We start from the raw sequence: 65,349 nt of genomic DNA, 5'->3' as shown, positions 1-65,349 counted from the left end.
ATTATGTGTGCCACATAAGTAACCAGACCTTTATCCTACAAGGTGGTATGCATATTCCATATGTGTCTAGTGCCAAGCGTGATTTAAAATATGCTAGGTGACTAGGTGTGAAGTTTAGTCTGTAGAAGAGGCACATTTCTGTATCAACATGTCTCACATTTAAATGAATGCTTTAATTGAAAGCTGGGTGGGCTGGCACCACTTGGACCTGGAGCCAAGTCCAGCCGAATGGTCCCATCCAGTATTATAATGCCCAAAACAACATTTGGAAGATCCTATGCTTAGTGGGCACTATCCTACACGCATTCATAAAAAAGGGCTCCACAGAATTTATCTACAGGGGCACAAAAAACATCTATTATGGGGGAGGGGGCAAATGCTGCGTTTAGTCCTTGCTGCTCCAGAAAATGATTTAGGCAAATCTTAAAATGAAAGCAGCCCAGGGGATAATTACTCCCATGCACCCTCCCATTTGGAAAGAGTGGCCACAAAAATAAGATTAGTTAGCAAACTAAATTCTCCAAAATAAAGCATGTTAGCTGGAGACATTTTTCGAACCCACGTGATGGGCTACGCTTGTTACCTGTAACAATATCCCTCAATACAGTAGATAACTAAATTATGTCTGGAATAATAAAGGTTTACAATTTATTTAAAGGCATTTTAGTACTAATCTAGGACGCAATATTCCGTGTGCTTACATTCCAGCGGTCACCCAGTAAGGTGTGATGGCCACTAAAGGGCTAGCTTAACCCGCTGAGGCTGTTCCATGCTGTCATGGAATTTTATGCCTTAAAGATGCGGTGAAGACATGGAACGTCCTAAGTAAACTTCTTCAGTGCGATCAGCATCGCGTCGCTGAGGCAGTTTCACCAACAGCCGACTGCCGTATTTCCGCCCACGTTGGCTTTAGCTTTGTCTCCAAGCTTTTCTTCTCTCTAACTCACTTTTCTTTGGGAGGTGTGACAAAGACTGTGTGTTACTGCATCACTAGTGTGATACACACCATAATACTATATGCCCAGCCGAAGTATAATTTACTGAAAAATAAAGATGCATATCTTTTAACATAATTATACCACTGTGCGAGTGTCGGTTGTCAGAGTGTACATCCGGAGGACTAGATCTTTCAGACCAGCTACTCCAGCCCTACTTAAAAATGCGCAAAGTATGGTATAAAAAAAGCCACAATCTGTAATGTACAATTTGACCAAGCCTGGAAAGAAATGCAGATTTCTAGGTTTCCAGCCACAAAAGTGGTGCAGCATCTGCTTAAAAAGAGGGAGACAATGTGACAGCTTGACTGCCCATCTCAACCTCTATATTGGTGACTACTTCAAGCAATACTTTAGAGCTTACAAATATTGGTAGATTCTGTACTAGGGGAACCTGATGTGACTATTATTTTAGATTTTTAGTTTTTACTTTTCAAGAATCTATACATTAATTGGGAATAAATTCTAGTTGCGGACTGCAAAACTGTGTCAAAGGATACATAGGCCCTGCAAGTAAGTCCAGTCACTCCTAGAGTGAAATATCACAAATCTGACCCTGTTCCTTTAAAACAAACATGGGAAATCTATGCATCTATGTCCCTAAATTCACATCTAAACTGCAAAAATGCAAAGCAAATAAACCACCGAACATTTTGCAGGGATTGGTGATAAAATGGCATGAATGGTGATAGCATGAAGTGTGTCAAAATACCCCGTGTATTTCATAAAATCTATACTTTAAGGGGGTATATTCAATTAGTGGGCTGAGAAATTGATTTGTGTTCAGTAGAGGAATCCGTAACAATTCCAAGTTGGAAAATGACCTAAACAACCCAACAAATCTATGCATGGGTGGTATCATACTCTGGAGGTGGAAAGGATAAAAATACCATTTCAAATACCCTGGGTTGATGAGGGTGGTTTGAATTGGCCAGCTTCAAAAATCTCTCAATTGGGACATGTCAAATTTCCAAGTTCAATAACTAAAATGCACACCTCCCAAATATGTCCTTTTTAGCCCCAAATCAACACACCAAATGTACCATGAGTACAGTATCTCACTGTAAATGATGAACACCTCATTGGGGTCTTGTTTGGAGGTGACGTATACCATTATCTGTATATTCATACCTTAAGTACACCGTGTGTGAAAAATCCCACAACCGTTACTACCACAAACTTTCGCCAAGGCTAGTGCTACAATTAGTGCATGAAAGTGTTCAGATACCGCCACTTAAAATACCCTGGGTTGTCTGTTTTTCAAAAATATGTGGTTTAATTGGGCCAATAAAGGTTGCATTGGTCAGTATGTTTAGATTTGATCTCGCTTTTAATCATGCACTTTTCGTTTAGCTTCTGCAGATTGGATTGGTGGCTTGAAAATCATCAGTAATCATTTGCTCTGTACAACGTATGGGAAAAGCAGTTCAGTAACATTTCACATTGTAAAAATGAAACGTTTTACAGCTTTTTCTCTTATGTATTAATCCGTGCCTTTGCTAAATAAAACACCCTTAACCTCCAGTGGAACACCATTCTGATTTATAAATATAGGCAGTAGAAATTGTACTACCTACTGTATAATGTGGTCCGGGTAGACTTTGATGTATTGAGAACACTGCATTTGCTAATACACTAAACTGCAACAGAAATCAGGATTCGGGGGTGAGGGTTTTTAAAATACACCGGGCTGCCACTACCAGTGAAATTATTCAGGCTCACCCTTTGGGCTTATTAGAAAGCTGATGGTGTCGGTCCGAGGCGATCCAGGAAGACACTTTTGTTGTTGTCCAAAAAAAATGAATGAGACAGGCACTGTCTCATTCATCTTTTTGGACAGCGAGGGTTATTAGCCACATACATAGTATATGCTTTTTTTTGCATGGCCTTTGCAAAGGATTTTGCGTCTTTGCCTTGTTGTGTTGGTCTCAGAAATGTTAATTTCTTTTTTTAATTATATGTTTGTTTCTTCATTCCAGTGACATTTTTCATTTCTATTTGATATTTTTGGTTTCACACTCCTAACTTCAATTTAAGGGTATACTACTTTATATCATTTTTTGCAAATATGTTTCTGATTTTAGTGTGCTGACCTCGCCCTTTTGCAGTGCCAACAAGTTCAGCAACACTGTATAGTTACACAGGGTTGACATACAAGTTGATACATGATGACATATTACATGAAATAAAATGTAATGATGACAGAACTTACAGTATAAAAGGAGCGGTTAACAAAACAACCACTAGCAAAATCTTAGATCACTTTCTACTCTCGCTTAAACGCATGACATGCCAGGCACATCAATTGTCACCAAGGAGGTGTTTTTCCATGACGTGCATAACACATCAATTGTCATCAAAGGGTTAAAGCCAGAAGGAGGCATTCTTCGATTAAAAGAGGAGAACTGGCGGTTTAAATTCCATAGTTATGGATGTGCCAGCGTGATCAGATAATAATGATATGAATGCTTGTCTCTCGGAGAGAAGCAAATAGTCAATCATTGATGCATATGATACCGGAGTTTTAATTTATGGTTCACCTTTTTCTCCAAATGCATAGAGCGATTCATCAGAATCCTCAATATAAATTCGGTCTGCTTCCCCATCACTCCAGCTACTTTGCCTCGCACTCCTCAGCGCACGTGCAGATACTCATGTTCAAGTAGCCCAAACGGGCTCGTAAGGGGTTAAACTAGCTCTAAAGCAGGTAAAAATGCAAGTAATTTAATATGCATTCCTCATTAGTAGCCTGTTTTGGACAAGAGGCTGCCCCTATTGATTAGCTACAACCACAAAGAGGACATATGCAGATACATGTAATAGAAGTATATGGAAAATGAGGTCTGAATATGACATTCTCTTATTTCTAAAACGTATAGGCGTTCATATACGTAATTATATCGAAAGCAGGCGGGTCCGGCGCTGCTACTAATCATATTATTGCAGGTAGTTGTGTCCTGCTACCGAGAGCAGGTCTGAAGTACAGCGCCTTATCTCTTGTTTGCAGGTAATTGAGATATCGTAAGTGCCTTATCCCTAATATCCCTGAATGCCCTAAATATCACATGAACTCTGTGTGTATAGAATGTATTTGTGTGTGTAGATAGATAAGACATAGTGTAACACTGCATACACATTGCTGAACATATAGAGAAAATGAGATCAATAAATTAATGGGGCTAAATATATTAACAACATATTAAATTAATATTTCAATTGTTAAAATGTTCATTCTGCTCTCCAGAGGTCTCCATGCTTTTTTGCTCCATGAAAAAGACTTGTCCAACCAGTTCTGTTATAACACTAGACAACTTTCAGATTCCATACTTAACCCTTTCAGGAGCGGGGGTTTGCATACCACAGTGACCAAAGTTTTTTTATTTTATTTTACCATATTAACCCATGATACTCTTTTTCCATATTTGATTGATGCACCCACCCACATTATACATGATTTTGTTCAGGACCAGTAAGGGCAGCTTTTAAAAGAATATAAATATATAAAAAATAATAATTATAAGTAATAAAAAAAAAAACTAATAAAATAGAAAAAAGTTAAATTTTCTGCAATTTGGCTTAGGATTTCTTCTACACAGTAGGTGCCGCTGCCAAACAATGATTCCATTAATATTATTACCTGTTACAGTAATGCCCCCATTTAGATTTTTTTATGCTTAAGAGGACCACATCATTTACATACTACCCCGTATTATGTGTTTTACATATATATAAATATAATTTAATTATTATTATTAATAATAATAAAACATATATAAATACATATTGCTTAAGGGGTGTGGAGGAAGTGTTTTTTTATTATTATTTTTTACTAGTGGTTGGGCTAAGACATATTGGGGCACTTTAATTTTTTTTCTTCTTCTTCTTCACTGTTCCCAATGCAACATGGATAGAGACACCTTTAGGGATCTCCTCTCTTATACCTTCACAGTGACATCACTGGGCTCCTTATAAAGTATATTTATGTTTTAATTTATATTTCATTTTTATTAATTCCTTTGGAAGGGTTTCTACCTCTGATAACTCCTGTGCTGATCACACTGTTAGCAATAAGCAGGGCTCCACAGCCCTGCATTGCTGATCGCACACAAATCCCAGTAGGGTCCTGTCCTCCAGCGACCTTCCAGTAGACTTCATTTTTTAATGGTGTGCGCAGTAGTGATGTCCGGATCATGAACGAATCGTTCATTTGATCCGGTTCTTTTTAGTGATCCGGATGAGTCGGTTCACTAGACTGAACGATTCGTTTGTAGCGGTTCAGTCTGTGAATCATCATGCAGCTGTAACCTGATCCTAGAGCTGTGAGTCATCTGCAGAGCACTCTGGGGTCAGGTTACAGCTCATTAATTCTCACAGGAACGATGACTCATAGAGTCAGAGATTCGTTCAAAGAGTCGAATGATCCGAAGAGTCGAATGAACCGAAGAGTCGAATGAACCGAAGAGTCGAATGAACCGAAGAGTCGAATGAACCGAAGAGTCGAATGATTCGAATCTTACAGGGATCCGGATCTTACAAGGATCCGAATCTTACAGAGATTCGAATCATTCAGAGAAAATCACTGATACCATACTTTTATAAATAAATACATTAATAATGTTCACACTGCCCCCAGGATTTAGATTCCCCTGAGTTTGCCCCCCTTTACCTATAACTGCACCTACAGTTAACTTTATTAAATTAATTAAATTAACCCTCAATCATCAGCATAAAATTAACCCTTATACCCCATCAACCATAACTGCCCCTGAAATTAACCGTAAAGATCCCATTAACCATAACGGCCCCTGAAATTAACCCTAAAGACCCCATTAACCACAACGGCCCCTGAAATTAACCCTAAATACTCCATTAACCATAACTGCCCCTAAATTAATTGCATGTACTCCAGATAAATTACCTAATAAATTGGTATGGTTGATGGGGTCTTTAGTGTTAATTTGGGGGCAGTTATGCTTAATGGGGTGTTTAAGGATAATTTAGGGGCAGTTATGCTTAATGGGGTCTTTAGTGTTAATTTAGGGGCAGTTATGCTTAATGGGGTGTTTAAGGATAATTTAGGGGCAGTTATGCTTAATGGGGTCTTTAGTGTTAATTTAGGGGCAGTTATGCTTAATGAGGTGTTTAGGGTTAATTTGGGGGCAGTTATGCTTAATGGGTCTTTAGTGTTAATTTAGGGGCAGTTATGCTTAATGAGGTGTTTAGGGTTAATTTGGGGGCAGTTATGCTTAATGGGGTTTTTAGTGTTAATTTAGGGGCATTTATGCTTAATGAGGTGTTTAGGGTTAATTTGGGGCAGTTATGCTTAATGGGGTGTTTAGGGTTAATTTGGGGGCAGTTATGCTTAATGGGGTCTTTAGTGTTAATTTGGGGGCAGTTATGCTTAAAGGGGTCTTTAGTGTTAATTTGGGGGCAGTTATGCTTAATGGGGTCTTTAGTGTTTATTTGGGGGCAGTTATGCTTAATGGGGTGTTTAGGGTTAATTTGGGGGCAGTTATGCTTAATGGGGTGTTAAGGGTTAATTTTAGGGGCAGTCATGGTTGATGGGGTGTTAAGGGTTAATTTTAGGGCAGTCATGGTTGATGGGGTGTTTAGGGTTAATTTAATGGTGAGGGTTAATTTAATTAATTTAATAAAGTTAGCTTAAGGTGCAGTTGCAGGTAAAGGGGAATGTAAATCCTGGGGGCAGTGATTATGAATGTATTATTTATAACAGTATGGTGACATTCTCTGAATGATTACAATGCCAATGAAGGCAGAGTCGTTCAAAGATCCGGATCTTACAATGATCCGGATCTTACAATGATCCGGATCTTACAATGATCCGGATCTTACAGTGATCCGGATCACTGTAAGATTCGGATCCCTGTAAGATCCGAATCTTTGAACGACTCTCTGCCTTCATTGACATCACTGGAGGCAGGGGGGAGGATTCATAATGAAAGGGGCGGGGCCAATCGTTAGTGTGCCTGCACGGAGTTACTGGAAAACAGTAACTCCTGTGAGTCACACTGAGTGATCCGAAGATCCGGATCATGAATCGGATCATTTCAGTGAACGAATCGAAATGATCTGATTCACTTTAATGATCCGAACTTCCCATCACTAGTGCGCAGGGCTGGTGCAAGTATTTTTGCCACCCTAGGCAAAACATAATTTTGCTGCCCCTTTTGTCACACCCACTTATACCCCACCTCTTTTAATGCTTGTTATGCTGGGCCACTCCAACCAAGTCTCAGCAGACAGCAGCTCAGCATGAGCCTCCCCCCTCCCACCAACATCTATGCGCAGGGCAGGAGCATAATTACAATAGGGGCGCTGCGCAAGTGTGTCGCGGCGCTCTCATAAGGTCCTCCTAACTGGCTGACTCATAGTGACCGCGAGCCGCGGGTGCCTACTTTGCCTATGGGTGGCACCGGCCCTGGGTGTACGGGAGCTCGGTACACTTTTCAGAATGTGAATAGCTTCAGCAGCAGTTCCCTCTGGAATCACCAATCCCTACCCATAAGGCCCCCAGAACATCAAGGTGCAAAGGCCAGTTTTGCATCTTATAAATTCAACGCAGCCATTAAGTGCAATTAGGTAAAGGGATCAGGGAAGTAACACTTTACCGTAGACTACAGTTATTCTTAACACATATTTAGTACCAATAGTTTTCTGAAAATGGGGGCCCAGGATGACTCACAGGCCTATAGTAACAATGGAAGGCGGGAGGACCGATCTGAATGAAGGCAGAAATGGTTAATGTGGTTGTGTGCCAAGCATGTGACGGACCTATCAGGTATGTCTGAGACCTGGTGGCAACTAGGATTGTCATCTTTCTGGGGAAATAAAACTTGCTATCTAGGATGAGGACATGGAGTGGGTTTTCAGGACACCTTAAGCACTGCCTGGCTTTGTGGGAGGGATTGGAAGTCTATTTAAACTCCTATGATCCAGCCTTCCTAAAACACTACGTCATCTTCCAAGAAACCTTCCCTTCACTCTCCTTTTTATTCTCTTTATTCCCCTGGGGGTGAGCTCTCTAAACAGACTTGCTGTCTCATCAGCCTCACCTAAGTTCATCACCTCTTCCCAACACACTGATCTCTCTTCAGTCCACCATTCAGTTTAAAACTCCTTACTCTACATTATCATCCTCCTTCTTAAGCAGTGTGAACCCACACCATCACATATACAGCGCTGTCCCTGCAGTATGTAAAATTTATAGACTAAGCCTGTGAGTTTATACATCCCACCGAATGCTGGAAAACACTTTATTTGTGCTGCTTAGCAACAGGTGAAAATGGTTTGTGTGTGTGGGGGAAAAAAAGCCTACGTCCTTACGCTGTCATGTGATCTCTCTCATAGACTTATTATTGACAGTAAAACGGGAGGCATGGAACCCTAGATGTCACAAATGTGACAAAACAGCCTTCTGGTCATCCCGACAGCGAACTCAGCAGCACCAATGACTCTGCCCTTCGCAAGGGTGATTTTTCTCCACAGCACATACACATGTTGCTGACCGGCACAAGCAAAGAGCTGCCTTGCACAATGCGTGATGTATAAACCTACAGAAGGGACTCAGTTACTCTATTATACCCTCTCCATACTGCAGGGCAGGGCTTTACATGTGTTCTGTGGTAAATGGCTAATATCACAGCAGGCTCTTGACACTGTATTTCCCAATACTGTGGAAACCATTTAATATGAGGTAAGTGACACTGCATGGCATATTGACATTTATGTGTAAAAAATCCCCTTCATGAGCGACACACCTGTAAACATTCACTGTGACATATATGTACTGGCCCTCTCCCCCCTCCTGTCACCTTTCCCCCCGTTTCTAATACCCTCTGTTCACCCTTCTCCCATCCCCCCACTCAAAATAGCAAACAGGCACATGGGACAGATGGCCACACCCCCTGTTTCTGGCTGGTTCGTGTCGTTGCCAATCGCACCTCACGGTTCTCCCACCCTAGCATTCCAACGCCCATTAACATCTGCTCTTCCGCGATTGGGCGACCGCTCCGTCACACACGTTTGTCTAGCCAATGCACGAAGTTTGGTTGCTAGGCTACACGGCGAAGGGTGTAATGTGGGTGGGAGGATAGTCTTGGGTACGGTGGCCTGGAGTTTACGCATTTTGGAACGGGTAACAGGGGACCAGCAGGCAGAGGTGAGTGCATGCCACCTCCAGACCCTGTCACCTGCCCCTAATAGCTTCCTTGTGTGCAAACATGTGGCATCATTTGTCTGTCTGGTGCACATGCATAAACCCCTTCTGGATATGACCTGCCTAGCCCTGCTAGTTTCCTCACACGCAAAAACTGTGCACTGAGAGGGGTTTATACTTGTGTCTCTTTCTAATACTTTAATAGTGTGGAGCACAGAGGGTTAAGGGACTGGCATCCCGCTCTTTGCATGTTCATGTGACAGACCCTCAATAATAAGGCTGATGAGGTGTTCTCGGTGTATAGGAATTTTATTAGCTAATCAAACAGCTGATATCTGCACCATGAAATCATTTGCAGCGCCCATGACAGCTGTGCCCTTCTTTTCCTCCCTTCTTTTCCTCCCTTCTTTTCCTCCCTTCTTTTCCTCCCTTCTTTTCCTCCCTTCTTTTCCTCCCTTCTTTTCCTCCCTTCTTTTCCTCCCTTCTTTTCCTCCCTTCTTTTCCTCCCTTCTTTTCCTCCCTTTTCCTCCCTTCTTTCTTATTGCAACCAATAGAATATTCAGCTAATAAGTTCCCTTTTACTGCTTTGGACGTGGATTCTTTTCTATGTATAACTTTTGACATCTAAGATCATGTCCAGGGCCATGCCCTCCAATTCTGTGTCAAATCTGTGGGAATTTGGTTTGGTTTTTTTTGTAGCGTTGTTTTCAGGAATTTACCCAACCCCTACATGTTATAATGATTATTTTTTCGCTGGCTGTTTTTTTTTCCCTCTACAAGGCTTCTATTCACACTGGTGGCGTTAAACTTATCACATGCTGCTTATTTTCCAGAGGAACATCTGCTATCATGAGAAGATGTTCCATTAAAAAGAACACCCATTTTGGGCATAAATAGCTTAAAATGCTCAAGAAGAATCCGTCTGTTTCACGCGTGGTCTTAATAGGCTCTAATAAGGTGCTGCGTAGTATATGAGTATTTTCAGGCATTAAAAACAATATATGCTTTAGGGCTGTTTACCACACTGTCACTTGGTGTCACACCGAAAACAACCAACTAATTGATCTAAATATTCATGCTCAGAGCAGGGCTCATTTTCTGCAGGTCACATCAGGTTGACATTCTAGTTCCTCTTAAAGGGGACAGTTGCAGCTGAGGAGTTTTCCTACTTCCCAGTTGAAGATCCATGCGTGTTTCCTAGTGTGCATCAGAGCTTACTGTGATTAATTGGCAACCTAATCCTCCGCAGGCATAAATCATGACCCAAAGTGACCTAAGACGAGACTAAGGTATGAATCTTTACATCAGGAGAAATCGGCAGACCACATGGGCTAAGCGGTTCTATATCTGTTTCTATATTTGGGTGGATTGGTTTTATTGTATTAAGTTACCTCTGGGGTAGAGGCAAAAACCTCCAGAAAACAACATTACAGAAAAACACAATGGGAATGTCCTCAATCCATATACAGGGATTCAGCGGAGTACAAGGAGGGAAGTACATTTCAAAGGAGAAATTCTAGGACTAGAGGTCATAGTCTAAAACTAGAAGGTGAAAGGCATACTTGTAATCTAATACAGTATTGCTTTACTGAAGGGTGGTGGATACACAGTATGCTTTCCAGCAGAAGTGGCAGATGTTAAGGGATTACTTGTGCCTTTTTTTTGACAGGACGGTATCTTTTTACTTTTAGTTCTAAGACCTCCCTACCCAGACCCTCAAGATGTGTTTATTAGTGTTTCAAGGTTTTGCTCCTAATTCAAATAAAAAGGTTATATTACAAAGAAAAATAAGCAACAGCAGCTAAAATACTCAAATGCCCCTTCCCAAGGACACTGTAGACCTCTCCATCCTGCTAGTAGTCACACCAGGTCCAACGCTTAGGATAGGGCGCTGCACCACTCCAACATTGAATGTTCATGAATGAATATGTGCGTAAGATCATATTCTTGTTGCAAAGGAAATCGCAGGTCACCTAAACATTAGGCATCTCGTTTACAACCATGACTTGAGAAAACCACTTTAGTGATATCCTTGTAGTGGTGCAAGGCAATGTGAATTTTAATTTGCCCCGGGCTTATCATCCCCCAGGGACACCTCCAGACCTGGACATTCCTAAACAATTCTGCCTAGCCTGTAAGATTTGATCACTAAGCAAAAGCAATCCTTGAAATGGCTTTTCAAATAAACCTTTAAGCCCTGGGGATATCCAGATTTTTTTGTTTTCTCGGTCAAGCTAAACCAGTTGTCATTTACTACAGGTGTTGATCCAGTAAACTGACTAGAATTTCCTAAAAATATTCACAGAAGAATATTTTTGCCAGTTAGTGTTTTTTTTTCCTGTCTTCAGCCACAGCAAAACAATGGCAACAGGCATCCTGAAATGCATCTCTCCCTGGGCGTGTAATCTGCCTTGTAAGGATTGCAGTACGCAAAACTCTAATGTATTTTGCACTGTTTAATAAAGGGACATTCCAGCCGTTGCATGCACTTTAATACATATGATAGCTGCGTTAGCCCTGTTGTAAATACATATGGGGAATCTGCATTTTCCCCTTCCTCCACCCCTAGCTGTTTTACTTTCATCTCTTACTTACTGCAAGTGCACATGATTTAAATGGGAGCAGCCAATCAGTGGTGAGAATCAGCGGACCATGGAGGAGGAGGAGGCGGCATCTTCTCACTGTTTTTTTTTCTTTTTTGCATTATAAAGGTTGCTTTTTTTGTAAAGTGCTTTATTATATAGTACTGTAAAAGTTTTAGGCAGGTGTGAAAAAAATCCTGTAAACTAGGAATCCTTTAAAAAATAGACATGTTTATAGTTTATTTTTGATAATTTAACAAAATGCAAAGTGAGTGAAGAGAAGAAACATTTGGTGTCACCACCCTTTGCCTTGAAAACAGCATCAATTCTTCTATGTACACTATTTTAGGCAAATAGTTGATGTATGATTAAACAATTATACCAACTGCGTGAGTGAGGAACAGCCAAACTCACTAACAAGGTGAAGATGCTGACGACAGTTTAATCTCAAAAGTTATACACCATGGCAACAAGCACAGCAACAATACACAAGGTAGTTATAATGCATCAACAAGGTCTCTCCCAGGTAGAAATTTCAAGGCAGACTGGTTTCCGGATCTTCTGTCCAAGCTCTTTTGAAGAAGCACAAAGAAACAGGCAATGTTGCGGACGGTAGAAGCAGTGGTGAGCCAAAAAAGCCTTTGCAGTAGATGAAAGACACATCATGCTTACTTCCCTTTGCAATTGGAAGATGCCCAGCAGCGCCATTAGCTCAGCATTGGCAGAAGCCAGTGGGACCCTGATACACCTATGTGCTGCCCGGAGAAGTCTGGTCAGAAGTTGTCTTCATAGAAGATTTGCGGCCAAAAACAAGGCCAAGTGACTCCACTATTCACAAATAATTATTTGCAGGCAACAGTGGAACATGGCGGAGGTTCTTTGCAAGTTTGGTGCTGCATTAGTGCAAATGATGGGGATTTGGTCAGAAATAATGGTCTCCTCAGTGCTGAGAAGTACAGGCAGATATTTATCATGCAATAACATCAGAGAGCTTCTGATTGGCCCCAAATTTATTGTGCATGACAAGTGATGGTTTGGCCCCCACAGAGCCATGATCTCAACATCATCGACTCGCCGGGATTACATGAAGAGAGAGAAGAAACCGAGGCTCTCTAAATCCACAGAACTGTAGTTAGTTCTCTAAGATGTTTTGAACAACCTACTTCCGAGTTCCTTGAAAAACTGCAAGTGTACCTAGAAGAATGTTACTGTTTTGAAGGCACAGGGTGGCCACACCAAGTGTGGATTTGATTTAGATTTTTCTTCTGTTCATTTACTTTTGCATTTTGTTGAATGATAACAAAAATAAACTATTAACATGTCTATTTGTGAAAATATTCTTACCTTACAGTATTTTATTTTGCACCTGCCCAAAAGTTTGGCACAGTGCTGCACATTGTTTTTGGTGAGGATATCAGGGACATTAACCTGCTGCTTTAAACTTGAATCAGCTTGCTGACTTGGATCTTTTGTTTGCCGCTTTACCCCCATTGTAGTTTCACTAGAACCAGTGTAGTTTTCACTTCACTCACGATCATAGGAGAATCACATTGCAGAGGTACAGTACCTAGTTCTCCACGGATTATGTTTAATCATCAATTCTGGAGCAAAGTGGTAAAACATGTTTTGGGCAAGGCTGGTTCTGCTGTAATACATAGTAGATTTCTAAGTGATGGCTGATGGTTATGTGAGTTGTAATTGAGCTGCTGCTGCCGGCCTGGCTATTGGCTTTCCTTTGATTGGTGAGAGTATTGTAGTTTAGAACATCTCAGGTTGCCAGACACACACATAACTGAATTCCTCACTTGGTATAAAAGTATTCTATTCCTCTGAAAAACTCTGATCAGTTTTTGATTACATTGTCTGTTTGTAGACCAAATAAAGTAGGACAGGCTGTCTACAGGTAGCTATGATAGTGCATATGTAAATTATTATTATTATTATCCTTTATTTATATAGCGCCAACAGTTTACGCAGCGCTTAATACAATACATAAATTCAAGGGATATGACAAGACAAGAATTGACAGACTAAGACAAACCGATACATTTGGTGGAGAGAGCCCTGCTCGCAAGTAAATAAATCAGACTGCGTGTAGCACCATCGGGGTTAATGCACTGAGAACACAAAATATCATTAATCCATATGTATTCTCTTAAAATGCAGACCTCTTCGGGGTTATGTGATTACTTTGTGTATCCAACACTTTAAAGTGTTTATAATGTTATAGACCCTTTTTGATGACATTGGCCAGTTCTGTCTTAGCACATTTTATTTTACAGCTGTTTCTAGTGCTTTAGTCAAACAATGCTACCAAAACATTTGATCTTCAATTTAAAATATAGACCTGCTAAGACACAGGCTGCAGTGAAAAAGATTTAGATGAAATTGCAGAATTCTATTCACAAAATGCTCTATTTTTCAATCTTTCGCGTTTGTGGGTAATCCTAAAATGACCTACATATATATACCACTGACTTTAGGGGAAAAAAACAAGTAACCTATATTATGTTACTTGTTGGCTTTTCTATTATTTATTTACCATCTAAGATTTAGACTATGGACTCTTATTTTAAAAAATACAGTGTTATACCTCAAAAACACAATTATTGTACGTACATGACAATATATGGTGGTACTTTGCAGAAGAATACACTTAACGTGTATACCACGGGGCAGCAAGTTTCCTGCTCTCGGAGTTTGGATGGGTTTTCATTCCCAAAAAGTTATTTCTCCTTTTTTGTTAAGTTACTGCATCCTTTGCTGGAATGGTGATTGGGTATATCAGACCTTGTAAAGGATAATGTAAATGTGAGAGGATGTTGTCGTTTGATGTACAACCAAGCATTGATAGGTCATTGCCTGAAACTGAGAGGTTTATGTGTTTTTAAGGATCTACTGAGGTTTTTGTGCATAACATGTTTGAGAGCTTTGTGTAGGAGTAATTTGTAGAACGACTTCTTTAAGCATAATATTTGTGGACTGTGGTCTTTGGATGAACATGCAGTTGCTCTGCACACCCAAAGTATAATGAGAAAAAATACACAAACAAAACTGTTGAGATACATCTTAGAAGCAATGTTTGGTTTCAAGCATGGTCATTCTGCAGCAATGAAAAACCTTGGGGTTTGCATAAGATTGGGGGGTTCTACCTCCTTGAATTTGCTATGCATTATGTATTGTCATTTCTGGCAAATTTCTGATATCTGTTGGTGTTCCTCAGGGCTCCGTTCTAGGGCCTCTACTCTTCTCCATCACCACCTCTTCTCTGAGACAACGATATCTTCCTTTTGCTTTCAATAGCACCCATACGTGGATGACACCCTAATCTTAATTTCTTTTCCAAACCTCTCACAGTCTTTTCTAATGCGCCTCGCTTTCTGGAATTGCATCATGATGGCGTCCTATTATCTGAAGCTCAACATCTCCAAGACTGAGTTTATGGTTATTTTGCTATCCCCTCCACACCCTGACATCTCTATCACTGTTGATAACTCCATAATTCATCCAAAAGACCAACTTCACTGCCTTGATCTCACACTTGACCTTGCTGTCTCCTTCATCCCTCACGTCCAATCACTCACCAAATCCTGCCGCCTACACCTGAGAACCATCTACCGAATTGGTGGTTTTCTCGCACAAGAAACAACCAAAATAAGATATCCACTCCCTTGTGATGTCCCCTCAGGATTACTTCAATTCTCTACTAACTCATCTCTTTCTCTCCCACCTGTCACTACACCAATCCTTCCTAAACACTGCTGCTAGACTAATTTTCCTTTACTGCCATTCTTAATCTGCTGACCCGCTGTGACAGTCCAGCCATCGGTTCCTTATACCCTCCGGAATCAAATTCAAACACCTAACCCTGACCTATAGAGTCCTCAACAAATCTTCACCACCTATAGCTCTACTCTCATACACAAATACTTTCCTAACCTCCCTGTTCGTTTCTTCCATCACTTGTGTTTCTCCTGCAAATATTACCTCTAACCATCTGCGTTTTCTTGACTTCACATGCACTGTACCACTTCTCTGATATTCTCTGCCCCGTTCTATCTGTTGTCGTCCCTTGTATGCCTCCTTCCATTGCTCCGTTGTCCATTTCTTATGCTCACATGCCCATTGTAGGCACTTTCGGCAGTGGACAAGGGTCAGCATGGGCACCCTGACTGGTCTGCGGATATATTTTTCCTGTTCTAACACCTCAAGTTTGAGGGCGAAATGCAGAGCCGTAGCAAGGGTGAGGCGAGAGAGGCATTCACCTTGGGCGCAGCTGCGAGAGGGTGCACAGCCGCCCGAACGGCAGCTGCAGCCTCCAGGACTGGTTGGTAAGATCACGGATCTCCCTAACCAGACCAACATTAACGTTGCCATTCAAACGCATTGGGCACACTGGGCAGGGGCCCAGCGTTCTAGGGGCTCCATGGTGAATCACATTGGTGCCGGCTAAGGGATTCACCACGAAGCCCCTAAAAAACCCGTAGCGTTTCTATATCGGAGGGGCGAGCAGAGAGGCCACCTCCCCTGGGACGGTCTTCAGGGGACTGCTGAGGCAGCGGCACGATTGTGCTCTCCCCAACCAGCCCTGGTCATCAGGCGCCGCCGTGGGCAGTGTGTGCCCGATGAGCAGGGCTGGTTGGGGAGATCACAATCCAGCCCACCATTAGGGAGCGCAAGGTCTGTCACTTCAGACTTCGGCTTCCTGCTCCCTAATCACTACGCGCCAGGAAAGTTTGCAGAGCACCAGGATATGATGTAACCCCGGCGCTCTGCATCAATAGCCGGCGCATAGTTATGAGGCGCAGAGGCCTGGAGTCACAGACCTCGCAGTTCCATGACAGGATAGAAGATGATGGAGGATGAGAAAAGTAAGAGATGGGGAGAAAGGAATATAAGGTCTGTGCATATGTGTATGTGTGTATGGGCAGTGTGTGTGTGTGTATGGGCAGTGTGTGTACATGTGTGTGTTTGTAAGCTGATGTGTATAGGCAGTGTATGTATTAGCAGTGTGTGTAAGAGAATTATAAGTATTTGTATGTTTGTTAGCTGGTGTGTGTGTGTAAAGGCAGGGTTGTGTAAGGGCAGTGTATGTCTCAAAAGGAGCGTGCTACGGCTCTGGCAAAATGCTCACTCGCTGCCAAATATATCGCGCCCACTGACAGGTGCTATGATAACAAGATTATCAGTGTTGTTCACTTCACTTGTCGGTGGTCATAATGTTATGGCTGATCGGTGTATAGAGGCATGGTTTAAAAAACAAACAAAAAAACCTACTTGTGCTGGAAAAAAAAAACATTATATAATTGGGTTTGGCCAGATTGTTGGCTCATTAATGGCTATAAAGTATCACAACCCCTTTATAGAGTGCCTTTATTTGTGTTACTGGAAATAATGGACGTCATACTAAACACAGCTTACATTTGAAATCCTTTTACCCACCTATTCACTTGTTCTAGCCTATGTCACATGGTAACAAGACCTAATGCCCCTGAATTCCTAAATTCTGTTTCTGTCAAGCACTGCGTCCAGTATCATTTTTTGCAGATATGTTAGGTGATAATCGGGATAGTTGTATAGTTTTTCTTTGCCCAGAACTCGTTTCAAAACTAAGGTGTGTGCAGCTTGTGGCTTCCTAGGCATAGAGAAACGCTATGCAGCCTTGTAATCCTTGCGGAGAAATGTATATTAGTGACATGGCGATTAGTCGCTGCGACTGTTGAGGTCTGGTTAGGGACTGACACCAGGACTTGCGGATCTCTATCCCATGCAATTCTATATCCCAGTCACCACCAGATGAAGCTGGATGATCTCCAATGGAATTATTATTATCTGCATTTGTGCTCTCCATATGGGACACTAGGATCCCATGCAGATCTACCAATAAATAATGCATATTAAATTAATTTGTAAGTGTATTCAACCTTCAACCTGTAAAATCACTTACATTTAAGAAAAGCTGTCACTGCAGAGCTAGCTCTCAGCATGGCGGGGGTGTCATGCACTCCTGTGCCTCCCTTGCAAGATTCCTTGTACATCACTGTGAGCTTTACTCTGGACAGATTAGGTGGACGACTGGCTGGACAAATGGTGACCAGATGGGTTTATGTAAAGGTGGGATAAATCACCTTGCTTCACTGGTAATGGCTCGCGTGGACCACCTCCTACACAAAGCTATGAAAATACATGGAGAGAGGCTACAGGTTACAGTGGAATCACCCAAAATCTTTATAGAATATTGGCTTTTAGGATATATAATTAGGCTATTGTATTTCAATTCTTATTTTACTGAAACATGACCCACATTTTCTGTGCTGCAGTTATAAGATTCAAACATTTTTTAAATGCGGATTGTGGTCACACTTTCTTACAACGCCTATGCGCCCTGGTAACATAATAGATCTAAATTTAAATCATGATCTGCCTGCCAAACATCCAGAGTGATTAAAACCTGTGGTTTAAGGTTTCCCCCTTCATCCACCCGAATATCAGGCTTGAAAGTGATCTGAGCAAAACATCCCACTGTTACTAGAATGGAAAAGAAGTGAGTAGCTTAATGGAAGCAGCAAGTGCTCCTGGGAAATATTACCTGATTAATTGTGTCTAATTTTATGCATGTATTTTATCTCATCCACAGGGGTGATTTTTTTTAAATTATTTTTTTTAAAACCTCAGCTGGCTGAAGAGGCGTGGTATGGATAATGGTATTAAAGGAAGCCAAGTGGGTCTAAATAAAAATGGTGCACACACGATCCTGCCTACGGCTGTGGTATCAGAGGTAAGGCAAACTAGGAAAAAATATGTTGTCGGTGTTAACATGAATATATACAGAGGCAAGAAAACGTAAGTGAACCTTTTGAAATTACCTGTTTTTCTTCAGTAATTTCTTTGTGAAATGTGATCTGATCTACATCTAAGTCACAAGAATAGACAAACACAATGTGCTTAAGCTAATAACACACAAACAATGATAATATATCACATCTTTGTTGAACACACCCATTGAACATTCACAGAGCTGGTGGAAAAAGTAAGAACCCTTGGATTTATTAACTGGTTGAACCTCATTTGGCAGCAGTAACCTCAAACAAACCGGCTCGGTAGCTGATGATCAGGCCTGCACAACGTTCAGGAGGAATTTTAGACCATTCTTCCTTACAGAACTGTTTAAGCTCAGCCATATTCCTAGGTTGTCTGGTGTGAACTGCTCTCTTGAGGTCGTTCCACGGCATAAAGTCTGGGCTCTGACTGGGCCACTGCAAAATATGTTGTGTTTATTTTAACCATTCTCTAGCAGAATTACTTTGATCTTTAAGGTCATTGTCCTGATGTATTACACAACTTCTACTGAGCTTCAGTTGGCGGAGAGCCACCCTGACGTTATCCTGTATGATAAACTTGGGAATTCATTGTCCCCTCAATGATGGCAAGCTATCCAGGCCTTGAGATAGTAAATAATGATGCTCCCTCCACCATACATTGGGATGATGTTTTCATGTTGGTCTGCGGTGCCCTTTTAATGACATGCATAGTGCTGTGTGTTCTTCCAGAACAATCCAACATTAGTTTCATCAGTCCACAAAACATTTTCCCAATAGCATTGTGAAGTGTCAGTGTGCTCTTTGGCGAACTTCAGGGAAACAACGATGTTAATTGTAGAGCAGTGGCTTTCTCCGTGGTGTCTGCCATGGACTAGATGCCTGTTCAATGTTTTGCATATGGTAGACTCATGAACGGAGATGTTAACCGGTTCCAATGATTCCTTCAAGGCTTTACCAGTTACTCTAGGGTTTTTACCATACTGTGCATTCTGCGTTGTGCCCTTGCAATCATCTTGGCTGGGCGCCCATTTCTAGAGAGAGTCCCCAGTACTAACTAACCTCCAATTGCAAACAATTTGTCTGTGGACTGATTGTATATCTTCTGAGATTTTTTTGTGAGGCATGGATTACATCCGCAGATGCTTTTTGAGACCACACATCCAATACCGTTTCATTAATTGTACTCCAGGTTTGCTAACTCCTGACTCAAATTAGCTTTTGTTGAACTGATTAGCTTAGGGGGTTCACCTATTTTTTCCAACCCACACTGTGAATGTTTAAACAATGTATTCATTACAGACAAGCACAATACAGCAATTTGTGTTTTTAGCTCAGATTGTATTGTTACCAGAGTTGACTTTTTTTCTTGCCACTGTACATATATACACCAATAAATGAGACAGCATTCCTTTTGAAAATAAGATATAGCTCATCCTTTTGTTACTAAGTTTCAATATAATTAAGGATTCTTGTCATTTTTCTTCTTGGACTAACAGTAGAGGTACTTCATTTGAAACCGTATGAATGGCTGAATATCAGTCAGAACTACAGGCCTGAGGGCAAAATGCTATGAAATTGCTAGTGAAACATGCTTGGACCTACAGCCTTGGGGGCAGTGATAATACCCTTCATATGGGAATAAAGACAAAGTCAACCAAGCATGCAGAGGTCGTTTCTAGGAATGTCCACACACCCACCCATTCTCCATAGTTTTGTCCCATTTGATGTTTATCATTATTACTGCAGGCCTTATGGCAGTCATAATGGTATGCTTTATCTGCAAGGGATGGAGTGTGGGTCACACATGTTACAGTCGGGGTCATTTGCAGAAATGGATGTAGGGTGATTTAGGTTTCTCTAGTACAAGTCTTGCAGACCAAAATGGAAAGTTTCACAGAAAGCAACCCCCCAATGCTTCCAATATTGGGCGTCACACAATGTGACCTCGCACAACAACACCAAAAAATCTTTGAGGCCTAGTAGAAATCCCAGCCATTGCTGCTTACAATTACACTCACTTAGATTGCCAGTTATGCAGATTGAGGTTAGCTCAAAGTTGCTTAATTACCATGTTTACTTAAAATTAATATTTCTTTTTTTTTTCTGCAAGGGGCATAAAAATGCCAACAGTATTCTCAACTCGCTGATGTCTGGAGCGCTGGCTGGAGCAGTGGCCAAAACTGCTGTTGCCCCCTTGGATAGAACCAAAATCATTTTCCAAGGTAGGTCCCTTGGCCATAAACACCTATAGAGAAGCCTTCTCAGGACTCTGAACTACCCCTTCAAAAATCATTAAATTATACAAAGATTTTTTACAAAAGGGTGATGGAAAGATCCTTAGGGTTACACAGTCTGAAACAAACCCCTTTCCCTTTTTTCTGATTTAATTGTATCTGACAATCCCAGCTGGTGCTTTTCTCACTTGGCATATCAGAGGTGAAATCCCTGCTTGAATTCAGGTAACCTATTTCAGAATTTCTTTACCTCATGACTACATTTTATAAGAGACCATTGTTAGAACCATTATCAAACTACAGTAGAAATGCTTGTGATGGACTATTAAAGGGTTAGTATTGGAAGACCCTTAGGTCAGCTCGTTCCTTGAAGCGTAAGATCTTGATAGTGTCTATTTAACAGACAAAATAGTGTTTTAGGTGCATTTCCAGTAATGGCATGTATTGAACATATATATGATATATGATAACAATTCTTTCTTCTCCATGTTTCCCAACAGTGTCTTCAAACAGATTTTCAGCTAAGGTGAGACTACCATTACCTGCCGTGCATGAAAAAAAAAAATATATTTCAAAGACATGATATCCACTGCAGTTAGATAAATGACGTAATCTGGTAAAAATTGGGAGTTTAACCCAGTTTCTATAATGGCTTATAATTTCATATTGTGCAATACATTCCTTCATATTGCCCATGTTATTAATGAATATATCATATGAAAAATGGGCAGACTAGATGGGCCGTCAAATGTTTCTATTGCTCTGTAGTTCCCCATATTGTTCCAGTAGCTCTTGTGGCTCCTTGTCATCTTTCTCATCAACTCTACCTGTTGAGTTTAGAATGTATGTGACCTTAAATGATACTAGATGATAGATTGTATATAGTAATGGACAAAATAGTAAGTTGTTTTTTTAGGGCTGCAACAACTAATTGATAAAATCGATAATTGATAATGAAAATCGTTGACAACGATTTTCATTATCGATTAGTCAAATCGATTTTTATCGATTATAAAAAGAGGTTTTTTCAGAGCAAATGCTCTGAAAAACTCCTCTTCTTATATAATCCGACCTCAAACAGAGATAGAATTATAACACTAGAATCCAGATCCCCCGCAATGCTGCAGGGGACCTGGATTCCCCTCACTGTCGGCCTGTGGGTGTCCGTGCGATGCGCACAGACAACTTCCGTCTCTCCCCTCCACTTCCGCTGGGGCTTCTACGATGCAGTGGCAGCATCACATGATGTAGAAGCCCCAGCGGAAGTGAAGGGGAGTAACGGAGGCTGTCTGTGCACATCGTGCAGACCCCCACCGGCTGACAGAGAATCGAGGTCTCCTGCAGAGGATCATCTTTTCTGTCAGCTGGTGGGGGTCTGCACGATGTGCACAGACAGCCTCCGTTACTGCCCTTCACTTACGCTGAGGCTTCTATGAAGCTCCAGTGAAAGTGCCTGTCAGCAACGGAGGCTCACAAAACACCAGGGAGTTGGGAGAGAGGCAGAGGGGGGAGGAGGCAGAGTGGTGTGTGGGAAGGGGGGAGGAGGCAGAGTGGTGTATGGGGAGGGGGGAGGAGGCAGAGTGGTATATGGGGAGGGGGGGAGGAGGCAGAGTGGTGTATGGGGAGGGGGGAGGAGGCAGAGTGGTATATGGGGAGGGGGGGAGGAGGCAGAGTGGTGTATGGGGAGGGGGGGAGGCAGAGTGGCATATCTGGGGGAGTTAGAGTGGTGTATAGGGGGAGGTAGAGTGGTGTATGGGGGTTATAATGAATTTCAGAGTGGCATAACTGGGGGAGGCAGAGTGGTGAATCACGGAGTATAATGAATTTCAGGGTGGTGCAGGGCATTTATGGGGGGCGGAGGGGCATATCAGGGTGCACAGTGGCATATAGGGAGGTATAAGGCATAAATGGGGGCGAGTGGCATATTGGAAGTTATAAGGCACATAGGGGGTATAAGGCATATCAGGGGGGCATAAGACATATCTGGGGGTAAAAGGTATATCGGGGGGTTCAGTTGCATATAAGGTGTATAAGTCATATCGGGGGCACAGTGGCATATCAGGGGGCACAGTGGAATCTCTGGCATATAGGAGGTATAAGGCATAATATTTACTAATAAGTTTGTATTAAAACCTAGTTTGAGAAACACTGTGTTTGGGTTCTTGTAGCTTTTATTATTATTATGTCAGTAAAATAAGAAGGTGAATAGAGAGAGAGGCCATTGCGATAAAGAGATGAAAGTGTAAATTGTACGTTTTTTTATTACATTATTTTAAATGAAAAAAAATGCATTTTTTTTATCCGATTAATTGAAAAAATAATCGGCCAACTAATCGATTATTAACCCCTTAATGACAAAGCCCGTACATGTACGGGCTCAAAATACATTGTTTTAATGGGTTTAGGGACCGCCCATTGTCCTTAAGGGGTTAAAATAATCGTTAGTTGCAGCCCTATTGTTTTTTTTACCGATCTGTTGCAAGCCTCAAAACATCCTTTGGTTCTCTGTCTCAAAACATCCTCCTTTTTCATCCTGGGAAGTCCCCCTAAAATGATGGAAAGCTTTTGTATTTTATGTTTTATCCGTACAAGCCTTTGCTGTCATTGTTATTGTGTCCAAAGTGTAAATGACTTCTTCACCCCATGAGTCCAAGGGTTTGGCTTTATGGATGAGTAATGCTAGTAGCCTTCTTAGGGACTGCACCTGGCAAGTGTTGTTGCTGTTGTGAAACTATATAACTTAAAAGCAATTGTAGATTAGTATTGTACTGTTGTTGTTTGTTTTTATTGGGGGGGGGGTATTTTTTTATATGTTTCCTTACTGAAATGTTTCTCTTTTTCTCCCCTTTCCCTTATGATTCTGTTGTGTTTTTTGGCAGGAAGCCTATAAGCTGATCTATCGCACTTACCTGAATGAGGGACTACTGAGTCTTTGGAGAGGTAACTCTGCCACCATGGTGCGTGTTATCCCGTATGCTGCCATACAGTTCTGTGCTCATGAGCAGTACAAGAAGCTGCTTGGAAGCTATTACGGCTTCCAGGGAAAGTAAGTGATTCTTTACTGTGTTAACGCTGCCCTCCGCCACCTCTGCTGGAACAGTGTTGCATTTACCCCCACTCGCTCTCTGTCTCGCTTTTTTATATTTAAAAAAATAATAATTCCACCTCAGCGCAAACTTGGTTAGCCCATGGACCTTCCAGCTGCTCAGGGTTATGGGAGATAACAATCAAATAAGTAAAGGCCGCTTAACTCTGCTGGCATCCTACCAAAACCTCATCTTTCTGAGATGTGCATTGCTTCTTGTTTAAAAAAGTGATTCTGGCACAAACTTTATCAGCTCAGCAAATAATGGTATGGTCCAATCAGTTGGGTTGTTAGATTGGTTGTGCTGCTGATAAGGACTTTGTGCATTCGTTTTTATGCATCACCCCCAAGGAGCTTGTGCAGTTTGTTTGCATCTCTCTTGGTAGCGGGAATATCTTTCTTTGATTTGTTTCCCTTATCAAATGCTAATGTTGAAAACAGGCATGAATGAAACCATGGGTGTAGCGCAGAAAGGTTGTACTGACCTGTAACATTGTGTGTTTAATAGTAACTCTTTCCCTCCTGGTTGGTGACTTTTTATGTATGTTCTGGTATACCTTGTAAAATTCCAGGCCAGAAAAAAATCAGAATGTGCAGAATGTTTGGCATTGTGTAATATTCTTTAGTGACCTGTATTTAAAATGAATATGTGACCTTTCCCAAAATCTTAGTTTTGCAGTTTGGTATAGTAATGACACTTATTTAATGGTTAGGTATGGGTGAAAACTTTATCAACAGCTCATACTTTTATCTAGGGAAATGTTTTGTACCCTAGACAATGTAAGCAGTTCATAAATGCTTAGTTAAAGGCAAACCACGTATCACATGATGCAATGGTATGAATAGAAAAGGCATGAAAATGTGTTTTTCCTGATTATATCCCTGTATACGCTGTATACGCAGCACCAAATAAGCTAAGCAATGAAAAAGATCTGACCCCCACTTAGTAAACATAGTAATATGAATATATATATAATATATATATAATACATTTACACACATACATACATACATGCAATCATGGCCAAAAGTTTTTAGAATGACACAAGTATTGGTCTTCACAAAGTATGCTGTTTCAGTGTTCTTAGATATTTTTGTCAGATGTTACTATGGTATAGAGAAGTATAATTACAAGCATTTCATAAGTGTTAAAGGCTTTTATTGACAATTACATTAAGATTATGCAAAGATTCAATATTTGCAGTGTTGGTCTTTCTTTTTCAAGACCTCTGCAATCTGCCCTGGCATGATGTCAATTAACTGACTGATGGCAGCCCATTCTTGCATAGCCAGTGCTTGGAGTTTGTCAGAATTTGTGGGTTTTTGTTTGTCCGCCTGCCTGAGTCTGGGGAGTTTGCTGGCCGTGGACCCAAAATTTTGATGTGGCCCCGAGCCACTTAGTTATCACTTTTGCCTTATGGTGGGATGCTCCATCATGCTGGAAGAGGCATTGTTCGTCACCAAACTGTTCTTGGATGATTGGGAGAAGTTGCACTTGAAGGATGTGTTGGTACCATTCTTTATTCATGGCTGTGTTCTTAGGCAAAATTGTGAGTGAGCCCACTCCCTTGGCTGAGAAGCAACCCCACACATGAATGGTCTCAGGATGCTTTACTGTTGGCATGACACAGGACTGATGGTGGTGCTTACCTTCTCTTCTTTGGATAAGCTTTTTTCCGGATGCGCCAAACAATCAGAAAGTGGATTCATCAGAGAAACCTGTAGGACCGCAATATCCTTGCCTGTGAAGCCCTTTTTGTGCAAAGCAATGATGACGGCACGTGTTTCCTTGCAGGTAACTATGGTTAACAGAGGAAGAACAATGATTTCAAGCTCCACCCTCCTTTTAAAGCATCCAGTCTGTTATTCTAACGCAATCATCGTAACAGAGTGATCTCCAGCCTTGTCCACGTCTCACCTGTGAACACTCTCACCTGTGTTTGCTGGTCCTTTTGGGGCAGGGCTGAAATGCAGTGGAAATGTTTTTGTGGGATGAAGTTCATTTTCATGGCAAAGAGAATTGCAATTCATCTGCTCACTCTTAATAACATTCTGGAGTATATGCAAATTGCCATCATCTAAACTGAGGCAGCAGACGTTTTGTGTCATTCTCAAAACGTTTGGCCACGACATATATACACACACAGTTGTAAATTCATGGTTTGTTCATGCAGCTTATGGTGGCCAAAAATTGCAAGGTAGACACCTTTGTAGGTTGCTGACCCTCATCATAATTGTGACAAAGGGTTATGGGAGTTGTACTTCACAAGTGTGTGGTTTACAATCAGATTATTACATTTTTTTATTTAAAACCACAAACAATAACAAGCTGGTACAAAAAGAGAAGAGGGCCCTGATCTTGCTTTCTAGTCGGTTAAGGGGGGAGTGAAACAGTAGGAGAGGACAGTTTGGACGAGGATGAGTTGATTGAGTCTGGATGAGACTGTTATGAGGAAAGGTTGTACACTCCTTGAAAGAGGTGGGTTTTCAGAGAGCTTTTAAAATTTGCATATGAGGGAGAAAATCTGACTGAACTGGGAAGAGAATTCCAGAAAACGGATACAGCACGTATGAAATGCTGGAGTGGGAAGAGGTAAAGATGGTAGAAGAGAACCCCACCTAGTATTAAAATATTTAAGGGAGGCTTTGGTAGGTTGATGGGCACCTGCCTTTTCAGAGCCCAGGCAGAATATCAGATGATTTTCCCTGCACGTAGGCAACCTGATCCGACTATAATTTTTTTTGTTTTTTTTTTATTAGTTAAGGTGGAAACCAGCAGCTAAACTGAGACACCATTCCCATGCATCGATATTATTATTTTAAGTGAAATATTTATTTCCACTTTGAGATAATTAACAATGTCATAACTTTTTTTGTTAATCTTAGACAGCTGCAGAAAAAAAGGAAAAATGTGACATTCACATTCAGGAAAGATCACAATTTATGTAACGTTACAAGAACAAAAGTATTTTGATGGTTATAAATTCCTAAATTGATGCCTCAGATTGCATTTTGCAACATTTAGTTAATGTCTATTAATGGTGGTGAGAAAGAGAGGTTCTGCAGGGAGAGGGTTTTGTGGAAACTGGCCTCGGATACCTCATCCTACCATGAAGACTAATTATTCCATTAATGCAGGGCCAACTGCTCTCAGGAGAAACTTACTGGAGTTGGCCCTGTCTAATGCACAGTTAATATTGTGAGATTTAATGTTTCTTCTTACCTCTAGTTAAAGACAAGTGTACCATTGTACTAGAGCACTGCATCTTGCTGGTGTTGCAGGCGGGAGCGGCCGGTCAGGCACTGTACCTGCGGGTCCCGGTAATCCAGCGCAGTCCCGCAAGGCTGCGTTCTCGTTGCTCCCTCACAGCGCGTCTTTTCTTGCTCCGCCCAGGAACACAGCGGAGTAACGTGATGTGACGTCACTTCCCGTGACTCCGCCTTGTTCCTTGGCGGAGCAAGAGAAGACGCGCTGTGAGGGAGCAACGAGAAGGCAGCCTTACGGGACTACGTGGGATATCTGCAGTTCAGGTTAGGAGGTGGGCGTGATTGGCCACATTTGTGGCGGGAGCGGGCGGGATTGGACAAAAAATCAGCGGGATTAAAAAAGCAGTCCCGTGCAGGGCTCTACATTGTACCATTGTTGTATGGAAAACTTCTTGCCTTCAGACATTACAGATGGTTTCTTTAGAAGGGCAATGGGCACACTCCTCATCTGTTGTCTCCCTCATTATTTGTAAATGGTAAAATTCTGTTCCATACTATTTAATATTTGTCCAACCATGCACCATGAGACTTGTGAATTCACTTCTATTTATACTCCAAGTTGTACCACAGCTCAATTTCATTGAAGAGTAGCATTTTATGTACCTTGTGTGTTATTGGGACCAAAGCTTTGAATGCATTTACATTTCTTTTTATCAGTCTCTTTATCTTGTACACCTCTTGCTTTTCCTTTTATTATTTACCCATTTTTATCACATGTATCATCTTTTCCTGGCATATGGCTACGAAACATCACCTTGTACTCAATATGCAAAGGCCCGACAGTCAAAAGCAATATGGAAATGTTTATCTTTTCCCCGGGAACCCATTTTATGTTCATTTTGTCTGGAGATCTCCACTAATTCTGCATGAGCTCACTGTGGGTTTTATTCATTTTGGGTTTCTTGTAAGATCCTTTGCTCAATTTTACGGTAGTAGATTTGAGCATAGATCAACATATTACAAAGCCCAAGGTATGGATCAAACGGTGGATGTCTTTGTAAAACTCCATCATTTCTTACTCTCCTGCAGTGCCTTGACGCCCATTCCGCGCCTCGTTGCGGGATCTCTTGCGGGTATGACGGCTGCAATGCTAACCTACCCTCTTGACCTCGTTCGTGCAAGAATGGCTGTAACACCAAAAGAGATGTAAGTTAATCACCCACGCCATACGGTGGGCCCTAACTTTTCCCATTTATAATGATGTCACGATGTGACACTACCTAATGAGGCATGTTTGATTTTAGCCATCTTTTATATCCTGGAATGATAAACCAATAAGAAAAACAAAACCAAGAAAAAACAATAATAAATAATCATACAAAACTGCCTATGTGTAAAATTGGGTAAGAAACTCACAATGCAATAGTTTTGTGGATAGTCACATAAAATCATTGAAGAGTAGCATGTTATGTATCTTGTGTGTTAATTTAGATTTTGGGGTAACTATTAAACTTACCTACTCCAGCAGATGTCTTTTAACACTTAAATGGTAAATTCTACAGAAAGAGTTAATGAGGTCCAACGCAGTTTCAGTGCAGCTAATTGTGGGGAAGATTGTCCAAAATGCTCACTTTCATTTATTTTGCTTCGCCCGTAACAGGTATAGTAACATAATTCACGTGTTTATGCGTATGTCAAGAGAGGAGGGCTTGAAAACGTTGTACAGAGGATTCAACCCAACCATACTCGGCGTCATCCCTTATGCAGGAATTAGCTTCTTCACATATGAGACGCTGAAAAAGCTACATGCAGGTACAAAATCTAGATCATACAATACAGGTCGTGATTTATTTATCGCCACAGAAAAATATCAAGCCGTGTATCTGTAGACACCACAGTGAACAATACAATAGGTCTTGTTTATATATAGACATTATGGTGCAAAATGCTGAATATGGACCCGTCACCATGGAAACCAGTGGAAAGTGCCAGCTAATATAGCCCACTTACTCTTTGTGCACATGTCCTCCCCTTTACTTCATCAGGAATGGACTGGCGATGCAAAAACAGCCCATGCACACGCAGGTGCACACTAAAGCACTGAGGGGGACCATCGATGGCCAGTCTTGGTCTGCCCCTCACTGCACTGTCCAGCCTCCACACACGCTACGCATTTTGGGGATATATGGTCTGTCCCTTTCCACATTAAAATTGATTTCTCTTTTCCTCAAAACGCTAATTTTGGTATTTGCCATATACATGACCACCATAGATTCTATTTTGATATATTGCATATTATTATGTTACATATATAATTATAAGGATTGATGGATTCACAATTTGCTGATGAATGTAATGTATTGTTATTACCCCAGAGAACAGTGGAAGAATCCAGCCGTACCCTTTTGAGCGACTACTGTTTGGTGCCTGTGCTGGACTACTGGGTCAGTCAGCTTCCTACCCCTTGGACGTAGTGAGGCGACGGATGCAGACGGCCGGGGTCACTGGTCACACATACGGCACGATTCTTAGCACTATGCGGGAGATAGTTACTGAAGAAGGGATTGTCCGAGGGCTCTACAAAGGGCTTAGCATGAACTGGGTAAAGGGTCCAGTGGCTGTTGGTATCAGCTTCACCACCTTCGACTTAACCCAGATTCTCCTGAAAAAGCTGCAGCGACTGTCAGAAACCCAGAGGTAGGGTGTGTGAGTTGAGAAGATTACCCCGTTTAGCCCTTTGTTACGTTTGCCTACCCTGAAGGACAAATGCTGCCCTCTCATTATCCTGGAAAAAAAATAACTGGTGCTTGTTTATGTCACTCAAAACACAATGGCTTTGTGACAACAGGCCAACACGCCACCAGTTACTTAACATGGCCAAAACCTAGGATAACAGATCCAACAGGTAACAGATGTTGGAAATTATGGATCAACTAAAGTGTTTAGTTAGAGTTGGTCATGCTATGGTGAATTCGGCATGGTCAACTTCAGCTTTCCTCCTTGAACAAAGTCTTCGTAACCACCGTACAGCAAACCATCAAAGCACCCCCCTCCCCGGAGCTGCTCTATCCCATCAACCTCTCCTTATGCGGTTTGGTATTTCTGTGTAATGATAAAATTGGGCTTTTTGGAAAGATCTGAAGCATTTTGGGCTCTCGTATTCATCCTTGGGTATTGTCTGGAACAGCACAAGCCAAATCCATAATTTTTTTTTTTATTATTATTTTTTTTAACCAGTGTTTTATGCCAGTGTGTGAAAGTTTTGCCATGATATGCGCTTAGAGTTTGTGTAACAAGATTAAAGTTTATCTTTCAAAACTTGAGTTAGGCCTTTCAGCAGCAGAACAGCTTGTAGTTCCAGTTTGCAGCTCTATTTAACTCTAAGATGCACACAGTAGTAACTGGATCTAAATTCTAAAGCACGTGCACAAAGTGCAGATGGTATGCATTGACCTTTACACATCCATATATTTGCACTATACATAGCCATATACTGGAAATGTTTATTTTATTCAGTGGTCAAGATAGGACCAGTTCATGGAATTTCAGTATTATCACTTTGCTGTGAATTCTACATGTAATGATGTGTGGTTTTGTTTGTTCGTTTGTCACACTTTAAGCTGTATAGTGAAAAGCTAACTTGATTGTTTTTACGTATATAGTGACTTACTATGTGCTGTTTCTTATTGTGTTGTTATTTTTAAGGGCTATAAGTGTAACTGTAATCTGCCAAAATGAAAATCAAGTGTAATGAAATGCATCTCTTCACTAGGGTAGACAAATGTGTAAGGAATGCTGGAGAAGCAACCACTGAAGCCAACCAATATTTTTAGGACTTATTAAAGGGTTATATTTGAGTTCTGTATTGAACAGTAAATAATGTACAATAATTACAACTTTGAGAACCATAGCTAAATAGCTATCCAGTTGTTAGAAATTATGAATCCTTGTTTAAGCATATCCTACTAAAACTAGTTTGTCCACTTGTGGTGGGTCATGGTCTGGGCTGGCCCAAGGCAAAATGCCGCCTGGGGCGAATTTTAAAATGCCCCCCCCCCCATTATCTACCCTCCCTCCCTATTATCTACCCTCCCTCCCTCCCTATTATCTACCCTCCCTCCCTCCCTATTATCTACCCTTATCTACCCCCCCCCCCCCCTTCTACTTACCTTTCAGCAGTCCTGTGGCGAGTCTCCCTGTTCGGTCTCGGTGCCGGCTTGTAATGCTGAGCGCTGGAAATGAGGTAATCTTCCTGCACTCAGCATTACAAGCCGGCACCGAGACCGAACAGGGAGACTCCCCGCAGAGGAGAGAGAGGGCCCCTTTCTCTCTCTTTCGCTTTAAAAAAAAAAGTGCCGCCTGGAGCGGTTGCCCCACTCGGCTCCATTGTCGGGCCGGCCCTGGTCATCGTACAAAAGTCTACACAAGCCAACAATAGCACAGGGGGCACGTGAATTCGGGTAAATTCAAAGGGGTTAGATGCACAGGGGGCACGTGAGATGCTAAGCAGTCTAAAGCGTTTGAAACTGCTGCTTTAAATATAAAATATATTTTCTCTCTGATAGCTATTTTACTATATAAAGAGTACTAAGAGAGCTATCGCTCATGTTCCGTGTATGCTGATCGCAGAAACGGATCTGTTAGTTCTATTATGAGAGTAATAACAGAGATCTTAAGATATTCTCTATCTCCACCTTATAAGCTGCTTTTCGCTGTGACCTCAAGATTTATAACAAATATATATATGTACATTTATATATATTCTTATTGCTTCAGTCAGCACACAGTAGACACTTCTAGTGTCAAGGAGTCGGGCTACAAACTCACACAATATACACTGCTGTGTATTTCGGGTAGGACACAAGCACATATTACTGAACAATGCATGGCCGTCTTACCTTCGCACTTTGATGTTCTCCATCGCCACGCATTATATACACGCTGCATTACAAGTCTCTGCTGTTGAAAAGCTGAAATGTATTTTTTTATTTTTAACGGAATAAGCTTTTTGTCTTGTGTTCTGCTGTGTTGCAGTGGCAGCACTTTTGGTAAATATGTTTATAAATATATAGATATATATATATTTTAAATATCTGTGCCAAGAGACTGTACATTAAATAAAAGAGAAAAAAATATTGTGCAATCTTTGTTTTTATTCATTGTATGACAGATGTATCCTATAGAATCACACTTGATGACTCAGTCGATTGCCAGATCCTGGTGCTTGCACACACAACAAAAAAAATCTCACATCCTCCCATTCTTCACCCAAGATTCTCTCCTCTGTAATCTATCCCGGATCTAGATCTACCTAGATCTTACCTGCCACTAATACAAACCCCACGCTATCTCTCCCCCTTCTCCATACCTTATGTTTGTTTTTACCCCGTTCCCTCTAGATTGTAAGCTTCTGAGCAGCTTTACCTAATGCACTGGTTTGTCTTTGTCAATTCTAGTTTTTAAACATGTGTAAAGCCAAAATATCAAATAATGTATTTAGATGTTGACATTCATCTAATAGCAAGAGTACTGTGGCCTAATTCTGTTGTATTACATCATTGACGGGACTGATTAAATTTTGGACCGTATTGTAATAGCAAGTTAATGTTACCGATTCTTATGTATAAGGCTAGGTTTCCACTTGGTTTTTTTTAGCTAAAAACGCCCATAAAACGCCAATAGCGCCACCTGGCGTTTTTTTAGTGAAAAAACGCAGCAGCCAGATGTTAGCTGTTCTTCAATAGGAAATCGCAGAATGCCATATCCACTTGGCGTTTTTTTGTTTGGCGTTTTTTCAGTCCTCTTTGGCGTTTTTCTGCTTTTTTGGGCTCTGTGGCAGTTTTTCAAAATCGCCGCATGTTGACACTCTGGCGTTTTTTGCAAGGAAATCTTGGCGTTTTTCTCCAATAGAAGTCTATGGGAGAGAAAAAACGCCATGAAAAAGCCATGTGGGTTTATTGCCTTGGCGTTTTTTATGGCGTTTTTTCCACAGTTACAATGCAGAGGATGGACCCAGTATCTGTGTGTCCTACGAGAAATAGGCTGGAAACAAACAGTTTCACACAAAACAAAGTTCATATTGAATTCTACACCATTTGGAACAAACATGCCATTACAAACAAACATACGCGACACATCAACTGGATCCTGCGTGCCAAAAGCAACAGCAAACAATTTGCACCATCATTTGGGGCCAATCTTCCTAGAGGAGCAGACATTCGGAATAAAGCAGGCCTTACAAACCACAGAAAAGTGACAAAAGGGTCCGCCGGGGCGTTTAAGTAGAACTCTACCAAGTAAATGACATCAGGGGGCAGATACTTGCCATTTATCCTAATCCCTTTTAGCTGGGTGAAACTTCTAACTTGTAAAGGCTGGAAAAACTGCCTAAGGTCAAAAAAAGCAATTTCCACAGAAAGGCTAAAACGCCAGACAAAACTCCAGAAAAAAACGCCAAAACGCAGGAGAATGCAGTGGCAGTTTTCTTGGCGTTTTTCATCAAGAAAAAAAACGCAGGACAAAAACCCAAGTGGAAACCTAGCCTTAGGATAGTTTTTAGTAGAAGGCCAGATTTTTGTACTATTGATAAGGGAGATAAACATTACGTTTTACTAAAACAATAATGTTGACTTGTAAACAGGACAGGTATTTGATGGCTTAATAGGAGTTTGTGTCAGCCACCAAAGATTTCATTGCAGTATTCTGGATGGCCACATGAGGGCGCTGTTATATTTTACTTAATGTTTTGCTGATACAATACAAATCTCACACCTTTTGACATTATTATTATACTTTATGAAGCGCAGACAGATTCCGCAGCCCTGTACAAAGATACAAATGTTACAGACAACGACAAGTACAATACAGCAATTACCATGCAGATACAAGAGGAATGAAGGGCCCTGTTCCCGCAGGAACTTAATATCTTATATTACCACTAAAACCAATGAAAAATAACCACATCCAAATTATATTTTAACCGTAATTTTAAAATCGGCGATGAATGAAACCATTATTCTTAAAGTAAAATTTTATAACAAAAATATATTCATTCTTTTTTGTCTGCGTTTAGTATTTTAACATGGATGGTGATTTTTGTTGACGGACAGAATCGGTTAAAGACAAACAATTTTGCTTTAGTGTTTGAATCCCTGGACAATTAATAAAAATCCTGACATTAATCTGTAATGGGGCTCAGGCGTCCTGCCTCTAGGCCCTGTGTTTGTAAGTGTAAATAGTAGGCACCCCCCTCTCATTAGATAGGCTCCCATTATGGCTGCGTGTGAACATGGCTGAGAAGTGTCCTACACGCCCTGTCCAAGCCTAGGGGGTCACGTCTGGGTAAGACCCCCTGGGAAACGCCAGACTGCACTTCTGAATATATTACCACCTGAAATGTTCTGCTGATGAATAGATAAATGAAACCCTTTCACTGCCAGTCACCCCAATCTTATAATTTTATAGGGAGATTATATCATTTTCTTCTCCAAATAGCACAGCAGCGCATTTTTTTTTATAAGTGTTTTTATATGTTTTTTGTTTTATAGCTGTATTAACAAACAAAAAAAATCTGCCGGTACTGTTGAACAAAATGTAATCGGAATGATAAATTTCCTAATAATTGGAGGTTTGCGTAAGTGCATGCAGCGTTTTATAAAAAAAAATAAAATAAGAAGAATTTGACGCATCTGCATTTGCTGCTTCTTAATAATTAGCCATGTTAGCGCCTAATGACATGCCAATTGCCATCAAGCATTTCCCAGCGTGTCTGCCCTCTTTGTACTGGTAGGGTCGGATATTAAGCATGCATTGCTGGCAGGGAATTATGGAAATTAATGGCATTCCTGAATCTGTTGTGGGACCAGCTGCTCATGCAGCCCCGATCAATTAAAGCGATGGGAAAGCTTTAATAGAACAGTAGAAGTAGAATGGTGCGTGCTCGGGCACTCACCGTCACTACGTTCAAAAGCTTGGGAAAATAGCAGAGGACATGAGAAGGAAAAATTTAAAGGAACTGCAGCTGGGATCTCTTAATATTTCACCAATAATGAAATTCCCTCGCTACTTAGTACTGACACTGCAGATTAAGCGCATTATCATTTATTAAAGGGGGGGGGGCTGTCCCACTAATTTAATATTGTGATTTATTGCACTTTACTATTTTCCCATGTCAGTATTATAATTTTATTCTGGTTTGAAATATGTGGGAAAATTGCACACAATTAGCGTAAAATGTGTTCCAAGTAAGTTAATACTCCTTTTCTTCGGATATTCGTCATCCGGAACCCCACCCCCCAATTATAGGGTGACTTTTTAGCGTTTGGGTACCAACCTTGCTCATAAATGTGTAAGTAGTGGATCATTTATTAAAACAGAAAAAAGGAAAATGTCTGCAATAAATGAACACAGATATTACTGTTTTCGTATAACCATACTGTCCCTTTAAGGACTGTGACTTTTTACATATTAAATGTACCCATAGTCATACATTTTCATTGGCTGTTTACTAAAGTCATTTCACAGCTAACCTGATTCACCAATAAACATTATGGTTGTTAGATGGCAAACACAGGTCTCACAACTCTCGTATAGCCCATTAAAAGAAATCATACAGCCTGGAGTGGCTTAACAATGGGACAAAAGGATCAATTACCCCAGAGTCCCTGGTGGCAAGGGGCAAGTTATGTGTTTCCCTGCACGGTATAGTAGGAATACAGTTGTGCGGGGTGGTGTGGGAGCCTGGAAGGTGGGTGAGGTAGGTGCATGGGGGTCCTCTCTTGCCGCAGGGGTATTTGCAGAGACACCAGCTCCGCTTCTGGAGTATGATCAGTGATGGCAGAATTGGCTTGTACTTCATCTTGTGTGACATGATCCACCAGTAAGAAGCTCTTTTTATAGATGCCATAGTTGTCTGCTGGTAAAGAAAATGCAAGGCTCAGAATTACCGTGTGAGGATCCCCTTGGCAGGAAGCTGCAGTTACGGGAAAACCGATACTGTTTACGTAGGAGATGGAATCTGTCAATGGATTTATTCACTAAAAGGAGATATATGGTTTCAACACCTTGATTTTAATATGCGTTAAGCTTTGCAGGAGGATCTTGCCCTGTATAATGCATATACACTGATCAGCCATAACATTATGACCACTGACAGGTGCATTGAATAACACTGATAATGTTGTTATCATGGCAGCTGTCAGCGGTTGGGATATATTAGGCAGCGAGTGAACATTTTGTCCTCACAGTTGATGTGTTAGAAGCAGAAAAAATAGGCAAGTGTATCTGAGCGACTTTGACAAGGGCTGTGATGGCTAGACGACTGGGTCCTAGCATCTCCAAAACTGCAGCTATTGTGGGGTTTTCATCGAAAGTGGTACAGGGAAGGAAAAGCAGTGAACCGGTGACAGGGTCATGGGCGGCCAAGGCTCATTGATGCATGGGGGGCGCTGGCCCATGTGGTCAAATCCAACAGACAAGCTACTGTAGCTCAAATTGCTGAAAAAGTTAATGCTGGTACTAATAGAAAGGTGTCAGAACACACAGTGTTGTGTATGGGGCTGCGTAGCTGCAGACCGGTCAGGATCCGCATGCTGACCCCTGTCCACTGCTGAAAGCGCGGTCTGGTCTGATGAATCATGTTTTCTTTTACAACACATGGATGGCCGGGTGTGTGTGCATCGCTTACCTGGAGAACACATGGCACCAGGATGGATCCGTCGAGCCCCCACCTTGCAACTTACAGGTCTTAAAGGATCTGCTGCTAACGGTTTCGTGCCAGATATCACCGCACACCTTCAGAGGTCTAGTGGAGTCCATGCCTCGGCGGGTCAGGGCTGCTTTGGCAGCAAAAGGGGGACCTACACAATATAATGTTATGGCTGATCGATGTATAAATCAATTCCAGTTCTTCCCACACCACTTCACCATACTGATACTTGTGATCAGATGGCTACCAAAACAATGTATAACAAATGTGAAATGATATTCATTACACAAAAGTAGTTACAAAAAGAGTTTTATTTCTTTTTTTTTTCCCAGCAAACAGCATTTCAGCTGCCCCACCTATAAATACAAGGCCACTCACATCACTTATTTTTTTGATCTACTGCATCGTGATTTTCTGTCAATTTTGCATTCCATATACATTCAATATATATATTTAAGAATGCTACGGAATAAATATTTGAAATGTAATTTTAAAACAAGGGTATCCTTGGTTGTTTTCATTCACGATATCGATTAGAACATACCTCCAATGTCTCATGTAGCCCCACCAAACAAGAATGCATATTAAACTACTTTATACAAACTTTAATTTGCACTCTTTAGCTGAAAGGGGGGGGGGAGAAAATACATTTACCTTTAGATTCCATGTTGTGATTTTCATGTGAGTTTTGGCTCAAAGCAGCCAATCACTGGCAGGAAAGTGCTCCCCATTTAAATCAGCGGTGGGGCCTTTAACACATGCGCGTGTATGGAGGGGTTAGGGGTGCGGGTAGAAGCCCTACAAGAAGCCGGTGCTGCAGCTTGCTGGAGGTAATTATTGTGACATTTCTCTATACAATCATATGCATTAAAGTGGATGATGTTGGCCGGAGCATCCCATTCCACTCCTAGCTATTTTATTGACCTGTAACCAATTACACACAGCTTACCCAAGATGGCGGCTCTTCATAGTTAGAGTTACCACAGTGATGATGTAGTACAAGCTAGATGTTCTCCATATATCTAGAAGCACCTTCCATTTAATGCAGACATGTAAAGATAGACTTTAAGGTACTTGTGCATTATCCGGGGAACACTTATAATAGGTGGCGCCCAGATAATACACAAGCACCAGCTTTAATTTTGGAACTCGTGATACTGTCTGTATATGACTGATTTGCATACAAGTATTTTATTAAAAATATATTTCATAATAAAGCAACCTGAGATGGCACTTGGACTGCTTCACTCGATCTCTGTCTAACAGCCAAGCCACTAAATGGACCTAGTACCGGGACTCTTCAAAGACTGCGGCCCAAAATCTTTCCTTTGGATCCTGCGTTTATGAAGCCGCAAGGTACTGGTGGAAGTAGAGGCCAAACAGGCTGGTGACAATTTGACATATGGAGACCCACCACGTCAAGAAAGCAAAAAGTCCACGGTAGAATACTGGTGTAAAGAGGCCTCGCAAGGCACCCAAAGCTCCCATAATCTGCTCCACTGCAGCTTGGACATCCTCAGAATCATCCTCCTCGTCAGAGGACATGGAGGAGGGTGGTGACTGGGTGGAGAAGTCAACAGCCGGTGTGACACCAGGTGGCTCTGGGTAAAGACCCCAAGAATAGTCACCTAGAAAAAAAATATATATTTATGTGTAAGGCAAAGTATTCCACTAAAAGCTGTTGTGCATGTGGTGGGAGGGGTATCCCTGCTGGCAAAATGGTGCTTATGTATAAAGTGATTATGGAGCATAGTTTAGAAATCAGTCTTATTACATTAGCAACCAATAGATTTTTTTTTTTAAATAGGTAATATTGACAAAGCAACCCCAACTTTGCTCAGTTCTCCATAGCTCACAATGTATAGGTAAAAGCTACTCCTTACATAAAGACACATTGTCATCACCCTTTTGCAACACTTTCTATTTTTACATACCCAATGTTTTCAGCAGCAGAACACAATGGAGAGTCAGGATGACAGGAGCCAGATACTGCAGTGCAACCACAGTCAGGTAGCAGAAGATGCGGGAGATCTGCAAAAACAAAGCCAGACCAAACGCTGTGTATGTGTACATCTATATCTATATATATATATATATATAAAAAAAAAGTATATACATACATACATACAAACACACCGTACTAGTACTAGATCCTTCAATTTTTACATTTGCATTGGTAACCAGTATGAATGTGGACTTATTAACATGGAAATGAATGAGACCTGGTACAAAGCATTATACAGAAAAGATAGAGAAGGTAGAAAATAGCATTAAGATGAATCTGATACAAGGTAAGGCGGAAACACTAGACATAATTTGGAAAGAAAGCGGTTGTTTGCATACATGTGATATATAGAGATAATGTAAAACATGTCTTTACAGACAATGTCTTGAGGAAGTTCTACTTCAACCCAACTCCAACTATAATCAGACAAATCCATGGCACCCCATTGGATACACTCAAAGTTATCGAAGGAACTCCTAAGTGTTCTAGCAAAACCATTAGCAGACTTATTTAACCGGTCAATATTGACTGGAGTAGTTCCAGAAGATTGAAAGTTGGCAGTTCCACCTCACAAAAAAAAACAACAAAAAACACATAGTAGAGAAGACTCTGCCACCGGTGGTTTGGCATCGAGGGAAACGATTGTTTAATTTAGATGTGAAGGTTTGCAAGAACAAAAATAGCACACAGGCCTGGAATTTGTGTGAAAGTTCTTGTTGCAGTATGTGCATTTTGACAGGTCATGTGTATATTCAGAAAAATGTCTTTTTGTTAGTGGGGTTCCTCAGGGATCAGTACTTTTTTTTTTTTTTTTTTAATAATATTACAAAATGTAACGTAGGACGATACAAAGCTCTGCAACAGGGCAGACATTCCTGGTGGAACAAGCCAAATGACTTAAGTAAATGACAAGAACGATTGTGGCAGCTGCTATTTAAAGTGGATAAAAATAACGCACGTGGGACATAAAAAACCAAAAGGCAAAATACAGAACTGGGGGAACTGTGATGTCAGCAATAGCAGATGTGAGAGACTTGGGAGTAATTGTTGATGATGTAAGTGTAAGCAGGCAATGCAACAAAGCTTTGGAAAAAGCAAGCAGGGTGCTGGAGAGAAACATTAGTAGCAGGAAGAGGGAAGAAGTTCTGCCTGTTTATAAATCTCTAGTCAGACCTTATTGCGTACAGTTCTAAAGACTCCATCTCCAGGAGAATATTGACATATTGGAGATAGTTCATAAAAAGGCTACTAAAATGGTAAGTGGTTTGCAGGATAAAAATTATCAGGAAAGACTAAAAATGATTTTAAATACGTATAGTGGGGAGGAAAGAGAAAAAGCATTTAAGCTTTAGAACATGAGGTCATAATTTAAGACTAGAGGGTCAGAGGCTTAGATGTCATTTGAAGAAGTTCTACTTTACCGAGAGGGTGGTAGACAATTAGAACAGCCTCTGAAGCAGACATGGTGTAGTCCAATACAGTGAAGGAGTTTAAACATCCATGAGATAGAGTCAGTATTGCTTTATGCCCAAGAAAAGACCAAGGACTCATTAAGGACTGAGTCTTCACAACAGTAAGAATGGGCTTAAAGATTCTTATCTGCCATCAAGTTGTATTTTTCTAGTAACACAAAATCTTTGGGTTGTACAGCCACCTCATTGTGATTGCTCATTTGATGTTGACATGCTGCCTCACTTAAGACCCCTGTCTTTATGTGATGTCAGAAGTATACAAGAAGTCACTATTTTTGTCCCCTCACCTTGCGCTGAATCTCTAACATAGTAATCCTCCCGGCCTCTCTCTTCATGCGATCTACCCAACTATCAGCAAGGCCCAAGTACGCCTGCAAGTGGAAGCGTGTGAGACAGAGGCGTAGAAGACACATAACCACGATGATCCACAGGCGGAAGGTATTGTAGGTCGAATCAGACATTCTGAATTTTAAGGAGAAAAAGGGGAAGAAAAAATGAAGCAAGGTAGAAAGTCCATGTTGCAAATGGGATAAGTGTTTTTGCGTATGGGTGGTGTTACTTCTGATTGCTACACAATATCCGCACACAAAATCACCAATTTAAAAATCCAGAATGTTTCATTATTGCACTTACAGTTGTACAGACTCCTTTCCCATTGGTGCATTCAGGAGGAGGTCCCTAGTGATTGGTCGGATCCATAACACTACCGCAATAACAGGAGGCAAGAAACTGGCATGAAGTAAGAGCCTTCAGGAGAATACAAAAATAAAACAAGGTTGCTTTTTTCCCCCTCTAACAAATAATAATAATAATAATAATTCCTAAAAAGAAAACACATTCTTTCTACAACAATGTGACCTTACATGGTGTCATACTTTAAAGACCTCGGTCTCTATTAGTCAGGCCTGTTATATTAAGGACACCAATTACAGGTTATGTACGGTAGCTTTAAAACAAAAACAAAAAATGTGCAGTAGTTACTATCCATATTGTCATATAAAGGGTTATACAATATCAAACAAACACCAGACTGAACACTAGAAACTGTTTGTAGGCTTACTGGAGCATCGGCCTGTCCGCTGCCATCTTTAGAGCATCCAGGTGCGTCTGTGCCAACCGTAGACCAGGAAAGGTGAGACATCCACCAATAAAGGAGCATAATGCCACCAGGGCAATCTTGAATGCTAGCTTGATCACAGGAACCCTGTAGGATTTGAGAATATTGGACTTAAGAGCTTGTTCACAGTTTTCTGCAAAGGCAACATACCTATTGATATATTCTAAACCTACAAAACTCGTTGAAGTGCACATTAAATATTCAAGTTCTTGTCTTTTTCCCCAGCTTAAGACCTTCCCTATAAATTGGCTGTAACATAAGGGCACAACAGGTTTCCACAGTCTTCTCAAAAGGACCACACAGTTGCCAACAGTCTGTACCATACTTCTGAGGAAGAGCATTATGTGCTACAGACTACTGGGACACTGGTCAGAAGAGGTAGTGAGGACATCAGTGTTGTCTACCTTGGGAAAATTGGCAATAACATGAGTCCAGATGGACCTTTTGTCAGCAGTAGTGAATCTTTCACAAAGGCTAGTGCATTGTACTGTCTAGAGCTGAAGATCAAGAGCGACGTGGAACAACAGTCACACTTGACCTATACTAATATATGCCCAGAATCTCGAATATTGCTTTTACCAAGAGATCAATGACTTACGACAGCTGCCAGCCTTGCTGCTGGAAGAAACGCTCCAAATTGTGAGTAAAGCTAGTCAGACCTGTAAAAACAGGAACAATGTTAAGTAATTATTTCATGGTTTATAACACATGGTACCCTGCAGAAAACATGGCAGCTCTACCAGTCGCTTAGTGGTTGGTAATAGTAATAAGGGAAGAGGGAGTCTACAAAGCTTCATTTGTTAAGAGAACACATGGATCATATAAAACACATCACCTTTTGTTGCAGAAGGGACAGCCAAACAATTTTTTTCTGGGTCACCCTTACCTGGTTCCAAACCAAACTCCAGATACTCTTCTCTCACAATCATCACGATCATAGCAATGAGAAGGAAGAAGAAGGCAAAGGTCAGACACACTGATCTCTCTCCACCTTCTTCTGATTGGAAGTAGTGCTGCATCACAGTGAACAGGACTTTACTGAGTACATCTATGTAAGGAAATGGGTACAGTGCATACAAATCTCCCAATGGACCTCAGGATTGTTAATTTGGGGAAACACCTTGCCATTGTCATTCAGAATACTGGCAACCCCATTACGACTATCACAGTGCCAGAAGGATACACAGAGAAAATGATGGTCATTAGACACCAGAGGACTCCAATGTTGATCTCACTTTGGGCATCTACAAGACAGTAGTATCCTTCCGTGAACAGATAGATGATGGTTGCGTACAAAGAGAAGTCTATAAACCACTGGTATTCCAAGAAATAGCGAAGCACTGCAAACATAAAAAAGGAAGAAACTGAAGATAAACTATAAACAAGACCTTAGAAGTGTCAACAACTCAAGCAATACAAGTACAAAAGGTCCATCTTGTGATAAAGAGCAGTCTACTAAAGAAGTGATGATGGACTGTTTTTCTTCATTGCGATGAATGATCTACCACATTCTGGATTGTTCATTTATACAGGATATAGTTGATGCTTTCTGTTACAGACCAGACCCTATACAACATAACTCCTTAAGCAAAGTATTCTCCATGCAATTTATGTGAAGCAGAGAGAAACTGGCTCAAGCATTCCTCACCAACAGAGCAACCAACAGGCTGGGCAACTGTCTACGCTGTTTATATAATGGGACTGTATAGCTTTTAGCAGCCCAACTGCTCTCCATGAAAAGCTGGCCAAGTCTTACCAAGGGCATCAATAGTAGTAATCGGCTGGGTATCCAAGTGTAGGTCTATGTCCCTAGGAACTGTCAAGGGCTTTTCATCTGTCACACCATTCACCCTCCTAGAGTGAAGAAAAAAAGTCTAAATTAAGCAGCACATTTATAAAGTTTTTATGTTGTGGTGGGAATAAATAATGATATAATTGTTAGTTACCAGAGTTAAATGTTCATCTTCAGATGACATGTGTACAGAGCCACGCATATAATATCAGACATCATGGACCATGCAGGGTCATTTTATAACTGAACACATAGCCAGGTGCCTGCCATACAACAGCATCACTGCTGCTGAGAAGAACACAGTTATAATTGTTGCATGAACCGCTTCCCTGTTGGGAGCATCGCACGTGCATGGGCTGCTCGCTGCAGGCAACAGCATCCTATGATCAAGAGCAATGATTCCTCATTGTAACATTGAGGCTTCCACGCCACAGAGACAGGGATGGAGAAGATGCAGTAATTATTAGGGAAACATAGAAATAAAATGCTGAGGACAAGTAGGTGGCCAGGATAATGACACAAAGTTAAAGAAAAACAGATAAGGAGACAAAGTAGAGAGGAAGTATCCACTGTGCCAAGGACAAGGAAGTGGCCAGGACAACCGGGAGAACATTGGAAGAAGGAACTGGCTCCAACATCATCACAACGATTAGGAAGACTTGGCTAGGATAATGAGGAAAGCGCAACCAGAGTTTCTTTACAATTAGGGAGCAATATTTTCTACATGATCTTTATATTGTTTTTCTGATGTGGAATGTTAAGTAAAATATTTTACCTCTCTCTTTTAACTTTAGGTTTCTGCTTCCCAGCCAGAGCACGAAGCTCATCCTCGGTCGGATGCTTATAGCGGAACAAGCTAAAAAAATTAAAAGCAGACATGAACGTTTTTTTATTATTTACAATTAATTGGGGTTCCAAGTTCACATCATGTTGTCAAACCATGACCTATAATAAAAAAAACAGTAAGGGAATGAAAGAGTCTTTCTTGAAAACACAATGGATTAGACAAGAACTAACATCAACACCACTTTGACTTCACTGCAGTCCGGAAGGGTCTTTTATGCCACAGTTAACCTCGGAGTACTCAAGGCTAGAACTGGCTGCTGAAGTCAATGGTTCCATACTCAAGAGTACAATGTATTCCGAAATCTTGTAGTAAAAACGTGTCACTTGCCCCATATGGGAACTACAATTATCTCATGAACTTTTTTGTAAAACACTGAACATACTCATCGGACAAAGAATAAATACCCCGAAGGACGAGGCATCCTCGTTTTCAGTGACAACACTCTCTATGACACTTTAAAAACTCTTGCTGTACTGGTTTCAAAATGCTACACAAAAGATATCAAAATAAATAAGAAAAAAGAAGTGGAAAAATGATTTAAACATGCCCAAAGTTTAAAGCTCTTTGATATTTTTTCATAGTTACCTGCCATTGCACAAGAGCCACCGGCCGAAGGAGAAATAAGGGGACACTCTGTGCATAACAGTGGCCACCAGAAGTGTCACCACCATCTGTATCCCCATTACAGCCTGGGGGGAGACAAAAAAACGGATCTTACTGTAATCATACAGTGCAATAAACTGAATATAAAACATCCTCAAGCATATTATATACCAGCAATTATGTAAATATCCATAACATCCCTACATACAGCAATATACCCATATCTTTAGGTATTAATGAATGCATCGTATGGAACCCCTGCTGTAACAGTATTAACAGGTATTACGGCATCACATTCATTAAAAGTTTCTCCTGTATTGGCGTCATACACCCCGGGTACATTTCATTTTTAGTAAATAAGCCGTCACACATAATAAAATACATCACTCTTTAACCTCACTCACCATGATGAATCCCAAACCCCAAAGTTGCTTGAAAAAGTAAATTAAACGTCCCCAACCATGTGACTACCGGAGAACAGCTGCAGGAAGGACAAGGTACTATCCCTTTAAGGCAGTCAATTCAGTGCAGACATATCGTCCAATTAGACGATAGGTATGAGGTGACTGACGGCTTACCAACCAATTACGTTCTAGGAATCGACGCGACCTGGCGTGGCTTTGTTATTTATATTCCATGAGTGCATCCGGGTCAGCGGGAGGTCATGCGTAGTGCGTGCTAGGATTTGTAGTTTTTAGTGCTGCATCTAAACATTTGGTAGCAGCAGCAGCCTTTGACGGTTTGAGGTATAATTGCAGCAGCCGCGCTATACTAGGGCAGGGCGGACAGATATGCAAAAGTGCATATACCACCCAGTCCAACTATATAGCTTTCTTCTAATTGACACGAAGTCCATTGATGTTAGTTTATGAGACCAGAATGTGACACCATAGCAAGGAATCACCACAAGAAGTCTCAGGTTACATACGCTTCTGAAAGCCAACCCGAAACATAGATTTTTTTTTTTTTTGCTGTAAAAATATGAAACCTAGTATCTGGTCCTTAATCTTGTGGCATATATAGATATAGGATAAACATATGTGTACCCCATGCATGTTTTAATTCCCTCACTATATTAAGCATTTCTGATGGGAGCTTGTTCCGCTTATCTACCATCCTCTCAGCATACCTGGGAACTTCTCATTTCTGGATACCCGGAGCCTTCCCTTGCGGGACGCGGCCAGGACTGCGCACTGACGTTGGTGGCCGGTCCCGCTGACGTTGGTGGCCGGTCCCGCTGACGGCGTTCCCACTAACGTCGGGGGAGTTCCCGCGGCGGGGAGCGGGGTGTGTCAAGACCCCGCAACGCGGAGGATTTAGGTCTTGAACCGGAGGAGCAGCGCTCACCCGGCAATCTCTGGGTCAAACCCAGAGAGTTCCCAGGTATGCCTCTCAGTGACAGGGATAGGCAAAGTGTACAAGGACAGTGTCCGTGGCAAGGTTTGTGAAGGTCTAAAGAACATTACATTGTCCACCGCAGGCCCCAGTACATGTCCACCACGACGTAATATAGAGTTTTCATGTGCTAAACGTTACTCAAGACATGATGTAGAAGGTTAGACACACAGGTCTCTTTCTCTGGTCTGCATACAAGAGGTTAAGGTAGCTGTTCACCATATACGCATGATGGACCATTGACGATCACATTGCCTGCAACATAATGCAGAGCAAGAAGGGTAGACTTTCGCTGACCCTGGTGGAACTAAATAAATACGAGCGGCATAGCACTTCGATTCATTAAATATGGTCTGGGCAGCATATATAAAAGTTTGGGAGGCATCTTGGATTTAATTGAGTGCCTCGTAGCATAAGATGGCGTACCTTTACCAGGGTGCATCCATACACAAATTATATTACAGTTATGGTGTCTGGATCGTGAAGGTCTCCTGGCAAAAATAGCATATACATTTATAAAATGATTAGGCCGTATAATTCCTGTAGCCAAGTGAAGACACCTATGACAGTTCCATCGAGGTGGTTTTCAATAGCCTATACTTTTGCCACAGTCTGGGTGGAGGGGTCTACGTTGGGTTTCGGGCATTGAATAACTGTGATATTTAATGCATTAGACGTGCGTAGAATGAGACGTTAACCAGTTTGTCCTAGAATCTAAGCCACTGAAGAGCAGCTGCCAAAATAGATGGGGGAAAGGTCCTGTTTGATTTTCAGAAGTCATTTATGAGGCTTGGCCATACTTGTTCTCCTACCCAAGCTACAATGCCCGGACCAAAGTATACCTTAATCTTTTGGACTACATATGTTGGTATATATTACGCCTAGTGATGCTGTTTCTAATGTAATGACATTCATTCTAGTCTAACTTTAATAAACATATTTATAGATTGTTGGACAGTTTGATTCCTAAGTATCAGACATGATCTGACTTTAATTCTCTTGCTCTAAGATGGTTCAGTATCGCGGATGGGAAGCCCACACTTAAAATCTGAGACTTTTTACTTTATTAAGGTCTTACTCTAATCCTTAAGAACTTTATTCACGTTGGGTATCTTGTTTCTTGATTGTTTGGAAGAGCATGTTATGTAGAGGTTTACATCATAAATAACTAGAAATGTATGGCAACCATAAAAACAGGCATTTGGTGCATTTCTATGGCATTACAGTTGTCTAGAATGAACATTATTACGTAAGGCACAAAAAAACATGATTATGTATTTGTATACTTGGTGGTCATGTGCCTGGTTACAGCCTCCTTAGGAATCACTTCATTGCTGTGCAAGGCTTCCAGATTCAACCCCAAATCATTCCTCCAGTAGGTAAGTACTTTGCTATTGTTGAAAACTACAGGCTGCTGTGGCCATCTCAACCCGTGGGTCCATTATTCAGCTGTGCGGTCAACCTGATGTCCCACCGCTTGTGATAATCCAAAATAAGTTCAAAGGGGTGATAGTGATGGATGAGCTGGCAGCTGCAGCTCTTCCTTGTGGTCACATTGCACACAAACACATTCGCAAGCACTTCAGTACACCATTTATCGCCCTTCTTATTTTGTTAACCCTGGGTTTTTTAGTCCATCATTGGTTCATTAATACCAGTTAATTTCAATTATTTGGTTAATTAATACCAGGTAGTTTCTCCTTTTTTAACATGTTTTTTTTTTTGTCTGGGAGGCATCTACTGACCTCTGATACTCACACTTACCACCAAGGAAGGCAGCAACGAACAACTGATATGAAACTTATATCCCGAACACCTTTATTGTCTCTTTTATTTTATTCCACAATAAAGGCAATAAAGTTTTCACAAAATACAACTATAGAAGTAACGTTACCGTTTTATTCACTGGTGTCTATAACAAACTAAAAGCTGTTTACAATATCACATAGGATTTAAAGGTAAATATGACACAGTGAAAACTTAATTTAATAATGCACATAGTTTCAATGAATCCTCTTTTTCATGTGACAGCTGCCGCTGTAGTTACGCCATAGACCACTAGATGTCGCCAAAAGCTCTGCCATACTGAAAAGCGAGCGATGCTTACGAAACAAAGTCCTGTGAAATGTGATGCTCTTCTTAATTATTTGCAAAATCATGACAAGGGCCAGACTAGTTCATTAAAAACAGTAACGTAACCGAGATGTCAATGGGATTCAGCTCTGTTACTGGGACAACGCTGACATATACAGAATAAATTAGGAATAGCAATAATGGTAAATGTATGCTCAACAGCCACTGGGTCAATATATAATGTTGTTTTTTATTATTAAAATATAGTGTCATCATATTTCGCACAGCTGTACAATGGTTAGACAGAACATAACGAGTACTATTTATCACAAAAATTAGACTTAATTAATTAATTAATTAGAAGTAAGGCGTCCCCTCAAAGACGCTTACAATCTATTATGTATAATATTTACCCTCCTTTTGCTTTCTGATGTATTAAATGTTTCATTATTTTTTAAAGGAACACATTCTGCTAACAGCAGACTGGATGCATTCTTATTCTTCCAAGTATTTAAATTGTAGATACTTAGATCTTGTACCACCATGGTAAGATTGAGTCGATCGGTTTTATTATCCTTAAATTGGATTTAGTACTAAAAACACGTTTTGTTCTTTAGAAGTCAGCAGTGTAAGAGAAGCAGGTAATGGAAGGTAAACGTGTCATATTTGTGCATCCTTAAACAGTGGGATTACCACAAATTCATTTTCTGATGGAGTGTTGCTCTCATATATTTTCATAAAAAGAGATACCGCCTGTTGGATATTCATTTGTCTTAAATATCGAAACCTTTTCCGTGACCAAACATTTATTTTTATAAATTATTATATAAAGCATATATATATACAGTACCAATTGATGGCAGATGACCTTGATGATGTACTTGAGTACTGTTGGCACTTGGGAATGACGGAGGAGAGTGTGTGCTGTCACAAAGGTAGAGGTCTCTCACGAGTTTTTATACCCTTTTTCTAAAATAGTCTATATGAAGGGTTAACTTTTTATTGCAGTGTCATTTATACCTAACGTAAATATATATATATATATATATATATATTACAATAAAGAATGCAAGACATTCTTAAACCTCCCCTTTAATCTCACCTCTGGCCTCGTGGAGTCTCTAGTCAAAGCCTGTTTATTGGGCTAACCTAGGAAGATATATAGTCACGTAAGTATTCAGGACCACAGAGATCTCCTCTTCAGGTTAAGTCAATGAACGTTATTCCATCCGAAGAAGAGATCTTTGAGCTACCTAAAGCTTATGTGGCTAACCATCTTTTTCGTGTTGGTTCCAATAAAAGGAATTCACAAATATCCTTTTTCTTCCGTGCATGAGGTAACTGCTCTCTTGTTCCATTTTGCAAGTTAAAATATGTTCCAGTGTGAGAAAAATCCGAATAAAAGCATATTAGCATTGGTGTAGATCAGGTGTCTCTGAACTGGTTAGGAGTAAGATCATTTAAAATCTTCAACTTCAGATCCATTGTTTTAAATGCAGCCATGCCACATGTATTTATTATATGTGCCCTGTTGACCTCTGTCATTTATTGGTCTATGTTTTTGCTCATCAAGCAGTGAAAATCTGTAAGCAGGATATACACTGTAGAATAGATGACATATAGAAGCATATGTAAATTTTTGGTAAGCCATCTCAGTTAGTATTCTATTTTCTTTTGATCATTCAGTGCAATCCACAATTGTGTTGTATATATATGATGTCCCAGACACAAGGTGACAGCAGGCCTTTCCCCAGGGGCAGTCCCTCTCTTGGGTGAGTCTGAGAGGTGCTGGGAGCCGAATGCCTCGCCTGTTCTCAGGCTCCTGGAGGGTAGTCGGGGAGGGTGGAGGGGAGGAGGGCAGGTGCACAGCAAGAGGCTTCTGCAAATGAGGGAGGCGGGGGAGAGATTAAAGCACAGAATGGAGAATGACAGAGGATATGGAATACATGCATAGAAAAGTGTGCACAGCGCAGGGGGAGAACGAGAGGTTGACTGGGAGACTACTGAGACTCTGAGATACACAAAAAAGATTATACAAAAAGTGTGACCTACACAAACTGGCTGGGGGAGCCAGTGAGACATATACATCAGAGAACACGCTACATATATTTATTATATCCTCATAGAAAAGACAACAACTGCATATTCCAAACAACAACATTTATTATTGACAAAAACAATTATAATGTGAAATGTGCAATAAATGGATACATAAGTGTTGGAATGCATTGAAGTATATAGAGGATTATGTATAAAGAGCTATTCTGGTGCAAAGTGATAAAAGTGGACTCATTGGGAACATTCCATCGGTTGCTATGGTTACTGCCTCTATTTTCCAACTTTACGCCATGGTTTCTCATTAAACATAACATCCATTATGTACTAACAGGACTCGAGCTCTAGCCTGGTCACATGCAGATAGACAGAATGGTGATCTGCACATCATCTAGTGACATACCCTTGCCCAATATGCCCTGAGCCAGTTGGTAGTGGGAAAGTCCTCCCGGGTTTAAGGAATGCCACATATATAGAAGGTCCTCGAGCGTCTGCTTTTATTGCTGTTTGAACTGTTGTCTGGTGCAGCGTGTTTAGCACTTGAGAGCCACAAAAGATGAGAGAATGAAGAGGGGGCTTAATTAGGCTGTAGTACTTAGCATGACAAAATGACACAGCCAGTGACAATCTTCTGTCAGGAACTATTTGCGTATCGCTCACTTTCTATGTGTATAGGGCTGCTGTGGTAGTACAAATGTTTGGAGTAGTACTTTGATTTTTTTTCTTTGCGACCGCAACACTTAATGTAATCGAACACGATGACATTGTCCATTCCATGGGAAATATTTTTTTTCGCATACTTATTACATCCTGTTATAATTCACTGCTCTAAATGACAGCATGTATAGCAGAAACATTTACATGGACTTTAAGGGCAGGGTGGACTTAATTACAGCTTTAACTACAGAATTCAAACTAGTTATTGTCGCTTATAGCTTTAAACTTGTAGCGAGGATTTCATCTTCATAGATTATATGCCGTATAATAATTTTACGGCCAATACAAGAAGGCTTAATGCAACAGCAGCAACCTGTTATAAGTACAGAAGTATGACTACCAATTAAATGCAAAGTACATACCAAAACTGTCCATCACAAGTAATACACGGGTTATGTATAAAGCAGGATTTGTATTAAACCCAGGATATCCAGTAAATTATGTTTTTATGGCTGTATGGATCATTTTAGTTACATCCTAGTGAACTTGGGAGAAATTTGATTCATGAACCCCTCGTTTTCTGTTGTATGTATATTAATCCAGTCATCCCTCCGTGTCTACGTTATTTCTAACTTCACGAGGTTGGACGGAAATAATGTGTTATTATTTTGGAGAACAAAGGATAAATTCTTCAGTGCCTTTTGCTTTGTTAAACTGGATTAACCAATTAAATTGACAAACGGTTTAGAAATGGTTGAAAGCAATAGTGAAGAAGCACTCCTCTCTTTATGGACTCCATCTCTTCCAGTGCTTCTTCTCATGGTCATTAGACCAGCTGCCTTCCTGCACATAATTAGTTAGTTAATTGGAGTTTTTATGTACTAACAACTAGTGAGTTTATGGCTACTCCCCAGCGCTTAATGAATTTGTCTTTCAACTAAAAAGCACTTAGCTATGTGACTACTTGCATAGCCATCTTTTACACGCCAAAGGTCACAGTAGCTGTTTAATAGATTGTAAGCCCGCAAAAGCAGGGCCTTCTTCTTCTTCTTCTTTACTACCATGTTTTAACATGCATTAATGTTATTATCAATACAATATAGTGTCAGTTTTAATGTAATGGTTAATTTTCACTCTGCACATAAATGTAATTTTGCTCTTGTGACCAATGTGAATATGATATATATATATATATATATATATATATAATCTATATAATTTAATTATTATAAATTTTAATATATATTTTGTAGGACAGAACAAAATGTCACTGGAACTGCAGTTCACTCTTTAGCACTGCTAAAAGATGAATAACGCTCACTAACCTATTAAATAATTTTGTACCTGATCCTATTTTGCCTCTGTGAGAGATCTTGAGTACAGAAACCAAATCTGCTTTGGGGTTGGGGCAGAAAATGACTTAATGACAGGGTAAAACCATTAATCCTTGCAGAGAGCAGGGCAGGAGTTTTATCCCTGGCTCAGACCCTTTAAAATCCTGAAATCACTTGTAAGCTGCGGCTTCTTTCAGTCGGGTGTCGTATGGATGAGCGCTCACGTGGTGGGAGGTCCAGGGTGGATTAACATGATAGAGAAAGTCAGGCAGCACTCAGACAAATCACATGCAAAGTGCCTGTGTACTGCACACTTGGCAAAGTACAGCAATATATGTGACACATTTTGGGTCCTTTTCTTAAGATTCAGTTGAATACAACCATACAGCATCATCAACTTGAAACTCTTCTATATAAAACCTAATATATCTGCTATCCTTATACCTCCTGTCGCTCCATATAAACCAATGCCTATACCTCTTTCTATTGCTTCATATAATCCTTTCACATTGCCTGCCTACTACCGTTATAAATCCCAATCCTATTACCCCTTTAACTTCGATCGCTCCATATAACCTTGTCCTATAAATAATCCTATCATCTAAATATCCCTATAAATTATTTTTTTTCATCTCTGTATGCCACCTTCCATTATGATGATCTCCTCAATATAAAGCATTATATTTGATATCTCTAAATGTCCACATAATCCTTTCATGCATCGTCTCTAATTGTACCTTTTAGCCTGGCCTTTCATTTATTTTGGATCTTACTTATCAGTTGTAATACCCTTCTTAATTAACTTACATCTTGAATCCTGGTTTTCTTTGGGACAGCTTTTCACCCTGTTGGAAAGACAATAGAGTGGATAAATTATCATAATGAAACATAATCAAATACATTCAGAATAAACATTTATTACCATGCCCCCCGCCTCCGCCTCGTACAAGCCAATGTTGTCACAGGTTGACTGAAACAGTTTAAAGGGACCATACTGTTTATACCAAAAGCTAATAAAATGGCTGTATATGCACATATTGTATAATAGGTTAGAAAACATTGGATAGCTTGTGTGATCTTCACTTATATATTTTAAAGGGATACTCCAGCCATCATATATACCGGTACTTTAATACATATCAACATATGATAACTGAGAGTTCCCTTCAAATTTTCCGTATTCTGATATGAGCAGGAGGCCTAGTAGAACTTGTACTTTATGTTGTGTGATAGTGTTGGTTTATTTAGTGTGAATGGGTTTTCATATCTCTTTAGTTCATAAATAAAAATACAATTTATTCTAAATAAATAAATCTGGGAGATGCACCCTCCTATCTCCAAGATTTATGTGCGGCCCTAGTTAAATATTAAATATCGATATAGTGCTGTTGATATTATGTGCATTTACTCTTTATTTTTATTTTTTTGTGTGCTCTACGTGCAACCCTACCTTTTCCCATAGATTGTGTACAGTTACGAGGGCTTTGGGCTGCATATACATCCGGTTATAATGTATGTGCTCCTTCTATGTCTTGAATGCATTAGATAATTTGTGTAATAAAAGTATTCAGCAAGAAAAAGCAAGTTGTTATTCCCGCTATACAAAAGTGAGGCTGACCTCTGACACCACTCTTCACCCCATGGGTCTGCTTCGCTGCTACACAATGTAGATGGATGCCTCGGCACAAACACATACTTACATGGTTGTGTTTTTCTTGGCGAATTCTATAAATAATAGATATGAAACATAAGAAAATAATAAAATAAGTTAAGCCATCTAATTCTTCCTCACAACACCCCCCTAAAAATCTTACCTTAGTTCCGTATGACCCATTGCTGTATCCCTTAATTTAGTTTAAAATAATGTTTAATATAACCTACAACCTTTCTTCATAAAACCACTCCTCTTAATCCCCTTATGTTCCACATAGCTCATCCTTCACATAACTGCAAATAAGATTTCCACGAAACAGTAAAATAACTGGTTTGTGGTCTGGTGCATGCTGTCAATGTAAACACTTACCAACAACAGCCTGCAGGGGGCACTGCTGCAAGGGCCCTGCTCCTTTTCATAGTCGTCATAGGATAGGCTCTTCTTTCCTTAGGAACCGCTCAGCCTTCCGCGTCACAGCAGTCTCTGTGTTAAAGGCATTATAATATTAAACTGTCCTACTATTTTCTTTTGCATCCTACATAACCATATATTGCTTCCAAAGATTAATATAGTTGGATTCAGAATCAAGAGAATCAAGATGTAAAAAACCAGAACAAATAAGGCTGTTTTAATTGGCACCTGGCTGTTGAAACAGAAAAAAACAAATATATGTTTCCTTGGAATCTTGCAGCGTAGGAACTAATGGCAACCCAACCTTTATACATATTGGCCTTCATACATATTGGACTGTTTTCTTTTATAACATGATATAATGTTTTCAGACAGCTGCATATTAGCCATTTGTATGTGTCCTAGCTGTGATGACATCTAGGCCCAATCTACTAGACAAACACCCTGACTCCTTATCATACCGCCTGCGATAAACAATGGAACGGCTCATTGTTAATCACTCGGTCGGACACTCTGACTAATGAAAGTCTATGGAGCAACAGACTTCATTAGAATGTTTTTGTGAAGAGCTGGTTCGGTGTGGAGTTTGAGCAGGGAAAGTCACCCAAAATATCACATAACTGACAAGGGCAGCCTGTAGGTCTGCAGATAATGGAACAAAATGACATAAAGGGTTTTGTAAATCCTGATTTACATTATTGTATGCTGAAGGGGATTTTTTTCCATGGGACTTTTCCTTTAAATGGATCACGTCACAGAAGAGATGAATGTAACAAACTTACAGCCACGCAAGCACAATATATAGGGAATGTACTTAGGTGCCCATCTATTTCTTCTTCCATGTGTCTCTCTCTCTCTGTATGTATGTATGTGTATATATATATATATACACATACATGTACACGCACAATGTGTGTAAACACTGGATGCAGGCAGCATTATTCAGGGTCGGATAGTTTCTAGGTCAGTCGAGGACTGGGGGCATTGAAGGGACTTGGTTTCTGTAGAGTATAAATCCCTTCTGAACCCCCAGGGAGGAAATGCCACTTTATATCACCGTAGAAATTCACTGGGTTATTTTGTCTTAAAAAAAAACTAAACAGGGGTGGCATTTCATGGGGTAAAATCCCACGGCTAACTCTATCCTAGAAGAGAGGTGCAACTTAATTAAAAGGAGAATGAGTAAATGAGTAACGTGGAGATATTTAATAGCAAAATGAAGACACATGTCCTAACTATACTTATGATGCGTTACTGTATGATAATAAATATGTATATATATATATATATAAATATATTTATATATATATATATATATATATTAAAAAAATACATATATATATACTATATATAATATGCAAAATGTGGGGGTAACAGTGGAACATTCCACTGGTTGCTATAGTGATTGTTGTGAAACACCTCTATACACAAGACAACCCTAATGCTTGCCTGAGGTGTAACTGTAACCATGTTTCTGAGGATTTGCTATGAGCACACGCCCCATCCATATCATATATATAATTATGCTTTTCTATATCTCTGCTAGTACCTATGCAATCTGGGTTCATAGTGACATTCCCACACATATAAAAGACAGCAGCGCATACTCATATATGGCTCTGGAATACAACCGGTTCCAATGTTATTACATAGACACAAAAACACTGGCGTTTGGAAGGTCCTTTCATGCATCATGCCACAAACAGCTGTCTGGCCCAGGCAGGGCCACCATTGTACCCATAGTGAATGAATGAGAATAAAATGATGAATTATACTGCAGCACTACAGAATATGATGGTGCTATATAAAACAATCAATAATGATAATACTGCATATTGTTCCTTGAATTATTCTACAATATTTGTATGCAAAATAAAATGCTAAAAGCTGATAATATATATGATAAGCACAAAACTTAATTTTTCAAATTCAGGTCATATTCCCCATCAGGGAACACTATAACCATATTCAAATCTAATTAGTTCTCATTTACATAAATAGCAAAAAAAGCAGTGTGGGAAGCTCCTCTTACATGACAGGCTCCATTTTGTGCACCAGCTGTATTAAGTTACTATGCTCAAATTATAAGCAAATATAAATTATTCCTTCCCATCTGCTACATCTACCAAAAACATCTTAAATTAGTTTTATTTTGGTGCATAAACCCACACATAAACAGGTAACAAAACTTTATTTCATGAAAACAACCTATTATTTTTCTAACATTCCCTAGAGATTCATTGATAGTATGAACATATTCGGGGAAGAGAACTTCCTCATCAAATGGCTCCTGTAAAAGGGAATCCCTCTCTCTGTTCCTGGCAGCCACATGGGGCGTTTCAAAGCTTAATTTCTGTGAGCTTTTCTAAAATGAATTATTTCTTTATAGCCAACTTTAAGATTTTTTTAACTTTAAGAATATGTATAGATTAAAAAACTATGGTGACCAACAATTATCCCTCCCAAGGTGTGTGTATATGTATCAGCAATACTATGTCTGTTAACACCCTACTACAAAATACTACAAGAACTAAAAAAAAAATAGCCATCCATTTTGGGGGAAATATTAGGGACTTTGAGAAACAAAGAAATAATATTTCACCAAAGTAACTAGGAAAACATAAATGCAGTGATTGGTTTAGAAATTCAGGTATACTGGGATCCCAGTTGTTTTCACGTCTGAGAAACAAACCCAATGAGCCTAATGCCCGGCCTGGGCAAAGACTACAGAACTAAATTATTCTCTGAGTTATTTATTCTGTTTCTTATGTTTCTTGGTATAGAAACGGCCCTTGTAACACCAATGACAGGTATACGCTCACCTCATATTCATATTCTGTAGACATGCATTTTGTGGACATTTCATTGGCTAATGAACTGAGAACCATCTCAGCCATATACTGATAAAGTACGTCCTATTGCTGAACAGGCTGAGCTGGACAACAAGGCAGTGCCTTCACTGTTAAAATATATTGAATTTGTTTCTTTTTTTAAAAACACTTAATTGTAACTCAACTTGATTGTTCCTACCTCATCTGAAGGCGTTGCCTGGACAGCTTGATGAGTCGTCTTGAACATCCAGTTCCATCGATGACATATGGAATACATTTCCTTCATGTCCAGCAAGGACACACAGCACTTGAGTCCATAATGATTAGCGTGTGGGGATAATTTCTCTTCTTCTTCATCGTATTTATTCTTCATCTTAAATCCAGCTTCCGTTTCCTGTGAGATGTAGTTGTTGAACACTGCATTCTTTGTCCTTCAAGACATATGTCCTCCATATATTCTGAAAAAATGGAAACAATACATTTTATATGTATTATTCCTTCTTAAAGTATTATTCTAAGCATCGCTTTATAGAGAATATAATCTAATAATACACCATACATTCCCTAGCTGTGACCAATGACCAGTGACAGTATATGGAATACCAGAATAGATGCATTCATTTTGGTGGGCATGTTATGATCCATTACGTGAATACGTTAAACAGTCAACAGTGATCCTTGTTTTCACACTGGCTGTGAACAGTATAGGGTTTTTTAGATGTAGAGCACAATAAATGGAGATGTTACTGATTCTAATGTTTGTAAGACCATATATACCAATATCCAATTATTTATAAATGCTTATAACTTTTACCCATGTTTTATTTCATTTTGTAGTATAAACCCTTTGCACATGATTAGAGACATTTATTTTATGCAGCATGAACAAATAGCAGTTTGTTGTTGTTCCATGCCACTTTTGTGTCATTGTCATGCTGATAATTTTGCTTCTTTCTTTTTCTTGCACCCCCTTTTCCTCTACCCTTGTTCCTGTTGGCCCTTGCTTTGTCTTTCCTACTCATTGATGTTCCCTTCTATATTTATCTTCCTTGATGACCCTTATCTTTCATACTTCCCTAAGCTATGCTACTTAAATCTTTTTGTGTCCCTTTTGCAGCCTTCCAACCTCCACAGGCTGAACCATGGCATTGACAACCAGTAGGGAGCAAGCACTTATGGATTCCACTGTGTACTATAACTAGTATACCAAAGAGAACTGTCTATAACACAACTCCATCTGCTCCATATCATTTTCCTTTCACTCCTCCCATTACTCAATGCAACCGCTTTTTAGAACTCATTCTGTTGCATCGCATAACCTCTGTTCATATTCGCATGTGCAAGATTTGGAAGGCTTTCTAGATAATTACAGCCCTGATTTGTTTCTTTAATCTGTGGGCTGTATAATTAGCTTTACTCATCATGTTTAATGTTCTACCCTGGTGCTTAACTGGATATTGGCAACCAGTAACACCTGACCCAGTCTGAAAAAGGAACGGTCCAAAACAGACATTATAGGATCACATCTATCCACCCTCACCACATTTCCTCCTCCACCCCATCCCCCCAACACTGCATCGTGAGAAAGCGGTGAGGACATGTCATTGGAAAACAAGGCCCTTTTCAAATTCATATTAATTTATCCACGCACTCCGGCTGAGCCGCGAGGAGCCTGGAGAAGTGAAAGAGGGGGGTTAGGAGAGGCAACGGAGTGAAGAGACAAGCTGGATGGGGGGTGAGAGCAGAGAAGTATGAATAGGATCTCAGACACAATAATGCCATTCATAGATGGATTGAGCAGACACAATAAGAGAGTCCAGTGTGTGTTGGGTGGACAAAATGGCTCCGTCCCAATCTTTTCTCTCCCCTCATTATATAATAGACATGCATTGTGTGCCCTCCTCTCTAAACCAGGAGTGAGACTCATGTTTGTGTAACTGTCAGATTTAGGGAAGCAGGGGAGCTAGAGAAGGAGGCCAAGAAGTCTGTCATATTGTCCTACCACACTGGACTTGCAAATATATTAAGAGTACATTCCTCCCATAAAAATCCCAGGATCAGAAATCTGTTTAGGAAGAACATAAGCTAAAGTGGTGTTATATTAAAATATAATATCACTGTATAGGACAATTAACAGTGACAAAAGTTAACTTGACCAATCAGTCTTTGTCCACCATGAGACTACTACACAAATAGCTAAGACATTCATATGAGATAGATTAATTGGTAGAAGCTAATACAATAAAGGATAGAGATGCATAGGATAAGCATAAAGCTGTCCTGAATCTAAGATGAGACTACGGTCTTAGTCTTCACATCCCAAAAATGTGTAGATGACCCATATGGTTGTTATATGTTGTCAACCTCTAAATTTCTATTACTTAAACTTATGTCCAAAAGCCATTTAGGCCTAATAGTATAGTTTATTTAATAAAGAGGAGATATTCAGAAAACTTGGATATATAAGCCCCAAATAAAATAGAGTCTTTAGTTGAAGTTGGTACCTTTAAGTGGTCCAAAATACCAAAGGATGTAATGTTACATAAGCTTTTGGGACTTGAGAGGTCTCTCTTTTCATTGTGTATTCTATCTGAAGAGATCTCTGAGGTCCTTTACATCTTTTTCTATGTTGACCCAAATAAAATGAATCAACTTCCACTAAAGACTCAATTTACAGCTAAATTGTGAACTGTAGGGCCGGGCATGAGGATGCTGGTAACATTTCTTCCACACACATATGTATTAGAAATGTAGCCAGAAAAAGGGTGCAGTCCTCTTTCCATCCTTCAGAAAGCTTACAGAAACATTACATTGACAGGCAACCAGCTTTAGGTTGATTACTTATCACAACCAGAAACTCTTCACAATCACAACATAAAATATCAAGATATCAAGCTTTACAGGGGAAAAATACTTTCTTAATCAAATTTCAGAATTTGTCTTATTATTGATGTTTGAGACTGTTGATTTTGACCTCAGCCTAAATGAAAATTGGGCAATCACTACACCTTTTGATATGGTAATGAAGTTCCTCTCCTATTTTCTCAAAAACATGGAAAAACAATAGTTTCACAGTGTTTACAGCAAGGATGGGTGGAAGGCGCTTTGCAGGTTGTAGTGAACAACTTACAGTACAAAGGACTGGACCTCATAATAATTAGAGGAAATAATTAGACTGGCACAATAAAAAAAATACTAGCGTAATTGATATTACAATCACAATTGTTTGCAGTTCATTAACAAAGTAATTTTGTTTAACACACCTTCAAACAACCCAATTAACCTTAAACACTTACCATATTTACACGAAACCATTTTTCCTCTAACACAGTGATGTACCAATAAATGGATATAACATGATGTGTATATATATATATATATAGAGAGAGAGAGAGAGAGAGAGAGAGAGTACAGATAAATATATATATTTATATTGTATATCTATTTATATATATATATATACTAATATATGTATATACAAAAATGTGGTATTGTGGCACTACCACACATGGGAATATTTGTGTATTTATTGCCGCTGGGCTAACATAGCTGTCCACAACAAACAAGGTTGTATATTCAAAAGCTCCAGAAAAACATTTAAATTTAAAATACTGCAAATTCTTTTTATTTCATGTACCAATTTCACTAATATATAATTATATTTGACAATTTAAATCGGTTTCTAATAGTATTTTGTAATTTTTATTTGCCTCTTCCCTGCATGAAGACTTGAAGTGGGATGGACGCAAATGCCATGGAAAATGGTCCTTTGTGTGAAAAAAAGAATTGTGTGCCGAGTAGAAATTAGTGTCACTTGTCTTTCAGCATATATGCATAAAACCAAGCCGTGGACTGGCATTGATATGGGACACAGACTGTGTATATATTAGTGATGTGAGCCAGGCTGACCTCAGCGGGGTGAGATGTCGTTCGGGCGTGAGAAAAACCCTGAGACCCTTTTCACAGCTGTTCAGGGCATCCCATTGAGGCTGAGGAGTGCAGAGTTAACCGTCTCCCCTCCCTACCTCTTCCCATTCATTCTATAAACCCCCTTTGAGAGAGCCTTAAAAATACACCTCATTACTCAGTGCTGGTTGTATTCAGTATCCCGCAGTGCTCCTGGTGTATTTGTGAATCCCTGCAGTTCCCCCTTTTTTTTTTTTATTCTCTTGCTTTCACTTGTTTTAACTTTTTTTGCCATCTTTATCATTTGTAAGGCCATAAATGTTGATTTTTTTTAATACAATACATGTTTATTATGTAACAGATAATTTCAACTATACATGGTCCTTCTTTATATTAAGTGGTGTGCAGGATGCTATAGGTGTAAAGGATAGCATAATGCATCAATATTTCAGATCCTTATGATTTGTTGAGTAAACTTCTTAAGTAGAAGACGCCCATGTAACATCCATTTACCAATATATATGAATCCAGAATTATTATACATAACACTCTAATTTTCTGGGTTCCCTTTCTCTAGTCTCAAAGTATATGATCAGATTGTCATGCTCTAGAGCTAACTGCAAAATAACTACACTCAAGTAACAGTGAAGCTCCACCCCCATGGGCCCTCCTTCCCAGCCTAATTGTACCTGAGTATGCTTCCTCCTCCTGCTGCTATGTACCTGGATATGACTTCATGTTCCTGCATTCTGCACCAGCATGCAATGCGCAGGCTACAAGGCAGAAAACATTAGTGGAGAGGTATGTGCCAATGATTGCACAGACCTCCACCTCCAGGCCCTGGTAGCCTGAAGGATAGCTCCTGCATGCCGCTAATGTAAGGCTTGGTCCAGGGCAGATGCCCATTGTGCCCCACATTAGAGACGCTCCTGAGGGTTGGCATTGGAAATACTTTGCCCTCCACGCAGCCGTGTACATACAAGCCATACTATTAGAGGTATGGGGTGAAACTATATCTATGATTATGACAAACACTATAGAAGACAACCTACCATCCTATAAGCCTTATATTTTATTATGCTATCCATACCACTGCATTTATGCATTAAGTATATTTTAATGATATACATAAAATTAGGTTTTATGGTACGCCATTTGACCAGACAGCTATATGTTGAATGCTGAGCTACACCTAGGTGAGAAGCCGACATGTCCTTTAGACTGCATCCTATTATATAATATTATTACTGTAAGGAATTGTAACAAAATGTACGTGAACAGATATATATATATTTGTGAGCCTCCCTAAATTATATATTCCAAGCACGGTGTTGGGAAGTCTGCCTGCTGCTTCGAGCACAGGCTACAACATGTCTTCTTCCTGCTCTATGATTTCCCCCTGACCTTTCCCCACTGCTGTGATGTATATTTTTTTGACAAAAGCAGGGGTATTACACACCTTTTAATGCTCCTCTCTGCAGAGAAGGTTAGGCGGTGGGCCGACAGCCAGTAACTGTCAGGAGGAATTAGGGGAGGATTATGAACGTTCCCACCCTGGGATCCTTTCTGCATCAGCGCATCCTGCATATAGTTAACACCCCCTATCTTCAGTGTCCCTGTGACACCCCTTTTGGTGAGAGAATGTGAAGGGACCAGACATCCACAAGGGAATTCAATCCTACACAAGCCAGCGGCACAAATCTTCATCCTCCTCTTTTCCGCTCTAGCCTTGTCTTCCTCTAGTTTCCCTTTCTTTCTGTCCCTTGCATTTTGTTTCTCCATTTCTACCTATCTGCACCCCACACCTCATGTTCTATCTCTCATTTTCCATTTTCACAGCTCTTTAGATTTTTTTTTTAAATAAAATACAGAGTTGACCTCTGCCTCTTGGTACAGCTACCATACATATTTGCCTTTTTTATTTTTTTTCTTAGTATTCCTCCACATTTCACTTTTGCCGCCTATGCTACTTTCTGCCTTCCTTGAGGTTTTATGTAATTTTTGTAAACTCATTCACCTCGTCCAAACTATTTTTTTTCTTTAATGTGGCTAGATTTTACTCACCATCATCGTACATTTTGATATGATTCTTTGTTTATTTTAATTTTCCTATCTCAAACGTTTCTATCCTTCCTTAGGGCCAGAACTATTTCACAATTGAGCTCAATTTAACTTGCCTATAAACACCACCTTCTAGATGAAAGCGAAGCTCCTTCACGGACTGTGCTTACAAGGCCATCAGTTCCCCTCCACCTGGAGATCTTTGGTTCAGTATCCTCAGTGTAGATATAAGGCAGACAAACATGTATTAAATTATTTCTATTCATTCCATATACCCTGTGGTACAGCATTTATAACAGTGGCACCTATGCAACCACACATTTATAAACACAAATACAAAATGTCTTTCTACAAGATGGAAATCATTTATTCATCTGCTCTAGTAAATAAATATCATCTATATAAAGACACATTTTCAGAAACAGACGTTTTTATTTCCTACCAAAAAAAAAATGGACATTTCTAAAATGACCTCTAGGATTCTATTTTTCCAGCCTGGAGGAGGGTTATTTGAAAGAATACGCTCTTTGCTTTAGACATTCATCATAAATACATCTTTTTCTTTCTGTGATGATGAGTCAATATCCGGAAGCAGAGGCCCAGAAGTAACTAAATACAGAAAGTGACAGCAGACAAAATCCACTTGTTTCATCGCATTCCTTTCCCCTGTCTACTGTGACAATTTAGACCCTCTGTGATATTTGTTCTTGCTTTGCTTCTCCAATCCAAACAATCAGGAAAGGGCTTATATAATGCATTATTTAATGTGTTTCTGTGAACATAGTCATGGGTTTCACAATACATGATAAACTGGATCATTCATTGTTAGTTTTCAGGGTTATCTATGTTCTAGGTTACTAGATCATATTCTGTAAGCGTATGTTACGTTCTTGTAATTGTCGACATGTGCAGTCCCATCGTCTCGTTTATGAACCTCACACTTTCTATCCCACTTGTTTTAGCCTTCAAATTACATTTTGCCTTTCTACCCCGGCTATGTCCCTGTCATAGTGTTGCTGTGTCCTCTGGAGTTTAGGACACTAGGCAAAGAGTATGTTGACCCTTGTCAGAAGTAATCTGTATGTCCAGAATGTCTGGGCAAACAACTCAAACACAGAGCGATAGCAGGTCAATCTGGAGGCTATTCTATGAGCTCGTAGAGGCTTTCACTGAATTCTTCAGTGAAGGACCCAGCTGGAGGGACTCAATACAGATTATTAGTGTCCCACCAACTGCAGGATTTACCTTCAGGTGATTTAGGCGTCAGGATGAGAAAGAACACATTTATGCCTCAGAAAAACTTGAAGTTAACATGACACAGATATGTCTCTAGTGTTATATATATGCTCTGTGTGTTCAGATACATACAATGTTCATTTTTATGTATCTTGCACTATGGAGCTTTTTATGGATAATTAAATGAATACACAAAAGAACAGATAGTAGTAAGGCTGTACACTTACTGTTATACACCTTATACAGTGCTATCTTTACCAATGAACTCCCTTGTGTATTGTGTTTGTGTAATACAGATACACATAAGGTTCTGCCTGTAACACCCATCGTTGGGCATAACAAAAAGACTACCACACACATAACAGAAAAGGAGGGCTCACTTTACGGCAGACCTAGTACAGACAGTCAGCTTTGCCAGGAGACTTAGTTTGGTTACAATGAACTTCTGAAGTCAATGGCACTTTCTCCAGCAGACATTTTATCCAGGATGCTATAGCAGTAACGGAAAGGAGGGCTGTGATAAAGAACACTCAACTATTCATTTCATTTTTAGTTTTTTATTACCCTTTTTGCCGCAGGCTGACAGGTATAAATTCAATGGGGTTTTTGTTCATTTTCAAGAGGTGGAACATACTTCATCTGTAAGGGGTCAATCCTAATACATTAAAGTGGAGAAGTGTGCTTGTGAAACAAATAGGGTAAACTCATTTGAGAAAGCCCACTAGAAATCTCTATGTTTTACATGAATTGTAGCATGCTGGATCATTGTTAAGGGCAAAATTGACAAACTAATATAAGTTACTATCACATAGGCTCTAACCTTTTAAAGAACACCTCCATAGGGCAGACATTTTTGCTTGATATTGACCTGTCTATGTTACCCTTGTGGCATGTAAGGAAAAGCCGATGTAAAATGTATTGATTTTGAGTTGTCAGAAGTGACGAGTGGGGGCAGCTCCTTAAAGCCACAACTAACTGAAGTTCCAGAGAGGGTGCTAGTATATGAATGTTTAGCATGTTACCTGTGGTAGGGATTGCAAGAAACTGCTACAGTTCTATCTTGGTTTGGCTAAATATTATTGACTCTGAAGCTC

At 40.2% G+C, this 65,349-nt stretch overlaps 2 protein-coding genes across 4 annotated transcripts; one reads left to right on the top strand and one right to left on the bottom strand.

Moving 5' to 3' along the window:
- Window positions 1-18,447: 18,447 nt before the first annotated feature.
- LOC149280844 (mitochondrial coenzyme A transporter SLC25A42) lies at window positions 18,448-29,801 on the top strand. Its single transcript, XM_089500027.1, has 7 exons — window positions 18,448-18,531; window positions 20,685-20,796; window positions 21,309-21,334; window positions 23,688-23,854; window positions 28,190-28,306; window positions 28,761-28,912; window positions 29,476-29,801. The coding sequence occupies exons 1-7, from the start codon at window positions 18,448-18,450 to the stop codon at window positions 29,799-29,801; spliced, it is 984 nt and encodes a 327-aa protein (XP_089356153.1).
- An 8,346-nt stretch (window positions 29,802-38,147) lies between these two features.
- LOC149280843 (transmembrane protein 161A) lies at window positions 38,148-44,722 on the bottom strand. 3 transcript variants are annotated; one of them, XM_089500009.1, is made up of 12 exons: window positions 44,625-44,722; window positions 43,968-44,048; window positions 43,157-43,254; window positions 42,584-42,740; window positions 42,287-42,438; window positions 41,999-42,059; window positions 41,344-41,487; window positions 40,917-41,030; window positions 40,571-40,745; window positions 38,741-38,837; window positions 38,397-38,434; window positions 38,148-38,366 (listed from the first exon to the last, which is right to left on the bottom strand). In XM_089500009.1, exons 1-12 carry the CDS (start codon window positions 44,720-44,722, stop codon window positions 38,148-38,150), a joined length of 1,434 nt encoding a protein of 477 aa, XP_089356135.1. The 3 variants fall into 3 exon arrangements, with proteins under 3 accessions (XP_089356135.1, XP_089356134.1, XP_089356133.1); XM_089500008.1 differs by having other exon boundaries at window positions 38,148-38,434; XM_089500007.1 differs by having other exon boundaries at window positions 38,148-38,434; window positions 43,157-43,261; window positions 43,972-44,048.
- Window positions 44,723-65,349: the final 20,627 nt, after the last annotated feature.

Source organism: Sceloporus occidentalis, unplaced genomic scaffold (assembly GCF_023333645.1).
Source record: "Sceloporus occidentalis isolate IW3139 unplaced genomic scaffold, rSceOcc1.0.p SCAF_145, whole genome shotgun sequence".
NCBI lineage: Eukaryota > Metazoa > Chordata > Lepidosauria > Squamata > Phrynosomatidae > Sceloporus > Sceloporus occidentalis.
This window is presented reverse-complemented; position numbering and strand designations above follow the sequence as displayed.

Coding starts and splice junctions, on each gene's coding strand:
- LOC149280844 (XM_089500027.1), top strand. CDS start 18,448: ATGGATAATGGTATTAAAGGAAGCCAAGTGGGTCTAAATAAAAATGGT. Junction 18,532..20,684: donor CTACGGCTGTGGTATCAGAG/GTAAGGCAAACT, acceptor TTTTTCTGCAAG/GGGCATAAAAATGCCAACAG. Junction 28,913..29,475: donor GCTGAAAAAGCTACATGCAG/GTACAAAATCTA, acceptor TTATTACCCCAG/AGAACAGTGGAAGAATCCAG.
- LOC149280843 (XM_089500007.1), bottom strand. CDS start 44,722: ATGGGGATACAGATGGTGGTGACACTTCTGGTGGCCACTGTTATGCAC. Junction 44,049..44,624: donor TGGCTCTTGTGCAATGGCAG/GTAACTATGAAA, acceptor TAATTTTTTTAG/CTTGTTCCGCTATAAGCATC. Junction 40,746..40,916: donor GGAAAGGAGTCTGTACAACT/GTAAGTGCAATA, acceptor CTTAAAATTCAG/AATGTCTGATTCGACCTACA.